General features: G+C 39.9%; 5 protein-coding genes across 6 annotated transcripts in view; 3 read left to right on the top strand and 2 right to left on the bottom strand.

Moving 5' to 3' along the window:
- The first annotated feature begins 7,337 nt into the window (after window positions 1–7,337).
- LOC311166706 (granulocyte-macrophage colony-stimulating factor receptor subunit alpha-like) lies at window positions 7,338–17,319 on the top strand. Its single transcript, XM_084226821.1, has 9 exons — window positions 7,338–7,367; window positions 11,956–12,085; window positions 12,179–12,354; window positions 13,098–13,237; window positions 13,846–13,884; window positions 14,625–14,766; window positions 15,309–15,399; window positions 15,980–16,061; window positions 16,958–17,319. The coding sequence occupies exons 2-9, from the start codon at window positions 11,958–11,960 to the stop codon at window positions 17,033–17,035; spliced, it is 876 nt and encodes a 291-aa protein (XP_084082947.1). The 5' UTR covers window positions 7,338–7,367; window positions 11,956–11,957; the 3' UTR covers window positions 17,036–17,319.
- Window positions 17,320–23,756: 6,437 nt separating this feature from the next.
- LOC311150939 (granulocyte-macrophage colony-stimulating factor receptor subunit alpha-like) lies at window positions 23,757–32,424 on the top strand (the record flags this gene model as incomplete). The annotated part of the gene is made up of 8 exons (XM_084200996.1): window positions 23,757–23,884; window positions 23,976–24,151; window positions 25,506–25,645; window positions 28,301–28,339; window positions 29,313–29,442; window positions 30,812–30,908; window positions 31,409–31,490; window positions 32,350–32,424. The coding sequence occupies 8 exons, from the start codon at window positions 23,757–23,759 to the stop codon at window positions 32,422–32,424; spliced, it is 867 nt and encodes a 288-aa protein (XP_084057122.1).
- Window positions 32,425–35,793: 3,369 nt separating this feature from the next.
- On the top strand, window positions 35,794–53,547 carry LOC311151087 (granulocyte-macrophage colony-stimulating factor receptor subunit alpha-like). The gene is made up of 12 exons (XM_084201251.1): window positions 35,794–35,837; window positions 41,329–41,446; window positions 41,646–41,782; window positions 42,745–42,865; window positions 44,152–44,281; window positions 44,373–44,548; window positions 45,399–45,538; window positions 47,190–47,222; window positions 48,132–48,261; window positions 48,876–48,969; window positions 49,659–49,740; window positions 52,526–53,547. Exons 1-12 carry the CDS (start codon window positions 35,814–35,816, stop codon window positions 52,586–52,588), a joined length of 1,248 nt encoding a protein of 415 aa, XP_084057377.1. The 5' UTR covers window positions 35,794–35,813; the 3' UTR covers window positions 52,589–53,547.
- A 1,633-nt stretch (window positions 53,548–55,180) lies between these two features.
- Window positions 55,181–58,927, bottom strand: SLC25A6 (solute carrier family 25 member 6). Its single transcript, XM_084201252.1, has 4 exons — window positions 58,756–58,927; window positions 57,067–57,553; window positions 56,241–56,381; window positions 55,181–55,829 (listed from the first exon to the last, which is right to left on the bottom strand). Exons 1-4 carry the CDS (start codon window positions 58,864–58,866, stop codon window positions 55,672–55,674), a joined length of 897 nt encoding a protein of 298 aa, XP_084057378.1. The 5' UTR covers window positions 58,867–58,927; the 3' UTR covers window positions 55,181–55,671.
- Window positions 58,928–62,085: 3,158 nt separating this feature from the next.
- Window positions 62,086–71,161, bottom strand: part of ASMTL (acetylserotonin O-methyltransferase like) — a 25,373-nt gene continuing 16,297 nt past the window's right edge. The window contains exons 10-13 of one of the 2 annotated variants that reach the window (XM_084223928.1): window positions 69,478–69,607; window positions 68,237–68,380; window positions 67,611–67,733; window positions 62,086–62,389 (exon numbers count right to left, since the gene is read on the bottom strand). In XM_084223928.1, the coding sequence (XP_084080054.1) occupies window positions 62,175–62,389; window positions 67,611–67,733; window positions 68,237–68,380; window positions 69,478–69,607 (612 nt within the window). In that variant the 3' untranslated portion in view covers window positions 62,086–62,174. Of the gene's footprint in view, window positions 62,390–63,846; window positions 65,501–67,610; window positions 67,734–68,236; window positions 68,381–69,477; window positions 69,608–71,161 lie in introns of those variants that run through there. The other variant, XM_084223927.1, reaches the window with a different exon arrangement.

A 71,161-nucleotide genomic window follows, 5' to 3' on the forward strand; every position in this document is an offset into this window, starting at 1 on the left:
TCCCAGGTACTGGGGCATTCAGGTGTGGCCTGAAGATATTCATCCCTTCTGATGGGCCACAATTGGCTCAACTAAGGTGAAAAGAGAGGCAGCTGAAGTGTCTTAGGATATGTCATAAACCATCAAAGATCCATTACCTTCTCGTGATCCACAGTCTTGCCTCAGGCAGTAGAACACACTCTGCCCCATGGGTGATGCCTCAGCATACTCACCAAGCCTGAGCACATACTAACGCACTGAGCTCTGTGGGTTTTGGGTTTCCCCCATCCCTAATGGATCAAGACAGTGGCCATCACTTTGACCAATGGACATCAAGGATATTGAAACTGCAACAACGAAGTCTTGTTTCGGGGTCCATGGGTGGTGATATCTTTCTACTCTTATCCTTTCTTTCTTTGCCCTATACATTTTCTTAAGGGTTATTTTTATGCTTTTACATTACTATGGATAATAACCAAAACATGTACATACCTGCTTTCCATTGCAACAAAATTGTTCTAAAATAACATATTTATATTTATATTTATATTTATATTTATATTTATATTTATATTTATATTTATATTTATATTTATATTTATATTTATATTTATATTCATCTATCAGTCAGCATCACTTCACACTAATCTGCCCCCCCCAGAAAACCCTGGCTTACCCTCATCTTCTGGCGTGGGTTGTAACAGCAATGAGCTTTGAAACAACTCTATTCTCACCGAAAAGATTGACCTATCTACAGACACTGTTGTCATCAGTAAAAAAACAGCCAGGAAATATTTTGATAAAGTCCTAAAATGTTACATAGTTAATAAATCGGTTTTATTCTAAATTTTAAAGAGATTTTTAATGAGAGCCATCTGAAATCTGCACCTGTGCTTCAAAGTAACTTGAGAGTGCAGAGTGGAAGTTAATTTTCAGTATCCCAGTGGAGGGTACTTGATTTTTCTGACTAAAACATAATGTTTTGCTTGAGGATTGATAAAAAACAATGAAGGTGAAGGAGAAGATGGGTTTAAATCTGTCAGACAGAAGAAGGCTGCTCCAGCACAGAGAAATGAGGGAGTGTTCCTGCCTCTGGAAACTTGAGAGAAGAGAGTGAATTTTCCTGACATTTCAAAAATAATGTTGTTGGACTTACCTATGGCAGAGGTTCACAGTGGTTTCAGTCCATCCATGGTTTTCAGTGCCCCAGGAAGGACACATGCTCTTCTGATGGAGGAGATGAGAGGATGCAGCCCTCTATGATGCTATTTCAACTGTGAAGCTTATATAATTCCTAATTTAGTGTTCTGGGGAGTCCCAGTGTGACCTACTCTTCATTCTGAGATGATTTCTCAAAACTCTAGCTTCCAGTGTGGATCAAGCTTGCCTTAACATTTTCAAATCCTTTCCCGCATTCTGTCCGCTGTCACTTCCCTTTTCCCACAGATCAGCTTACTCACCTCCCTGTGTGCAATCAGATCAGCTAACTGCTAAATCAGTCAGATCTCTGCCCTTTCAGACACACATGTTACTTTTTCTTCCCCCAACCCTTACCCAGTACATTGTGCCATGCACGTAGTACCACCAGCTCTATTGACATCAGTTTGAATGTTTGCCCTGCTGATTCAGGATTGTCATCACTCTTTTAAACTGTTCCCCATGTTAGGCTGAATCACACTAATTTAGCCACTTCCACTGCATTTTTAACTGTCAAGTGTGTGTGGCTAAATGTTTGTCTTCCTTTTAAACCATTGCTCATTAGTTCAGCAAGGTTTTGTTTCTGAGGAACCATAGAATCATAGGATGGTTTGGGTTGGAAGGGACCTCAAAGATCATCTTGTTCCTCCCCCTGCCATGGGCAGGGACACCTTTCCCTAGACCAGGTTGCTTCAAGGTCCAGCTGAACTGGCCTTGAACACTTCCAGGAGTGGTGAGTCCACAACCTCTATGGACAACCTGTTCCTGTGATTCACCACTCTCTCAGGAAAGACTTTCTTCAAATTTAACATTTGTTAAATTTAACATTTGTTAAATTTGAGAGGTGTTTTTCTCTCAGAGCCATCCCTTCTGCTGGGTGAAATACTAACAGTGATTATCTCCCATTAGGTCAGACCTATGATTACATGGCTGAGTTTTGTACATGTCCTTACAACAAAGAGATTAGCCAAATTAGCCAAAAATTGTGGTCAACAGGTCAGTAAAGAAGGCTGCTAAACCTGAAGAGGACATGACAGTGTGGTAAAGATGGACTGCAGACAGGGATCTTTTCTTTTCCTTTACAGCTAAAACCAGAGACGCTTTAATAGAGTGACTGCCCTCAATATGGTGGAAAACATACTAAGAGCTATTCAATATTTAGGGTTTTAAAAGCACTGTATCTTTTCTAAAAATCTCATAGGAAAAATTACAACAAATTGAAAAATGTGGGGCAAATAGTTGTTAAAAAGACTTGAAAAAAAGAGAAAAGCTGAATTTTCTTGGATAGTGTATCTCACAAACTTTGACAATGAATCAATGAATGAGGTATATCTAAGAATAAAATAGCTCAAATGCAAAACTTCACTACTAGAATGGGATAAGCCCAAGTCTTCTATGAAATACAGAAAGGCAGAGGAAGCATGTAATTTATTTACTTCCTTAATATTTTCTCACACAAAACTCAGAGTAGCCTAGACTGGAAGTGACTTTAGCAGAATTCTCTCTGTGAGACAGTACAATACTGAGTGGGAAAGAAATGCAAGTACTTACTTATGTGCTGTAGAACCACAATTTCAGACTGATGCATATCATCTTTCCAGGAATAATCAGGTAAATGTCACTGTAACTTGAAAGGCAAAGGAATTCTGTAATGAAGAATTTTCAATCTTTTCTGTTAAGATATTTTTATCTACACAAATCAAATTCAGTTATCATTATTTTTGATTAAAATAAATACACTTTGATAAAGCAGCACCCTCCTCACCCTGTTCATTTTCACCCAGAAAGAATCTGTTTCTGTTCACAGAGTTTAAAATTAGCATGGAATCTCGTAACTGAATTATGGGTGAATACAATATGCAGTTTTAATCTACACTTTAGAAATTAATCCCATCTTTGAAGTCTTGTTTAACAAGACTCCATAAACAAAACTTGTTTATGGAGTCTTGTTAAACAAAACTTGTTTATGGAGCTTTAATTCTGGAAAAAATACTAAATATTAAAATAAAATAAATTACTAAAATAAAATCTAGGACTAGGAACTAACAATATCTGTATCTAAAAACTTCTATTTATTCTGATACAGAAATTGGCTGGATAGAAACTTTCTAGCACAGTTTTGAGTATTAGAAAGCAGGCATTCTTTATTGCAGGATGCTGGTATTGCAGGATATTTCCTCAATCAAATGTGCTGAGCATCAGGTAAAGAGAGATTGTACCATGCACACTGATTCCATATTCATTAGATATCCCCACCTCCTTGGTTTTATTTTATGTAATCACACCTCTTACGTTGTTCTTTGGGCTCTGTCTTCAATGCCTGGTGTCCTTTTAGGTGGCTGCTCTTCATTCCCCCCATTTGAGTAAGCAAAATATCATTGCTTTGCATAACTTCTGCTTTGTCAGCCTTGCAAAGCTGAGCTAGCGTGCTGCTTGCATTTTGCATGATTTCTGTCTGCCTAAGTCATACCCTTTATTTCTTACAGGCTGTTTTTTTCTGTTCTACTGTCCTTGATAAGAGTAAGATGTTATTCTGTTTTACCTTATCAAGTGAGGAAAATGCTGTTCTTCCCCACTGTCCTTATCAAAACTATTTCCAATTTTCCACTTTTTAAACAATTTGTTGTACATCAAGAAAAAGCCTAAGGTGAAATGTTAACACCACAATGAACATCAGCTTTGGCCGGAGACTGGATTTGGGTTTCAAATTGTGGTAGACTCCAACTCCAATGTGGATTATTGCCTGATAAAGTGCTCTGACAAATAAATCAGTTTGGTTCTGCAATGAATATATCAACCATGTAGTTTCTTTTAAATTAATACTTCTATCATTGCATAAATAAAGATGAGTCTACTATAAGTACCTTTACTTGGTGCAAAGTTTTCCTTCACAGTGTAGCCTTGTGTGACCTGGACATCTCTGTTCCTACCCTGACAGCTGCAAATATATAGAAACAGATGTTTCTATATCTGAGTCACAGTCTGAAATACTAGCTCAGATGCATGAGCTTTGGAGAGTGTTTACTGCAATCATGTTTTATAAAATTCCAAAATCTAAGAATGGTTTGGATTAGAAGAGATATGCAAACACTGTCTAGTCCAGCCTTGCGCCCAACCTGATCTTGAACACTTCTGATGAAGGAGCATCCACAGCTTCTCTGAGATTGGCAATTGCCCCACCCCAGGAGCAGGACCTTGTTAATTCCATGAAGTTTACATGAGCCCACTCCTCAAGGCTGTCAGGCCTCAAGCCTCCCTCTGGATGACATCCCTTCCCTCTAATGCAACAACTGCACCACTCAGCCTGGTGCCACCCACAAACTCACTGAGGGTGTCCTTGATCCCCCTGGCTGCGGCACTGCTGAAGAGGTAAAACAGTGCTCAACCAAGCATGGACCTTTGTGGGACACCACTTGTTACTGATTTCCACCTGGGCATTGAGGCACTGACTCTAAGTCTTTGGATGAGCCCATCCAGCCATCTGTCAAACTGATGTCTCTCCAGCCTAGAGGCTAGGCTGTTGAGGGGGACCATATCAGCAGACTTACAGAAGGGATTTACATGGGGATGATCTGAAACTGAGTTTGAAATGTGTAGGTAGAAATGTGTTTTAGAGTTTAATGCATGGAGTGACCCAAGGCTGCTACTTATAGAAAAATTTTCCTTCCGAAATTAGGGTGTGTTTTTTCAGTATTTGCAGGGGGAGAAGAATAAAAGAAGAATAAAACAGACACAAACCAAAGAACAGAATGCCTAAATAAGGGCATAATTTTCCTTCTTGAGTGCCATCAAGAAGGAAAATTATGCCCTCAGAAATCTCCAAGTGGTCTTCATCTTGTGTGCAGACAGTGCCTTGCTGCTTTCCAGGCTGAGTGAATAATCAGCCTTTGTTTCTGTTACTTGGGAAGATTCTCAAAGTGGCCACATGATGGTAGCCTAGGATCAGGTACAAGTATGCTAAATCAAGAAAGTAAAGGAAATAAGGAGGAAAACTAATACTTGTAAACTAAAACAAATATCTGGATGCATCATCACAGTGAGGACCTGAGCTTTAATTCAGCTTTCAGGTATTGTTATATCCGAAACAGAACTGCCAAGTGTACCTACTGGATAGCCCTGTACTGAGATGTGCTGTGTTGGGAGCTCTTTGGTCCTCTTATAGACAAATTCATATCTAGCAAGCTTCTGCTTACACTTTCTTTCCTGTTTCTAGATACCTCACATAAAAGGTGACTGGTTTAAAATATATTAAACCAGAGCAAAGAAATCAGAAATGAAGCAAAGATTCTATTTTGATTATTGACCTCTTCATTACTATAACTGCAATGCTCACTCCTGGCTTTAGCTATGAAGAAGACTAAATGCAAATTGTGGAATTCTTATGTTTTAAATTAAAGGCTGCAAAGCTATTAATATAAAAGTTGTACACTTATTCTGGTTTTAAAGAGAATACAGACTGACCCAAAAAATCTGTGGTAAAATGTGCTGGTCTTGAAAAGGATGCCTTTACACTACTCTGGCATGCAACTCCCCTCCCTTTCATTGAGCAAATCAAATCAAATCAAGTCAAATTAAATCAAATCAAATCAAATCAATCATCCTTCAGACTGCATAGCAGCTAAGGAGAACTTCAACATCAGGTTGCCTGGCTTGGTGAAGTCATCCATGTCTAAGTCAAACTATGAAACTCTAATTGACAAGACTGGGATGCCTATGCAGTAGCCCAAATTCTCTGCGGAGGTGATCTTGGGTATAATCATTAAGTCTTACATTTCATACAATTAATTAAATTGCCTACACAGAAACTGATAGAATGTTGTTTACTCTGTATAAATATTGAAGATTCCAACTTTTCCAATCTGTATGAAAAAATTTATTAAGAAAAATTACTTGAAAATTAATTAAGACTTTTATTCCAGCTCAGCTTCCAGTAACCTAATTCACTGTACCAGTTACACCATCACCCAACTTCTCTAGTTCTGGGACTCAGAGTTCCAAGAATAATTCTGTTCTGAGAACAGAACAGGGTCCAGTTTCAAGAATTACAGAAACTGAGTAGTTACAAAAGTCTCGGCATTATCACAGTCCTCCAGCAGACCTCTTTCAATTCCTCTACAGAGCAGCAATCAGAAGTCCTTACTTCTGCAGGTCCTGAAATGAAATGTCATAGCAGGGTACATGATAGTGTCTGGCTGTTTACTCTGCAAATAAAATTGAGGAATTGAGACCTAAAGAAGAGGAAATATCTCAAGAACCATCCTTTACCTATTCCTTCTCTGCCCACAAGAACAACGACTGATGGGAATGAAGATGCACAACACACAGACAAACAGAGGACAGATTTTATATGATTTACCACTCTTTCAGTGAGATATAACACTGAAGAACAGTACACTCAGTGAATATTATAAATAATGAGATTTAAATGTTGTTGTCTGCTTTAATGACTTCATTTTTCTGTTAAAAATATTTAAAGGTGAAGACAGGGGGCTCTGTTCTCAGACTGTACTATGGGGTACATGAAAAGCCAGGTCCTATGCTTCTCAGTTCCAGGACACCAGCACAGACAAGTGACATAATGTGGCTTTAGTACACTCAGGACATTTCACACACACAGGAAACTTTTCCTGATCTGTGCACTGAATTTACCCAACCCAGAAAAATGTGGACACAAAGCAGGAAGGCTGTCTAGGCCGGTGACATGGTTTGTTACCCACCTAGAGGGAATGAAACTGGCTAGTGCAAAGCTGGGAGCAGCTCTTCTGCAGGCCAGAGCAGTGGGCTGATGCTCCTGCACCAGGCAGCATCCCCAGGCAATAAGCAGAAAACAGTGGCATGGCTTGGAACATTGATAGCTGACCTAAACCCGAGCCAGGAGGAAGACCCATGTTCATTTATCTTTCAGGTGGTGCCCTGTACAAACATTTATATGAAAAATGTGTGACAGAAATGACTGAAAATTATGTGAATCAAGTAATGAAGAGGGCGTCCCTCTATTCTGACCTTTGTCCCAAGGCCACGAGGGACCCTGCTGCTCCCCACGGGTTAACGGAAGTGAGGATAAGGGAAATGAGGCAATGAAATCACATTGTCAAAACATGCAAAAATACACCAAGGCAAAGTCATAGTTTCTATCCTTCTTGTTCTCTATTGCTGTAAGCACCACCGGGAAACAGGTTTTCAAGGACAAGGTAGGTTGAATATTGTCTGGTTTTCTTTTCTCTTTTCTTTTCTGTTTCTCTTTTATTTTACTCCAAATAATCTAAGCAAAGAAATTCTGGGTTTTGTAATTTCTGCTAGTTTTAATGCAAAAATAACTGTGAGGGTTGGATAGACCCTACCTGATAGCAAATGCCTGCTTTCATCTGATGAATGTCTTAGCCAATATTTTGACGGCATATTTTTCCTACAATCTGAAAATAATTGTATAATTACATTTTAAAACTTGCAGTTTCCAGTGTCACTGGTCTCATCCACATAGCAATATTTTGTTTGTTAAATTAAACCTGAATTACAGAATTGGAGAGCCTATGTTACTGTCTCTTGATAACACAGTCAAATTGGAAATGTTTGGATTTTAGGTCTTTGCATCCATAGAGTAAAACCACTAAATGGAGTGAACTCTTTTAGAAGTACTGCATTTAGGCACCAGTAGAATGGAAGTATGTCAGTGTCTTTTCTCTTTCATGATTTGAATACTTTAGAAGATTTCATATACACAATTCCTTGAAAATTCTGCAGGAACTCAGGCATGATTTTACCCTCATAGCACATCCAACATGGAAGCAGTAATTCCTTTTCATATTTTCCAACTGACAATAACATCAAAATCTTTCAGGAACAAAGCTGGGAAATGAATCTCAGAGGTCTAGTTTAATGTACTATACTCAACACAGACTTTCCCTTAACAAAAAATAGTCATATTAAAAACAAAGTATAAGTTTTGCATTTTTTTTCTTAAATAACAAATTTTCCTTTTCATTTGCTATAAAAATCATAGTGGGATCAAAATACGATAAAATATATGGCTTTGTGTTACTCATAATCAGCAGATTACTGGCCAGTTTTTATTCTCATCTAATCACCTCTCCAATCAACCTAGATGAGATTAGACACTGCAGCAGCATTTCACCTTTTGAATTCTGACATGACTATCCCCTGTGGAAGGGTGTTAGGGTTCAGGCTTCTCTGAGAAAGATTGTCCTGTAGCACAGAGTCCAGCAGTACCCAATTTTCTCAGAAACGTTATAAACTACAGTACAGAAAGGAAACAACTTCACATAGAAATACTTTGATTTCCCTAAAGATTTTCATCAATAATCTGCACAGGACCTATTTGAGATGTGGAAGGAAGTTTGAAACATCTCTGGGGAAAATAGTACTGCTCTACTGCAACTGTTTTTCTAAAGACAAGCGGCTCTGATACTTGCACAGATATAAGAATGAGGAGAAAAAGACATTTTAACAATAAAGTTTCAGTTGAGAAAATAATAGTGGCAGTATTTTTGTTTAGTAATTACATGTGAATTCCAGATGATGTAAGAAAGGAAAGGAATGAATCCTCTTGGATTTAGCTGACAGAGGTGGATAGCTCAGAATTAGAGAGATTCCTCTGGGCTGTATTTTTGGTGCATTGCAAAAAATAAATATGGTGAAGCCTTCATTCATCTTGTCCCAGACTAGATTGAATAAACTGGTCTAAAGTAGCTGTTTGTTTTTTTTTTTCCTAGGCAGTGTTAAGGCAGTATAGAATTACTGGTGCCCCTGTGAGCATCTATACAGATTTTAGGTAGAAAAACTCCCCTCACGCCTAACAGCATCTTCAGAGTTAGATTGAAAGGGTAAAGTAATTAAATTACTTTTTTTAAAAAATTAATATTTTTCATTTCCAATACCAAGTTTTTTATTTAACATCTTTTATAAAATATCTGGTCAATTATGTCTAAGATTCAACAGTTTATGCATTTTTTAATTGAAGAATGACTGAATAAAAGTAAAAATTCTCTTGGGCTCAAGACCCAAAGGTGAGATCCTGTCCTTCCCTGCTAGTAATGTTGGTAACCACAAACGGTTGCAGGGCCAAATTTTCTTCTCTCTGATATTTTCCTGAAGCTAAGGTGCCTACATTGTTTCTGATGTCTGCCCAAGAGATGGGGATAATCTAAGTTGACAAAATAGACATAAACAAACAAATAAATAAAAACACTCTAGGTACCTGAAACAGTGGTGATTGTGCGTTTGCATGCAATCATAATTGTCACATCTCAGTTAAGTATCTTACCTCTTTCATGAAAAGAATGTCAAACATTTTAAATGCATCTAAAGATAGCAAAATATGTGACAGTGAGTTGTGTCTGCAACGAAGGATGCTTCAGAGGATATTAACATGTTTGCATATGTATTTTTCTATCATCATCAGATAATACAGGATGCAGTTCAGAAGGATGAGTACAATATAGAGAAAATAAAATGGTTTTTGCATCACAGCTCACAGAAAAGACTAATAAGAATATGGTCATACCATTTTTTAATTAAATAAATATATGCAAATGTCAAATATGGGGCATTTCAAACAGGAGTGGTTAAGCAAAAAGGCACTAGAAAAATTTGGCTAGTCCTCACTATAAATTGGAGGCAAAAAAATATCAATGTCTCTTTGAAATAACGTGGGCTAAAAGTCTTATCAAGACTTAGCTCTATTCCAGGTGTTGCTAAAAACGAAAAGGTATTGCTGACAGTGTTGGATGAGTAGAGTAGGCTCAAAAATAAACCTTACAGAAAGGGTAGTGGTGTTTATATACTTTGCTAGATTCTCTTTGGCATAACCACAGAAATATGAATAAATAAAAAATGGAAAAACAAATTCCCCAAAACCTTGGAAAGGTCCAGTCAGCAAAGTGTATAGAGAGACTCATATGTATTCCCAGCATATGCCTGAATATTTCCTTTGCCATTGAGCACTCAACTGCTTGTTGGGCCTCACAAGAACCAGGTTGTGAACTGATTTAAAATCAGAATAACCCTTTTTTCTTTAGAATTACAGCATTGCTAAAGGCTTGAGGAAGCCATCTCTCTAAGAGCCTTGCCCAGCACCTGTGATCATACTTCAGACTGCTGCATTTACCCAGCAATTTCTTCATGGGAGACAATTTCTCTATTTGTTTTTTCAAATGAGGGAGTGAAGTGGTTGGCCCAGGGTCATAAAGTGAATTTGTAGCAGAGAACTGATCCAAGCTCTCCATCACCTCATCAAGCACAGTAGTGACTGAACTCTCAAAAGAAGTTTGTTAAATATATATAAACTTACACATAAATTCGATGTAACAACTCCCTGCTGAGAGCTTTGATACCTCTAGTGACTAAGTATTGGTCAGTTTTTATTACAGCTATGGAAATAGCTTAGACAGCTCTTCTCTTCGTTGCTAGCCCACACTGTCACCTCAGATGAGCTTGTTCCACTATTTCTGATGGAGGATAAAAAAGACCAACCAAAAAGAAAAAAACTGCTGAGAGGAGCATTAGTTGTAACGATGATCACGTGTTCAAAACCACTCACTACAGGGCCCCACAAGAAGTGGCATTAGCACAGCCAGGGGGGCAGGATGGAATCAGGGAGGAGGATCAATGAAGGATGGGAAAGGACAGGGCATGCTTAGCCCAACACTGCCATGGAAAGAAATGCTGCTGGACCCAGATCTTGAAAAGTTTTAAGCTTTCTTTTGGAAGAGAGAAAGAATTCCAGAAATCCAGTAGTACTTTGACAACTTTTTCATATCTTTAAAAATGTCTCTTTATTTCCAAAGATGTAAGAATCAGATGCGGAGTTTTTGGGCTAACTAGAGAGGTAAATGCAAATGTTGTGTGTGTGGTGCTTAAACTCAATTAACAGTGGTTGGGTTAGTCTTGGAAAGCTGTGGCCCAGTCCTTCAATTCACAATGACAGCTGCTGAGGTACTGGGTGTTCATCATTTCCTGTTGGAGATCTCAGCTTTTGGTAGAGGAGAAACACACAAGGAATTAATCCAGATTGTGAGTTAATTTATGCAAGATGTAAACTTCTGCTTCAGATTTGTCTTGATTTTACACTAACTATACAGATATTCAGGCCTGTTTCTATCACATTCAGTGCTAATAAGATTCTCCCTATCCTTGAATCCAAGGTACTGGGAAGAGATTAACAGCCAGTTTCAATTCCTAATTGAAAAATGCATCATTCTCTCTTCAAAATTGGAACACTTCTGCAGGGATTAGCTTCAGGAAACAGTGTCAGGGTTAGAGTGTAACCAACCAGATGTCACACAGAAGTGGTGGATATCTTATTTAAATTATTAGTGCTTTGTAACCAAGGGTCAGAGCCCTTAATACAAGCACAGCAGAGAGAATTTTGCCAGCCAGCTCATGGCTGTAGAATTTGCATTCCATTGTAGACTGGGCCCCAGCTAAACGGGGGTTCTAAACAAAGGACACCATGGTGATTGTCTCTGTTATTAACTTCCACTAAATCTCTATACTTGAGTTGATTAAAGACTCAATTAAATCCCAGTCACATCTATGGCTTCTGGAACCATGACAGATAATCCTCATGGCTCAATAGAAATAGCAGCATTGACATCTTCAAGTAAGGAAAAAACTACAAGACCAAAACTATGTACAGTTGGATTTGCCAGCCAGGTAGCTAAAAAATTGGCAAACGAGCTTGCAAAGATCTGTCTGTGTGATTTGAGGAGTTATTCAGTCTTTCTGCAGAGTGGACATGGGGTATGCTTTCTGTGTTTGCAGGCATGAATGGGACAGCCATTTCAGATTTTGCCTGTGTCATTTTTAATGTTTCCTTCATGAACTGCACCTGGCATGTGGGCAGGACTGCTACAGAAGACACCCAATATTTCCTGTACTGGAGGCCCTTGAAGTAAGTAGGTCTGCTCGAATACTGGGAATTTTGATTTGTGGTTGGACATGTGACATTGTCAATGTTTTATTGTATCAATATTTCATGTAAAAGGAATGAAGATGTCACAGAATGCCAAAATTACATCAAAGATACCTGTGGAAGGAACATAGGATGTCGATTTCAAAACGTGACAATAGAAAATAACAATGCTTATTTCCTGGTAAATGGGTCCAGAAATGGACAGAGCATTCAGCCATATGAGAAGAGGATAATGCTATACAAAATTGGTAAGCATTTTTTGTTCATTTAATTTCCAGTTATATGTTAAAAGAATGAAGAATTCATCCCTGGGAAAAAGCATACATTTAAAAAATATTTCTCCCCATAATAGCTTTGGGTTTTTTTTTTACTTTTTCTCAGCCCTAAAGTATAAGAATGGACAGAAACTAATGAATACAGAAACAATCTGGAATCATAGGTCAGAAAATTTTGAACATTTCCATCAAATATTTATTCTCTGAGAGAAAGGTGTCATCTTTTGGAATTAATTAGCTAAGGATTCCTGAAGGGGTCTATCTAGATGTTGGTCTTATTATCTTGTAATGCTGTTCATCCACATAATGAAAAGAACCAGTTACCTTAATGCTGTGAACAAAACTACCTTTTTTTTTAATGGAAAAATGTTAATAAAATAATTCTGTTTTATCTGAATACAGAATTTAAAAAAAAACCGTAAACCCAAGAAATAAAACTAAACCTGAAGAAATCATATGCTGAACTCAGTAAAATGTAGTAAATGGCTTGTGTTTTTAGGTTTTTAGTTTTCCTTACTGTTGCAGCTGGTGCTCCAGGCTCCTCAACTGAAATGTTAAATGAGGGGGTCCTGCTTCAGAATATGGGGACAATATAGAAATTCTGCTAAAGATGCATCTTTTTAGATCAGTTGCTTGAACATCTACCTATATTTTTTAAACGGCAGAGTGAAGAGAGCTATTATTATTTAATAATATTTCTGGTCATATCATTGTAGAAAAGCTCACCCCTCCATTAAATGTCACAGTGAACTGTTCAGAAGCTTCTCACAGCTGTAGTATTTGGTGGCAACCACCTCGCACAAGTCATGTGAATATAAGGAGTTGTTTCAAATATGAAATTGTCATAGAAAACAAGGTAAGAAGAATTATGACATTTAACAGCATTTTGTTTGTCTCTATTTCCACACATACAACCCTGTTCTCATCCCCTCCTTTTGAAAGCTTGAATGAATATGGAAAGTAATATTGCATCCTTCAAAAATAAAGTTCAAAATATTTGTGAGCTTATTGTGTTCCAACAGTGAAAAATTAAAAAAAAAAAAGAAAGGAGACATAACTTAGCTAAATTAAATGTTTAAGAATGTAAAAGGCAAAAAAAAAAAAAAAAACAGAGGAAAAAACATAGTCTAAGTTGATTTGTAAATTCTAAATACTATGTTTAAACAATCAAAATGTAAACATTTTGTCAACATGACCCTTTTTTGTTTGTTTGTTTAGTGCTTTGATACTCAATTCTGCAATCAAATTTAAATGGTACAATATTTCAGAGCATCACTGGAGACGAAAAACCACTTAGTGGAAGAACAGCCTAAATTTCACAGTTTAAATGCCTTCTTTAAAAGAAGGTATTTAAAATATTGCACACTTTTTCTTTCTGAAAATCAAACATTCATGAGAGAAGACACTTTATTGTAGAGTAACAAAAGAATAATCCTAAGAATTGAACTTTTCTCTTGTTGTTAGGCTGATGCTGAGGAAAACACCAAAACTGCATCTAAAACAGTAAGTCTGTATTCATCTAACATTTATGCTATATTGAAATTTCTTTTGTGTCAGAGTGTGCTCCAACCAAATTGGTTTGGTTTCACACTACCTGTTTCAATGTTCTTCACATGCTCATTATTCAAAACTTTTCTAACTGTGACGTTTTAAACTGTTTTTTATAAAACTTGATACAAAAACCCCTGCACATGTGGAGTTTGATATTACTTCACAAAATCTTCCATTTTACATTATTTTTTACTTCCTAACAGATTCATGTATATGTAAAAATATGGATCGTGATTCTGTGTAACACAAAAAATGTGGGGAACGTTTTATTTTTTAATACTCTCTGGAAAGGATTGAGATGTAAGAGGCCAGAAAATATTACCTCAAAGATTAGGCCAATGTAAAGATGGCAGGAAAAAAAAATCTGTCTATCGAACTCCACTTCGATTTTGAAAATATCCACTGTAAAAAAGTCCCAGATCTTTAAAGATTTTTTGCCTTTAAGTCCCATTGTTAGCAGTGTCTAAGGAGCCAGGGAAACATACAGCAAATTTCATCTTCATTTTACCCAACGATAAAAATGTTTAAATAAGAGGAACTAAGATAAACAATCTAACTTACTAAGGGATATTTTTCTAATTATTTCACTCTAACCTGCTCACAGAAAGATTATATAAATGCAAAATATAAAATTTTATCATAATTATATAAAAATAATGCAAAAATTCTAATTCTGCTTATTTTGCATTTAGTCAGCAATCATTGAAAATAACTCCTACCTATATGAAAGCTTCAGCTCAGAAAAAAGGTACAGCGTCAAAATCAGAGCAACAGATGCAGACTTTTGTTTAGTAAGCCCAAACTGGGGAGAGTGGAGTACACCTGTGGAGTTTGGTAAGAATAAAAATCCCTTCCTTGACCTTGTTCAGTTGTTACCTGTCTGCTTTATTTTTACTTCATGCTTACAGATGGAAACACACTGATAATTGCAGATAAACTTGCTAGGACAGAGGGAATCGAAGAATTGTCATGTCTCTTACTGTCAGGGGGTTCCCCGATCATTCTTGGGAGACAGTGCTTCCTGCACAGGGGTAGTGAATGAAGCAGGCCTTTTTGAAGTCTGTTGCCAGCTGTTTTACTTCTTCCATCTCTGCTCCTGACTTTATAATCTCCTTTTTCTTGCTGTTGCTCTCTGCCACCTTGGATATATAATACTCTGTAGGACTCAGTTCCCCAGGTTTCCAGTTCCTGTGGACAGCCCACACACTGTTCAGCCACTCTGTTCCTTTGCATGCTACAGGGCAGTGAGGTGCTGAGCTGGAGTCATCCCTTCATACAGTGCTTGACACCCTGATGCAAAGCAGATTGCACACAGCTGTGCAATTATTCATGTCCTGTGATGCTAACCAGCTCTTTGATGATTGTTTGATTTTCAGGAGCACAACAACTTACGTCTACTTCATCACATATGCTGTTTCTGATACCAAGCCTGGCAGCAGGACTCACAATTCTCCTTTGCATGGCAGTGTAAGTCTTATTTCTTGTGCAAATTTTTTTATTCTATAGTCAAAATAACACTTCTTCCTCCAACAGAAAATTTCTGCCTTCTTTTTAAAGGAGACAAGGGAGGGAGAAAATCATCACTGAGCTATACTAGGAATCATCCGCTGGATGTTCCTCAAGTATTCTCTCTACTTCTGATTCACAACTTTCTTATCCACTTGATTAACAGAACACAATGCTGCTACAATGCTTTCCAATACTGGGCCAAGGCCTTATATCCATACCTCTTTCCTACCATCAGAATCTGCAATGTAGAGGGGTGGTACATGAAATTTTTTTCCATGTTTTGACAACATTTCCTTTTCACATACTTAAAAAAAACACTTTCCTATGAGGCTTAGGAAGTCAGAAAATAAACTACTGTCATCCAAATTCTGAACAAAAAAATTCTAATATTGTATTCAGCCTATGTAACTTTTAGCTACTTTTGAATTAGAAGAATACTATCTATGTCTTAGAGAAATTATTATATTTATTATATAGTATGTGTTCATGTGTTTGAAAACTAAGTCTTTTCTTCACCAAATCTTTTTTGTCACTGTAGAAGGGCTTATTTCAAAAAAACATCTGCTAAAGTACCACAGCCAAGAGACCCATTCCTCGAGCCCTCTCCAATGGACTTCCAGGTATGCTTTTTCCATTTGCCTGAAATTTAAAAATTTAGTGTCAAGGGTATGACCTAACTGTCAGAAAGATGCACACAAGCAAGAATCACTTTTCTTTCTTTTTCTTGTTCTTGGGATATGGACAGAGAAAGCCCACATGCAAATAACTTGTCTGTTTTACCTTTTCCATTATGAAATAATTGTCATCTCTCTACCTGGAGCATTGGGGAAAATGCAGTTTCACCCTGCTGTCCCTCAAAGCCATATGCTATCACTAAAATAGAGCTGAGCATAAGTTTCTCAGCACAATAATAACACAGAAGCAGGCAGGGAGAGAAGGGACAAAGGAATCTCCAGTAGTTTTGCCACGTTAGTATTTGGCAATGATGCTAAAGGAGGTAAAAGTTTCTGGGGTAGGGTGAGCGAGAAAGTAGAGCAGAATGTTGAGAGGTGCTAACTCATGTGGAACGCTGGAATGACTCGTGAGAAGGAACAAACAGACAGACACTGCAGGAACTGCCCTTCTAGAGGGCATGTTGCAGTTTGCTGCAATTTGCAAAGTCTTTGGGTTGGCTGCAGGCACGTCTGGAGGACAAAATTTGCCTGCAGAGATACTCTGAATTACTGGTGAGCCTTTATAAATACTTCTATTTTCTCTTCCTTCATCATGTTAACTTTTTTGTGTTTTAGAAGATGATTTTTACAGCTTTTTCCTTGAAAAGGCTTTGCTCCTCTTTGGGAGCTATATGGAGGGATCATCTAGACATGTGTACCTTGGTCTTCCAATTGACAGAGTCCTGCTACAGGCTTTATACAATAAATAACAAATTCTAATGACAGGAGATTGATAAATCATGACCTTGTGACTAATCTCATGCATGAAAAACTAACAAAATGTTATATTCTTCCTTTAAAAGACAGAATATATTAACCTAATAAAAAAACAAGGAACTGAAGAAATAACAAATATCGAAGAAGTGATGGAATGCAAGTGAAATGAGCAACTTGATTTTTCCAAGCATATAGACCTTACTGGCAAGAATTAAGAGGATTTTCATATTCTCTCACTCCTGGAAGCAGGGAGAAGAGCATCGGCCATAAAGACAACTCCCCAAGATCTTATTTCTAAAAGCCTCCTTGTATTTGGTTACATTTTCTATGAACAGTAAAGTTTGGACTATTTCTGGTTTTTATTATGATGAATACTGCAGTATTTCAGAAAAAAAAAAATCAGTATTGCTTTGGAAGCTATTTTACTGTTTTTCAACAACATGCAAAAAAATAAATAAGAACAACTAAATTTAAGGGGTCTATTCAGGATCTCCATTGGTTCAGTGTCTCAAAAAAGGTAGAGCTGTGCTGAGATTGTGATCAGGAATGGAATGCTCACTGTATGAAGCCAAGATCAAACCTCTTAAGAAAGATTACTTGCTCATACAAAGGGAGTACTATTAAAGAGCTCCGGATGCAATCTTCCCATAAGTCTATTTGTTGCCTCCCCTTTTTCATCCCTTCTTATCTGTGTTAGAGGAAAAAATTATTATATGATTGCTAACAGGTAAGAGATGTACCTGTGTGGATGTATTGAGTAGAAAATGTTGGAAATTGAGCATTTGAACTCTCCAGAAGAAGCCTGTCACTTGCTAATTGCGGTACAGGCAAGTTGTCTGTTTTTATAACAGAAGCATAACAGCCTCAATCCTCCAACTAATAAGGAGATATGAGAGAAAACCCTCAATTTGGGTGCTAATCACGTATTTTGACCTTCCATTTGCATGAAATTGAATATGAGTCAGTCCTGCCCTGGCAGCCAGGAGGGCCAACCGTGTCCTGGGCTACATCAGACATGGCATCTCCAGCCGGGCAAGGGAGGGGATTGTCCTGCTCTGCTCTCCTCTGCACTGGGGGGGCCTCACCTCCAGTGCTGGGGACAGTTTGGGGTGCCACAATATAATAAAGATACAAAGCCATTGGAGAGGGTCCAAAGAAGGGCTGCAAAGATGGTGAAGGACCTTCAGGAGAAGCTGAGGCCATTTGGTCTGCTCAGCCTGAAGGAGACTGTGGGGAAACCTCATTGTAGTTATAACCTCCTTGTGAGGGAAAGCAGAAGGGCAGGCACTGATCTCTTCTCTCTGGTGACCAGTAACAGGACCCAGGGAATGGCCTGAAGCTGTTTCAGGAGAGGCCTTTGTTGGCTATCAGGAAAATGTTCCTCACCCTGAGGGTGTTTGGGCACTGGGACAGGCTCCCCAGGGAAGTGGTCACAGCACCAGCCTGACAGAGCTCAAGAAGCATTTGGACAACACTCTCAGGCACATGGTGTGACTCTTGGGGCTGTCCTGAGCAGGGCCAAGAGTTGAACTCAATTACTTATGTGGGTCATTTCCAACTCAGGGTATTCTATAATTCCATCACGTCTCAAGATGGTTAAAGTCATCTCTAGTAGCTGAAATCCTATCATGGAAAATAAAGTCCTCTCAGTGATAAAATTCCACTAGACCGAATGAAATACTGTCAAGAGACCATCTTTGGAACTAAATTTTTCTATAGTTCTGTGTTTCTAAATGAGCTTTCAATAAAAATTTATTTTTAATGTCTTTTTAAAACAGAACCAGAAAAGGATCCTTCTACTTAAGTTATAACGCCAAAAGATAAAAGCACCTGCATTCAATGGGAAAACTAAAGCCAACACTCTCTGTAATCTAAGGACAATTAAACAGATACACTCTACAGGATCCTCTCCATCTTTCTTCAAACAGAGTTGATCATGGCCATTGGTGCACCCCTTACATCCCTACTGCTTTCATTGTGAAAGCTGCTGAGACAGAAAAGTCATTAAGAAAGTTGTTCACTACCAGCACACAAATAAGAAAGTCATAAACCATATCCATGAAACAGTGGAGGTGGTAGTAGGTGTGGGACTAAGGTATTGCTTTCCCATCCCTGGGCAAAGACCCCAAAATCAGTGGGAAAGGATGGTGAGGCTTTAGAATCTTTTAACTATGTGCCTTGGATGCTCAAATAGGAAGAAGTCCTTTATTCTGGTCTCCTATGGCTATTCCTCTGTTCTGTGCTAAAAACTAGAAAGTTCTTGATGCAAGGAAAAAATTAATGGTCTTGTCCATTGTGTATTTTTGTGACATATGCGAAAGCTGCAACACGCCAGTGCAGCAAAACACCAGACAGCTCATGTGAACACTCCTGGTTTTGTTGGAGCAATAAATTATTCTTCAAGTTTTTCTGAGCTTTAAGAAATGTTTGGTTTGATACTGTTTCTGCGATGACTTCACTTCCTGTAGAGCCAAAAGTCTGTAAACAGTCCTAGTGTCTCTGCCCGCGTTTTTCTTCTCTCCTTTATTCCTTTTTCTCTTTCTCTTTTTCTCATTTTGCTTCCAGCTCCTGGGTGGCATCAAGGCCACTCAAGTTGTCTGGTCTCTGAAAGATGACAGACTTTGGTAGCACCCTTAGTAGCACCCTCTTTGCTTGGGAATTTTTGAAATGTGTTTAATTTGTTTGCATTTTTGAAAACCTTAGGTAAGGAGTTTGCTTAAATATAGACAAGAAAAGAAATCCCCTGGGTAGAACAGTTCCCTTTTCTGCAAAAACACCACTGTCCTTCTGGGCTGTTTGGATTGTTCTGCTGCAGTAATTCCAGTTTAAAGACAAAGTAGGCAAATCAAAACCTCAAACTCCACTCTTCCTCTCTGTGTTTCAGAGATACACAATCTGAGAGAGCACGCAAAAACACACTGCTTCCCTGCTGCCTTCTCTGCAGGCTCTAGAGATCTTCAGAGTGGGAGCATGGAAAAGCAGGCAAGCAAAAATTCTGACATCCTTAATTTTCCAGAGTCCCATTTACTCTCCATGACACTTCTTGTGGCTCTGATTTTATTACTTGGGTACTTGTCACTCCTCTTCTCACCACCACAAAGTTGAATGCTTTCTTCCAAAGATGAGGACAGAATAAACTGTGGGGTTTTACATTTTTTGTGATCAGAAGTCCTTTCTTCTGTCTTTACAGTACAGTCAGTGTTCAAAAAATACATACATGGTTATGCATGGAATTTATTTAACCTGGAAGTACAGTGAAACTTCTGAAAATGGGTTGCTTTTACATCTGAATAATGATAATGGGCTCAGACCTGATGTCCAAACTTTCATTTGCTTTGTCTGTTGACATCTATAATGTGATCGGAGTAGTCATAGTGATTCTTGCCAAAATGAGCTGCATATTTGACTAAATCTGAGTTTTTTTGGTAGAATATTCATCTATACACACATGCTTGTCATTCTCACCCTTTGTCTCTTAGATATGCTTCAGAAAACTTTGCCACATTTTTATTCTCTACTGACATATGAAGAGAGTGAATGTGTGTGAACTGGGCCTTATAGAGCCAACCTTGCCTTAGATCATACCTCCCAAACCACAAAAGGCCAGGCAAGGCTCTCTTGATTCTCTCATGGTTCTTGATTCTGTGGATGACTGAAGTTCTGGATGCTCAAAGTGAGCTGTTCATCTCCACTGTTTACACCGAGTAATCAACAGATGTGATTAAATGTATGAACACAACCACAGAGTGCCACTTAATACATCAGTTCTTTTATCATGCCTTGCTCTATGTTTTTAGTACTGCATGTGAGCAGAGGTGAGGCAGGTTTTTTGGTTTTGTTTGTTGTTTTGGTTTTTTTTGGTTTGGTGGTTTTTTTTTTTTTTTGGTGGTAGAAAATAATTTTGCATTAAAAAAATTTCCAACATGATGAGTAGACTTGCTTCACTACACCTGTTCACCTGTTCACTTTATACTGCATGAGCTGAGGAGAACAAAGCATGTCAGATATCCTCTTTGTGGTGCTGGCTGGCCTCAGCAACAACTCAGTGTAACTAATATTTACAATCAACCAGAAATAATGAACTCAGAAACTGACTGCCTACTTCTATCTCATCAGTCAACAATCTCACATTCTAGCCAGAATCCAGAAAGAAGAAATACTCATGAGCCTGGGCAGTTCTGGGTCTCTAGAAGGTAAGCTCTCTTTATCTTTAGGGAAGACAGCACTGAGCTACCTTTGCTTCCTCTCTTGGACATAACTATATCCTCCTAGTCATCTGTGAATAGCTGATTCATAAGAACTACTGCTGATATGGTGAAATTATTCCATTTGTCAATAAAGAAGCTGTAGGATTGGAATGACCTCAGCATTTTGATAAAGGCAACTATATCTATATATCTATATATCTATATATCTATATATCTATATATCTATATATCTATATATCATCTATATCTATATCTATATCTATATCTATATCTATATCTATATCTATATCTATATATTCTATAATTATATATAATACATATTATAATATATTTTATATATATATAATAATAAAAAGGCCATATGTAGTAGCCGAGAAACTGAAGTGTTAGAGAAGTCCATGGGCTGTTCTCTTTCATACAAAGTTAAAAAGAGTTAAAAGCTCCAAGCAGAAAGGATCTGTGTGTTTTTAAGAGGAAAATGTTGACATATCTTGATGTTTGAAAGCTGTCATGTATTCTAGTGTTGCTTCAGTTTCAATGTGAAAAAATTAAATTATTTTATATGGATTTTAAATCTCCATATTAAGCAAATTACATTGCCTTCTGTGAAACAAAGCCTTTCACGGTTTAAAGGAGCTTTTGATGTTTTATACTGTTTATAATAACTCTTTTCTTTAGAAAATGCACAGCTGTGACCCCAGAAGGCAATAAATGCCCAAGAGAGGGGTCTGGAGTGGCTGTTTGTGGTTTAATGCTTACTACCTGCAATTTTTTTCTGTTTTAGTGGCAGTTTGTAGTTTGGCTATTTTCACATTTGGAGAAATGAAATGAAGACAAACGCACATCACACTTTCTAGCAGTGATATATCTTATCTGAAGATACCATATCCAAGATTTGAAATCCCCTTTTTCCATCTGCTTAAAGAACATTTGCAGTTTACACTGCCATTTCCCTGGGAAGCCCCACAGACCTGGTTATCCCTGCCCAGTCCCTGGAGCTTCCCCCACCATGCCCAGAGCCCAGGACCCCCCATCAGTCCCCTGCATCCATCAGCCTCCGCCCAGTGGTGCCACAGCAGGGCTGGTCTCCACATTCCCACAGCCCTGCCCTGCCTGGACATGGCCCCTGCCAAGCTGGGCCCATCCCAGTACCCAGGATGTGCCTGGGGTCAGGGTTGGGGCTGCCCTGGGTCCACAGCTGCCCTGATCTGGGCTGGAGGTGGGGTGGGCTGGCCTCACCCTGATGCCCTCCATGGAGAACCCCCATCTTCCATCCCCCAGAGATGGTTTGAATGGAGAGATGCTTTGTACTTCCCAAAATTGTTTAGAGCTAGAGACAAGTACCTGTAAAAGTAAATTTAAGCACTTTCTGGATTCGCAAACACCACCATACTCTGCTGCAACAAAAGGGGAAATTTAGCCAGCTAACTTCTTGTTCACGTTATAAGAAGTCCTGAGTTGGGCAATCACAAAATTTGCTATGAATCAGGGGGGAAGTGATGAACATTTATTTTGCAACACTTCCGATGCTAAGATGGTTCCCCAAAACACAAGCAGCAAGGGAGACAGCCCTATTTATAGTTATACAGCCTTTTAAAATACAGTCTTTCCATCTTCTCTGAACCTGAAGATTATAATAGAAAGATAAACGAGGTAAAGACATTTTCAAATAAAAGGTAGGTCCGTCTTTTTCTTTCCAACTGTTTTGTTTGCTGAGGTATTTACTGAGTCTCTAGGAAGTCCAAGACTGGAGGGGTGTCTGGATGACCGAGACAAAATCTAAAAAGCTGTCAGAGGAATATACGGAACTATGTTAAATGAAGTTTTTTTTCAAATAAAGTACCTGCTGCATGCTAAGAAAGATCCTAGACACAATTTTGATTTTTTACTGGGTTTGATACTGACTTTTTAGAAGTGAGAGACTGTTCCTCAGTCATAGAATCATATTCACAGAATGATTTGGGTTGGAGAGGACCTTGAAGATCGCTTAGTTTCACCCCCTCCAGGGACGTGTTCCAGTACACCTGATTGCTCAATGCCCCAACAAACCCAGCTTCAAATGCTTCCAAGCATGGTGCATCCAAGCTTCTCTGGGCAACCTGTTCCATTGCCTCACTGCCCTCACAGAAAAGGTTTTCTTCCTTGTATCTGATCTACATCCTTGAAAGCACATGAACTGACAGCCTCAGCAAACTTACCACATTCAGCATTGGGTAACTAGAGTTGATGGATAATACTGTGACCTATTTTGATATTTTCTATTTGCAGCTATTTACCCGCTTGCCTGACATCTATTCACCCTTTACTTTGTGTATAGCAGATAGAAAAACAATCTTTAGACCTTAAAATAGCATCCATCCAATGCATGTCCATAGTGTTTATGCAGTTCTCCTGAGATCACCAGCTCTTTTTCCCACACACATTGTTTTTTTGCAGCTATAATCCTATCTTTGGGGGATTTATCCCTAAAAAAATTCTTCATTTAATCTATCAGGGCAAATATCTTTCAGTGTTAGAAAACAAAATGAAATAAGTAACTCCTTTCAAACCAAGAAATTCCATTCAAACCAAGCAATAACCAGCTGGAGTCTAACATAGGTAAGTGTTTGCCATGACCCTCCAGCTTGGAGGAGTCACATGATTTTTCCTCATCATGGATATTCCCCTGTTTGCAGGCATGAATGGGTCAGCCATTGAAAACTTCTCCTGTGTGATTTATAACATCTTCCTCATGAACTGCACTTGGCAGGCAGGAAGGGATGCTCCAGCAGACACACAGTATTTTCTCTACTGGCAGAAGGCAAGGTAAGTAGGTCTGCTTGAGACAGGGAAGTCTGAATTCTCATTCAACACATCACAGTGCCCCTGTTTAACTAAAATACTTTGCTGTGTGCAGAGATGAAGAGGAGATGGAATGTGAGCTTTACATTAAAGATGAAAATTGCAGAAATGTGGGATGTATCTTCCAAAACGTGAGCATAGGGATGGAAAAAGCTTACTTCCTGGTGAATGGGTCTAGCAAGGACTCCCTGATCCAGTTCTACGATGAGTACATTGACCTGTATAAAATTGGTAAGTCAATAATTTATTTCAGCTTTATTTCAATTATTGTATGAAAACAGTAGGGCATTTATCCCTGAGAAGGAACCATGTACCCAGTCTCGCCTAGAGTTCAGAGTAAGAGACTGTGGCTTCCTCAAGAAAACCTATTCCCCAAGCAAAAGACAAAGAGGAGAACTAAACAGGAAAGCTCACAGCTGTATTGTGTCCCAGGTTCTTTAGCAATCTACCCTTATGAATTTTAGGTTTTTCTCAAGCAAGGTCCACAAGACTTTAAAACCTGTACTTTCCCTTGCTGCTCTTTCAGTGATGGCCAAACACTTCTCAACAGAAGGGAGAGGAGACTTTTTAGAAGTTTATCTGAGCACTAATTTCTGCTTTTCTTTGCCAGTGGGGATGACACACAGGACACTGTACCCTGGAGTAAACGAATTAAGACATGTACAACATACCTTAGGCACGTGGTGCTGTACTTGAAAGCATCCTGTGCAGTCACTGTTTCTGCTGCAAAGTCTCACCTGAAATGTCACACTGGTTCTGGTGTGCTAAAAGATTGAACAGAAAAGTTTTGCTCTTTAAGAAGAAACTGAGCTGTAATGTCACTTGTGGCAGGTAAAACAGGATTGTTCTTTGACCAAGTAGCCCATCACAGACAGGTCAGGCCTGTCCCTAAAGACTGATGTAAAGGAGTATTACAGCTCATATTAAACTTTCTTCCATTTTGTCACCCTTTCTGCCATGAGTGACTGTCTTTTGCTGTTCCAGTAATCAAGTCATTGGCAATGATTAAAATATAAAGATCCTGATATTTTTGCTCACACCTATGAAGTGAGGGGCAATACATGAAGAAGTTGGCTAGACTCCTTAAAATGGAGAGTCTTTCTTAAATTTTGAATGTCCATTTCTTTTGCAAGGAGGGAATAAACTGCAAAGTTCACAACAGATTGAAGGCAAAACCTTCGTGTCACAGAAGCATCATGAGGAGGCTTAGAGAAAAAAAGTCTTTGAATTTCTTAATTTAGGGATAGCAGCAGCTAGTTCATTCACAGCAATAAACATTCTCTTAACAAGACAGTATATATATAAGACAGACCTTACTTCTCTAGAAAAATTAATGGAGGGGATTGTTTCTCTGTATGCTCCTATATCATGTTTCCTGTCTTAGTCCCTTTTCTTTTTTCTATGATCCTGTGTACATGATTTAGAAAACATTGGTCTTTAAACTACTTCTAAGAGGTCCTAAGAAAAATAGATAAGCAAGTGTCTTTGTTCATAGAGGTGTTACTTGCAATTTCACTCTCTTTCATCAAATAAAAAAGAGATCAAGTGATTTTAATTATACAAATTCTTGATTATATAATTTCAGAAAAGCTCATGCCTCCATCAAATATCACAGTCAGCTGTGACGAAATTAAAAGTGATTGCATAATTCAATGGCAACGCCCCCAAATAAGTCATTCTAACAAGGACATGTGTTTTAGATATGAAATTAACATAAAGTATAAGGTAAGAATGTCTTCACTTACACTGAACATTAATAAATATATTTGCATTTACCAATTCACATGAGTAAAAAGTAAATAAGTCTCTCTTCTGTGATGTAGCCTTCCCCATACACAGTATCTTATTCCTTTGTGACTGCACTTTTCAGGTCCATACCAAATCCTGCTCTGCCATACTGCCCCACTGTTATTTTTTTAATCCCTTCCTCCTTGAGTAAGACACTGCTGGAGATACACTGGATGTCTGGGACAGACCCAGAGGAGAAGCATGGTTAATCTAGATTCAAACACATCACAGCTACTTCTGTGACAGCGCTTAGAAAAGGCACTTTCACTAAAACTTGTTGGAGTTGCCCTGGATTGGAGTATTTCCAGTGGAAACCGGATCTCTGCGGAAGGCCAGAGCTGGGCTTTAAAGGGTGAAAAGGGAAATGTGAATTCACACAGCAATTTTGAGTTAATAGAAATGAATTAAATACCTCTATGTATGAAATGCAAATAGCTTACCCAGACATAAGCATCACACCTGTTGGTCCAAAAGTTGAAGGTTGATAATGATAAACAAAAGGAAAAATAAATGTGAGAGGGAGCAGAAAGGCAGTGTGATTAAGGACAGGTTAGTGGGGGATGACCTTGGCTTTCCAAGTCTTTTGGCAGCAGCAGGGAAGGAAGGAAGGAGGCTGCTGTGCTCCCCTGCAAGGGGAGATATGACCCCGGCGGCAGAGCTGCCCCAAAAGGCCACGGGGTGGCAGACAGAGACTGCAGAGGAAAAGCCTTCCTGAGCTGCCGCCAGATTTTGCCACCTACCTAGCGGCTGACTGAAGGCATTCTGGAATTTGGAATTTCTTAGTCTGGGTTGGGCTTACTATTTCACAGACGAGTCTTTTTGCAAGCCCAGCTAAGTGCCGTGAAACAGCATCCCTTCTCTGAATCACTTGGCTGTTATAACAAAGAAACATTATTGAAAACTCTGCCTGGCATTGGAATAAAATCTATTGCATTAAAGCAATACATACTTTTTAATAACCTTTAATATATGTAACATTCATTTTATAAAGAATACTCAATTCATACTTGTCTGAATTTTGTAGCTATTTTTCATCATCATTAGCAGTTTTCACTGAGGTAATTATGTCAAGGTACAGCAATTATTCCAGCAACTGAGCAGTGAAGGCTCCTCTGACTCTTATCAGATGCAGCTATAATCATATCTTTGGAAGATTTATTCACAAAAATGTCTTCTGCCAAATGTACTGCTTTATCACTGACAACTCTGCTATCTGTCCCCTGATGCCTACACACAAATTCTCTTATGGTTCATTATTTATCCCAAGACAGAGCTCTGTGCATACAAGGCACTCCTTTGTACACAGCAGAAGGCCCAGTTGCCCAAACCTGTTTGCAAGGATGCAATCACCCTCCTTGGAGAGATGTATCCTATGCCTGCCCAGCAGTCCCTCTTTCCCAAAAAGGATCCCAAGGTCACAGAAGAGAAAACCCTGCCTGTGACAGCAGTTATTCAGCCAGGATTGACCTGCTGGATGACTGCAGCTCTGCTCAAGCCTTTCCCTCTCACTGGACTTCCTGCCCTTCACCATCCCCCCCATGCTCTGTAATCACCCTTGAAAATTTTCAGGTTACCCCTGCACCTATAAAGCAGAACAAGGGGCTCACTGGCCGTATATTTATCCTAGATTGACCCCTGTGCATAATTTAGCTTGAGTGCAGATGCTAGAAGGCATCCTGGACAGCAGCTTGCTTTATGCAATCTTAGAATGGTTTGGGTGGGAAGTGACCTCAAAGTCCATCTAATTCAACCCCTCTGCCCCATTGTGCTATCATTACATTCCCTTGTGGAAAATCCCTCTTCAGCCTTCCTGCAAGACCCTTTAGGTGCTGGAAACTCTCCCCAGAGCCTTTTCTTCTCCAGGCTGAACAGCCTCATGTCCAGATAACACATGAGCAGGCATGGTATTATTTGAAAAAATAAGTCTGGATTAATTGAGTTTTGTCCTAAAATGGTATATTGCAAAATAATTACAAAAATACTTAACTAGTTGTCTAATGGAGAGGATATAGTCTGCAGTCATTAGCTGTGTGTGGTCAGTACATTATGTGGTAGTTATTATGGTTATTCAACTGAAATGAGCAAATTTTATTCTATCTATCAAATATGTAATGGAGGACAACCTAAAATATCTGTGAATCCATGCCAGTCCCAAATATTAATCTAAAAGAAAACAAAATATTTATATAATATTTGCATTTTCATACAGTGATATTTATTGTAATATTAAAACATTAGATGTAAAAGAAAAGGTTTATTTCACAGATTATTTCTTTTTTTTTTACTGGGGTCTGTAAGAATAAACTTATAGTTTTCATTTAGGTCTGGTTTGCTTTGTGTTTCAATCTGAAATAAAATTTATATCTCAACTGTGATGACAAGGAAAACAAATACCTTTCAGTAGCAGAATTAATTACTATGTAAACTTGGCATTGTAGATGAGTTAGATATTAGATATTAAATGTTAGACAAATCCCTAGTTTTAGAATACAGAAAAATGGAACAGGAGATAATAATTAATTATTATTGAAACATTAAACGAGCAATGATAAAAATAAAGTTAGTTGCTTTTCTCTTTCTTTCAATTTACAGGATAATCCTAAAGGAAACCCCGTCTATACTTCCATACAAGTGAGTCTGTTTGTTTATTAATCATCAACACATGTTCATTTCATTGTCAACTGTGAAAAGTAAATATTATGGCAATACCTTTAAATCAGTATGTGCTCAATGTCCTGTGCTTTATGGGAACCTTATCTATGGATTTCATGGATACATCAAACTGCTGAACCATCATGGCATATTTACTTCTGCAATTTACTATACATTCAGGGGCAGAACTTTATTACTTGTCTGTAAGTATTTTGAAAAATCTCCCATTTTTTATTATATTGTCCACTCTCCTTCTCAAACATTTGAAACAGACTTTGAAGTCCCACATCACTGATTACAGAGAAAAGATAAAGTATCTCCTAGAAATTCAATTTTGTTTAAAAAAATTATAGACCACAAAAGTCCTTTTGGGATGGAGGCTGTCATCCAGGTATGCTGCACCTGCTTTTAATTTTAATTAATAAATGTGCAGCTTGCACATCCCACCTCTCTGCAAAAGCCATTAAGAGCATTAAATTCTGGTAACACTGAGTATTTCAGTCATCTATTTATTTTAGAGGTTTGGCTGGAAAGTTATGCTTTTTCTGAAAATTCATCATGCAGAGACTGAGGCAGGTGCACAGACACCTTATTCCTCAAATCACTCAGTTCTAGCAGTACTAAAATGAGATGGTTAAAGAGGTTTTTCTACCTTTTTATGTGCTTAGGGAAGTTATCAATAAACCAAACCATATCATAAGAAATCACAGGTTATACTTTATAACTATAGTGTAAAAGATTAAATGCTTCTAAATGAAAAAAGTTACATGAGTGTCAGGTTATTTTTGAGATACATATTTGTGCATATATTTTTTTTTTCTGTAACAGCAGTCTTCTTTAATAAGGAATGTTTTCATAGCCTCTTAAAGTTTCACTGGTAAATGGCACATGCATATCGTCAACACAGGCATGGAACAAAGAAAAGCAACTCAGTTTTTTGGGTGTTTTTTAGGAAGGGGGAAATAGTAACATATTTCTAAGATCAAATACAAGAAAGAAGTACATCTTGAAAATGAGAGCAGCTGGCAGTGCCTGCTTTGTGAGCCCAGCCTGGGGGGAATGGAGTGCACCTTTTGAGTTTGGTAAGAACAAACCCATGCCCTGGGCTACTCTTCCCCCTGGATGTCCTGTCTACCTCACACATTGTCACACACCTATGGACACACACACATGTAAAAAGGATTGGCAAACCTTTTGTTTCACATTACACTACAGAGAAGAGTGGGAAAAGACTTAATTGATTTCTTAACATTCTAACACTGTAACTATCATTAAAAATTACACCTTTGCAGCTGTAGTGAGCTCCTGCTTGCTCCAGGGGCTGGACAAATAGGATCAGCATTAATTCTTCCCATCAGACATTTCTGCTAAAGTGATAAAAGACAGAATTAATTTTTATACCAAGTGAAACCTTTCAGGCTGACATCCACCACAGTCAGTCATCACAGCAGATGTTTGACACAGCATGAAATTCATCAAGACAGAGTTCGAGGTGCTGCGCCTGGGTCGGGGCAGCTGCTGGTGTCAGTGCAGTCTGGGGGATGAAGGAATTGACAGAAGCTGTGCTGAGAAGGACTCGGGGGTGCTGGTGGGTGAGAGGCTGGACATGACCCAGCCATGGGCACTCACAGCCCAGAGAGCCAAACGGGTCCTGGGCTGCATCCAGAGCAGCGTGGCCAGCAGGGCCAGGGAGGGGATTCTGCCCCTCTGCTCTGCTCTGGTGAGACCCCACCTGCAGTGCTGCACCCAGCTCTGGGGTCCCCAGCACAGGAGGGACATGGACCTGCTGGAGCAAGTCCAGAGGAGGGGCACAAGAAGGATCAGAGGGCTGGAGCACCTCTCATAGTCTGAGAAACTTTGTTTTGCTCTGCCTGGAAAAGAGAAGGCTCCAGAGACATCCTCTTACACTTATCCAGTATCTAAAGTGGCTACAAGAGAGCTGGAGAGGGACTTTGTGCAAGGACATGTAGCTACTGTTCAAGGGGGAATGGCTTTAAACGGAAAGAGTGTAGATTTAGGTTAGATTTCAGGAAGAAATTCTTCACCATGGGTGATGAGGCACTGGCACAGGTTGCCCGGAAAGGTTGTGGATGCCTCATCCCTAAAAGTGTTCAGAGCCAGGCTGGGGCTCTAAGCAATCTGCTCTAGTGGAAGGCATCCCTGTCTGTGACAGAGTGGCTGCAATTAGGTGATCTCTAAAGGTCACTGCCAGCCCAAACTATTCTGTGTTCTGTAATTTAGTGATCTATTCCTCATGTGACGACTACTACTACTAGAACTAATAATATATATAATAGTATATATCATATAATATATAATACATAAATATATATTTTATTTATACAAATTAATATATAATTTATTTACTATAAATTTCTATATTTACTATCTATCCTATTAATAAAAATAAAAAATAGCAACTATTATAATTTATGAATGTTTCTCTTTCAGGAAATGAGGAAATGATATCTTCTTCAGTATGGATTTTACTTGGGGTAGCAGTTGCAACAACCTTAATGGCAGTCATCTCAATTTTTTTCTGCAAAAGGTAAACTTAATTTACGCATTTATTTTATTTTCTGTGTCTGTGTATAAAACACCTAAATTTTTTAAACTAATACGGTGGAGGTGTCTCTATAGGATAGGTAAAATAAACCCCATGAGTGAAACAGAAATGGAAAGAAAAAGTAGATTCTCCTGTATGATGCACTTTGCATAGAAATGTACAGAGAAGATACAGCTCTCTCAACTTGTCAGAACTCTTACCCCCACTTTTCACTGTTTGTAGTGACATAATAGGACAAATTTCTTTCTCTGTCAAAGAAGGAAATTTACTACTAGTAAATCTTCAATCAAAAATTAATATATTGCCTTCTAAATTATTAATGTTTTCCTGTAATAAGCTCATTCTGTATTGAGATTATGTATATTTTTCACTTCACTTCTAAGAGTGAAGAGGAAGATAAGAGCTGGTTCAAGGATGCAATGGTGTTGTCACATTATGGCTATTCAATTTTAATTTTGTATTCAATAAGTTTTGATTTCCAGGACTGGCTGTTGGAAGGCAGCATTTCCACAGATCCCAGGACCAAAACCTGCTTTTTTTACACTGGCTGATACAAATCCAGAGGTACGTTCTCTTTCTATTTTTATATTAAATGTGCGAAATACATACAAGACTCTACTGGCTGAATTTTTAAATTACAAGGAACTCATTACAAAGGATCATTCTTCTCTTTGCCATATTCTGAAGAAAAATAAAAAAAAATCAGCAGGAGAGTTTTTAAGGGAAGTCAAATTCAGTGCTCTCCCAGAAGCACAGGGTTTCTCCCATTCCAGTCTCACAGGTGCACAGCTGATGTTCCCATCCAGGCAGCAGGAAGGGCTGTTGTTTTCCCCAACACAAGGACATGGACAATGACACAACAGGGCACAGAGAGGCAGCCAGAAACAAAACCAGCACAGCTGCCTCTACCAGCACCTCATCAGCACCAGCAGCAGTCTCTAAAACAGGGTCCTGGACATCACAGTCCTCCTGCTACCCCCCAGCCGAGCAGGGCTGAATTTGCCAGCGAGATTAGCACATCTCCTGGGTCTCTTCATCTACAACTGATGCATAAATTTAAAAAATGCACAAAATTTAAATAAATAAACAAACAGATAAATAAATAAAATGTAGCGCCACATACAACCACCATAAATTTCCTCACATCTGATCCCAGTGCCTAAACCCTGTCCCCCCCTCCAAGCTGTCCCCTTGAATCCCTCCAGGTGCACACCTAGGGATTTGCTAGTAATTTGCTACTTACCCACTAGCAAATTACACATTCAGGAAAGAAAAGAATGTGACACAGAAAACAGTTCAAAATAGGGTTTTGTAAGAAAACAGGACAGACTGTGGCAGTCACACACAGCAAAAACAGGTGCATAAGTAGAGACTAATCTAACATTATGTATAAAAGTGATGGAAGTTTTTATTTTCCTTTCAGCTGATGGAGAGCAAAATACAGTCAATAACAACTGAAAATGAAGAGATAATATTAGTTGCTGACATCGTGAGATAACCAAGAAAAAGGGAGGAGTTTGAAAGTGCATTTCTTAGTCAACTGTACATCCCTGAGGAAAGTCTGCCACTTCTTTACTTTCTTCTTTTTCTTGTATAAAAGAGTGATGCAGCCAGGAGAGAACGATACCGCATGTGCAATCTTTTTTAAATGCCATTGTATTTGCTTTTAGTTTTGGCTAATTTTAACTCTTTGGGTAAGTTTTCCTTATTGGATATCTTCTATTTAGTAAATATGATTGGAATATTTGATTCAACAAGTTTTAGTTACGTTTTAATCTTAAGGAAAAATAAATGTCTTTCTGTCTCATATTAAAAAGATTAATGATTAATTTATTGAGATTAATAAAATTTTTAGAATTCTGATGCCTGAATTTCATTGTTCTACTGTCAAAAATGCATTCGTTCACACTAGAAGTTTCTTTGGAGCTCTTAAAGTACACATGGGCAACTAGAAAAATTAGATTCTCTCAGATTTTTACACTAGACATTTGAACATTGCTATTTGATTATTAGACTAATTTTATTGTGGTACTAGATGTTTTATTATTAGACTAAACATTCCTGGGATGATTTTCTTGCACGGGGCCAATTTACATATAAGAGTCCAGACACCCTTTCTTAAACCCCTAAATAAAGTGGACACATGCAAACTACCTTTAGAAATTAGCCCTGGCCTGAGCTAACCTCTGGACTATGTCCAGGAGCTGTTCAGGACATTACTTGTAAATCCTGGCTGAACTAATGCTGGGAACAGTTGTTCCTGGACACGTTCCAGTGCTGGGGAGCCTTCCAGCGCTGTACTTTCCCCAGCTTATACCATGGCTGAACACAAACAGCTCTTGGCACACCCACTGCCTCTGACACAGTTAATGATTACATTCTGGTCAAAGACTCACCTGGGAGGCTTTTAGCAGGAGGTCAGAACAACAAAGCAGAGTTCTAAAAGGGGCTGAATTCATGCTGGACACACTTGTGCACCATCTGTGTATTTTTCCCAGTATGTAGCAGTGCTCAGAGTGGAAATGCTCACAGTAGCTTGCTAAAAGGGTGGTGGGGCTGTGACAGACTGCACTGGTTTATACAACCTTGCACAGCAACTCTCCTCTTAGGCAAAATTGCCAGAGTGAGGCATAGTTTGGCTCCAGTCCACCAAAACCTAGCCATGAGCTATGAACAACCATCCGGTGGCTCAGCCTGAGGGAGGGAGTAGTAAAGTATAATAAAGACGGTTTCAAGACACTCAAGACATGGCATGGGGGTCTTGTTAATTAGAACCTTAACAAACTGCTCATTTGTTTTCTGTTTTCTCCTGGAGAGGGATAACATATTCAACTGACTCAGGAAGGGTGTTACAGACAGAACCTGATGAAGTAGTCCAGGCTACAATGCAAAATCATTGAATCACAGAATGATCAAGGTTGAAAAAGCCCTTCAAGATCATTGAGACCAATCCTTGACCTAACACCACCAACTCTTCAACAAAGCCATGCAGCTCAGTGCCACATCCAGTCATTTCTTGAACACTTCCAGGGATGGTGAGCCCCTCCTCATACGGCATACAAATGGATCTTTTAAAACTAATTCAGTCACTGTTTGGGCAGCCTGAAGGTACTGGTCAGGTGTTACTGTAATACCATCTTCACTTCATCCAGAACCTCACCAGACATGCCATCACAACAGCATGCAAATCCCCTCACCAAAATTAATCAGGCACACTGACACACACCTTGCACCACAAATACCTGTGACATGGCAGGACGATGCTTCAGAAAGGTTACTCAGGGGGGCAGTGGTCCCTGGGGAGAGGGGTGGTACCCAAGCAGAGCATAGTTGATGAATAGACAATTTCAGATCACACTGAATTAGGACTACACATGTACTGGATGTGCTTCTTTTAGGCTGCATAAAATAAGCAAATTAAATCCTTTAGTGAGTAGAAGATTTGAAACACGCATGTCCTGTTCCCAAGGTACTGGAAAAGCTGGCAAGGACTGAGCCAATGCCAGTATTTGATTCTAGAGACAAAATTCTGGAGCTGTGCCCTGCCTCACACATGCTGTGACTAAACTGTTACTCATTTCACTTACCTAGGTTTTTTTCACACAAGGATTTGAAAAGGAACATAATATTAACATGTCCTTCTAGTGGGAACCACTGGGTAAAGCTGGGCAAAACTGAGCAGTGTGGACTGAAAGGCAAAGAGGTTTAAAATTTGAAGTCTGTAGTTTGCTGGTGGTGGATCTGGGCACATACACTAGCAAAACAAACAAACAAACAAACAAACAAACTCACCCTACAATTTTGGTTCAATGACAGCAGGGTTAAGAACAGTTCTTCCTTTGGAAAACTAACCACTAAGGATCCTCCCTCACACCTTAGAAGGCTAGGGAATTCTTCACCTTCCTACAATTGTGCCTGTGTTGGGAGTGGAAGGCAGGGGTTAAATGAACTCATGCTTGCTAAAAGCATCCAAGAACAGCAGGAAATAGTAAAAAATATCCATTTCATGCAGATTACATAACTACATATCAGACGTCATGTAAAACAAATGGGGAAGTGACTAACAGTCAGAGCCACATCTGAAGCTGCTGAAATTTAAAGCAAATAAAATGGATTATGCCTTTCATACTTACATGACTGCAAAGATTTTTGCAAATGTAACACAATGTTATTCAGAAAATGCTTTGGACATTTTCTTTTAATTTTTTCAGTCAGGCACTTTTTCACCTAACACGATATTGCAGCCTAAGATGACCCAAACAAAACCAACCCGTAGTCAGCAGTGAGAAAGTTCAGAAATTTGGGTCTGGTGTTTTCCTTGGCATTTCTTTGCCTGCAAATATGCAAGACAGAACTTTCTTGGCTGTTTGCATATACCTGCTAAGAACTGATCTTCCTCAAAGGAGAGCCTGAGCCTGTGCAGGGGCCATAGCCAGCATAGACAGGCAGTCACTTTAAACATGGACTAGTCACACAACACCACTGTTATTTCCAGAACATGTTATTTATGAAAATCTGTTCATTTACAGAGGTGGTATTTCTATGAGCATGTTGATATGCTGTGACCCTGCTGAGTATTTATGTATTTTTGGGTAATGTGCTCGCATATTGTGGCTAATAATGCTTAGCTCATCTGACATAACAGGAAGGAAGAGTTAGTTGCACGATTTCTTCATGTGAAATTGTTAACATCTGCCAATCAGGAAACTTAAGGAAGCTCAAAAAGAGTAAGGGAAATGATAAAGTGAGCAGCTTTCTAATTTGCAGCATTTGTTACTTAATCTTGTCACGCAGTAGAACAAAGCTAACTGGCAGAGCAAAACATTTCCAGATTTCTGCATGTGACAACAACTACACGTTGCTGCAAACCAAAATCAAACAAGATAAATGAAGAGAGCTTTTCAAGAGGAGGTAGGTCTCTCTATGTTCTGTGTTGATTTTTTTTTTGTGCCACAGAAGATTTTTTGCAGGATACAAATTCTTCTAGGGATTAAGTTGGGTACAGTCATATTTGCACATGTACAAAATATGGATTAGTGTCCTTCGAGTTTAAGGAATTGTGTAGACTATTGTGAGGATTCTTTTGCCTATTTGATTAAAAGTAGAAATGAGTAAATACAAAATTTCTAAAGATTTCTGCAAGATCCAAGGAAGACTATGAAATGTCTGTGATATCTACTGCACTGCTTGACATATTTTATCTGATATCTATTTTTCAATAACTGAAAGAAATGCTATTTTCTGTACCCTTTCTATAAATTAACTAGAAATATGTAGATTTCTATTTCCTGAGTGGGGAAAGAGTAGATCACAAAATCATGGGATGGTTGAGGCTGGAAGGCACTTCTGGAAATTGTCCTATCCCAAGCCTTGCTTAGAGCAGGGTCAGCTACAGCAGGTTGCTCAGGGCTTTGTCCAGTCAGTGTCTCCAACACTGGAGACTTCAAAGCTTTCCTGGAAACCCTGTTCAAGTAGTTGACTACCTCACAGTAGAAGGTGTTTTCTTGTGTTTAAATTGAATTTCCATTATTTCAGTTTTTGCCCATTGCTTCTTGTCCAGTCAGTTGTCCCCACTGAGCAGAGCTTGGCTCTTTCTCATTCCCCACAGCTGGGTATTTGTACACATGGACAACATCCTGCTGAGCCTTCACCTCTCCAGGGTGAACAACCCCAGATTTCTCAGCTCTTCTCATGGGTCAGAGCCCTTTTGCTGGACTCCCTCCAGCAGCTCCATATCTTTCTTCTCCTGGGGACCCCAGAACAAGGCAGGGCACTCCAGGAACACCTCTCTTGACCTGCTGGCAGCACTGCCTCATGCAGCCCAGGGTGCCTTTGCTCTTCTGTTCTGCAAGTGCGCACCACTGGCCCGTGGTCAGCCTGTGCTCTTTGCAGAATGCTTTCCAGGTGGATCTCAGCCTCTGCTGGTGCCAGGGGGGATTCCTCCCCAAGCAGAGGACTCAGCACCTTTCTTTGCTGAATTCCAAAAGATTCTTGTCATCCCATTTCTGCAACTTCTCCAGGTCCCTCTGAAGCAAAAATAGTCGCATAGCACCTGCTTCTCCGAGTTTTGTATCATCCACAGGAATCTGAATTCTGATCTAAAAACTGAAATAGTTGTATTTAGGCAGCAATTTCATAATAATATTTCATTGCTTGGCATCCATTGTAACGTTCCTATTCCTATTTCAATGCTTCCAGGAAGGCTTAGCCAGTGTATGATAGTCTCCATTTCTCAGCAATGTATAAGTATCAGTTTATCCTCACATTACCCTATGAGTAAAACACAAAGTTTCATTTCTGGAAGTGTGCCATGGGCAGGAGATACTGATTTTTCTTTTTTCCTAGTTTTCCCAGTGATACTGAAGAAAATAAGTCACTGGTCTCAGGTGACATTTTCTGGTACCATCCTGCACTCACAGCCTAAGAGCAAAGACAATAGACTAAGAGGGTATGAATTGAGAGTGCTTAAGTCAGTATTTAGTGCATGCTTTTTGTAGAAACCACTACAGGCTACCTGACAGTATTTTCCTTCTGACACATTGATAAGGAGGATAGACTGGGCTGATAACAAACTGTCCTGGAGAGAGTTAGGGAGTGAGCTAAGAACTGAGGTGTCTGGAAAACAGGTGCTTGAGTACACCTGGGGCTTTCCCCTGCGTAGCAGGATAGGCACACCCTTCTGAGGCTGGCCAGGGGAGAAAAAGGAAAGAAGAAAGGCAGAAAAAAATCATCCAGTTTGGGCATTTTCATCCCAATAAATTCTATTTTGATGAAATATGAGGAAATACTGCTTACAGCAGAATATGCATGGTTCTTCTGGTCTGATCCTCCAAATAACACTCACAATCATTTTGACATCAGTGTTCTTTCTGGTACCTTCAATACTGAGTTGACTTCAGACCAGAGAGAGCTTTACCACACCTGTCTGAGGAAGACCAGTCTGGGAGAGAGTGGAGGTCCTGGAGGCAGAAAATTCCTGATAATATGATGTTGGAGCCACCTGTTTGGCCACTGTACAGAAGGTCTGGATTGCTCAGGTGAATGGCTCAGGGCTCACCACAGCTCCTACATTGCCCATCCTGCCTGCAGGCAGAGAAAAACCAGAGAACCTGGCTATGGGCATTCAGCTGGAATGATCATTTCTTATGAGGAAAGGGAATGCTTACAGGCCCTGCTATTCCCAGTGCATGTCCAATGAAATGTCCAGAGCATGGAGACAATGATGCCAGCAAACACTTCTCTAAGCAGACAGGGCTGTGGATGATTCCTATGGCAGTGTCCCAGGATGAGCATTTCCATGAGGAAGCATGAAGGCTCCTTGCAATATGGGGTAGCAGTCATGTGTAGGAAACCTGAGGGAGATTTTGAAAGAACAGGAGTAATCAGAACAGAGAGAGGGAGATCTCAAGAAAAAATGGAAAAAGAAAATAAAGGAAAGGTGAGCAGCTGCCAAAGAACAGGAAAACAAATGCCTAGAAAAGAAACATGAGGAAAGAAAAAGGAAAGTGTTGAGTGACTGAACAGAAGGGCCAAAACAGAGAAAATATGATTAAGAGACTAACTAGGACAACAGGTCTCAGGGTTCTCATGTGCATTACTGGGTGGTCCCTGAGAGCATGGGAAAGTGGAATAACTACTGAGACAATATCTCAGAGAGAATTCAATGGCCAATCCTCCATACTGTTTGTACTTGAGATTCTTCAGTATCGTATCGCTTCCCAGCAGCCTTGGCCACATCCTTACTGTGGCATGATGATTTACAAATATGGATGCTGCAGGAGATAAGCAGGTTGCAGTGAAGAGTCTGTCTCTGTTGTAACCCCAGTGTGGTGTCCTAGCCCAGCTTGAATCCTGGGGACCGTGATGGAGATGTCGCAGCAAGCCAGTTTCCAGGAAATGCGACATGCCTTCTGAAAATATTCACGATTACACAATGACTTACTTGGAACATCAGGGTGGGGTTTTGCTTTTATCACAAGTGGAGTCAGTTTGAAATCAGCGATCTGAGATGACCATAAAAGTAAATTTAGAAGGGCTGACTAGTAACAAAATATTACCACATTTCTCTTTTTCCTGAGTTTGTAAGAATTTAATTCAGTTTTAGAATTATCCTTAGTACTATCTGTAAACAAGAAAATTGCTACTACGAAGTTGCACTGCTAGACAATGCTAAAGCAAATGAAAATTTAACCAGAGATGGTTCTTCATGTAGAAAAAAAAAAAAGCTGGGAATAGAGAAATCTTTTCCAAAGCATTTTAACCTCCTTGGAGAAAAAGAAAATTGTACATAAGACGAGCAATGTTTGACAAGAGCTGATGCCAGTGTTTGACTAGCTTTGCTCAGTCCTCCATACCACATGAATGAATGTGGAATCATCCTTTACAGGTGCTCACACTTCCTTATTAATTTAAATTGCCTACAGTGATCTGAAACATGTGGCTCCTTGGTTCTGACACTGAAGCAAGATAAAATTTGAAGTAGACTATTTTGTATGGATGGATGTAGGGGAATACAGTATGGGTAAATGAAAGTGGTGTAGACAGTAATATTATCCCCCAATCAGTTGGGGCTGGGCCAATTACTAAATATTAGAAGCAGGCCTGATCTCAACAGCCTGCACCTGTAACCAATAAGAACAAGTGGTATAAAAGAGAGGATTGGTGGGATGTGGAAAAGAGGAGTCAGGTCACTGCTGCAAGGACCGACAGTGCGTAGAGGAGCTGCAGCGCCAGAAACTTTGAGGCTCTGGCAATATGAAATCCTTGCACTATAATGATGGTAGAACTCATGATCTCTAAGACAAGAAGTGGAGACCCCAACGTGATTTGGGACTAAAATGTATTTCCCCGTGGATTCAGGATCTGACCAGATAACCCCGAAGATTCGGGGGAACAGCATCTGACCAGATAACCCTGTGAATTCGGGGGAACAGGATTTAAATACTAAACTATTGGTAAAATATATCAATTACAGCTATTGATGGTTGTTTAATATGAGTGTAAAAGACCTTGGAGATGGGTGCTTTGTAAACTGGGAAGAGATGTGGAACTGAACTAACATTTAGGAATATACATATCTGTGCTGTGCCATGCTGTTGGAACACTTGTATAACTCTTAGTTCTAAATTAAATATACAGATATGTCATGATGTTAATTTATTTGAATATGTACTTTTGGAAATTCTGCAACTCTGTGGTTAAAAGAAAAAAAAAGGGAATTGTAGGGGGATACCTTATGGGTAAATGAAGGTGGTATAGAAGGTAATCTTATCCCCCTATGAGTTACAGCTGGACCAATTACTAAAGATTAGAAACAGGCCTGATCTTAACAGGCCACACCTGTAACCAATAAGAACAAGTGGTATAAAAGAGTGTATTGGTGGGATGTGGAAAAGAGGAGTCAGGTGACTGCTGCAAGGTCTAGGAACAGAGAGTGCCTAGAGGAGCTGCCTTGCCAGAAACTTCGAGGAGGTATGAAGCCCTGGTGATACAAAATCCTTGCACTATAATGACAAATAGAACTCATGCTATCTAAGATGACAGATGGAAACCTCTAGAGCAGTGGGAGTTATGTAGTTTGAAAAGTGGAGACCCATTTGTGACAGGAATAAATACTGTAGTGCCCTGACCTTGGTTGGCCACCAGCTGCCCATCAAGCTGCTTTCTCACTCCCCTCTCTTCCTTATTCTCTAGTTCCCCTCAGCAGACAATATCCAGCCATTCCCTGGGACAGGGGGCTGCAGTACACATGGCAGTTCCTTTGGATGTCAAATGTCTGCACCAGAAATGCCTCATCCCATCCCAATCCTTCTTTCTCCCAGGTTTTATTGCTGATCATGATGCCATATTATAGGGAATATCTCTATCAGTTGAGGTCAGCAGTCCTGGCCATGTTCCCTCCCAGCCTCTGGCTCACCCTCATCCCACTGGCCTCTCCAGAGTTGGTGGGATGGCATTGGAGAGACAACCCTGGTGCTGTGCCAGCACTGCTCAGCCACAGCCAAAACACTGGTGTGTTATCAGCACCATTCTAGCTGCTAATGCAAAGAACAGCATTGTGATGTTCACAGGATCAGAAAGCAAGAAAACCTGACTTTCTGATTGTATAGTTAGATGGCATGGTTAGATATGTGGGGAAAAAGTAATTCTCAGTCATGGTCTCTGCCCTGAATACAGTGAGTGTGTTTATCATCATGAAAGTCCGTGGCCTCTTTATCTCAAACTACTTTGTTATAGGCAGTATCATGGCTTTTCAGTTAGTTCAGCGAGGTGCCTGAAGCACATCCTCTGCTTGGCTTCTCTAAAGGATATTTAAAAAAAAAAAAGGCTTTTCAAAACCAAAATACACTTCAACATTATTTTCCCTTCATCTCTTTTAATATTTTCCTTTTTCTTTCTGAAGGTTTCAATATCTCTTTCCAGAGAAGGAAATATGTTTGATACCCTTGGACTCATTTGTATGATTACATGGTACATGATGCTATTTCATCCCTTGCATGCTGACATCCAGTGTATGGAGTGTAAGTACGTTTTTGCAGATATAATCTGAGAAACAAGGTTTAATTCTTCATTTATCAGAGATACTTGGAATGAAACTGGCAATTGCTATCTTAAGCTTGGCAGATACCAGGCTTAAGATAGCAATTCAACAAAAAGTAATATAGTATTCAACAAAAGTAATTGCATATCCTTACTGAATTTATACTGCAACACTTTCAGCAGACACACAGGAATCACCTATTACAAATGTGAATGTGGACTGGAGAAAAATGGAACTGTCCTGGGAGAGCAGCAGGAATTTCTCTGAGTACAAATGTATCATCATGGACAGAGGCATGGAATATACTGACACAGAGGTAAACTTGCTATTCATTGAGATAAATATTCATATCTTTTATCAATTTCATTTGGAAAATTTTTCATTTTGGAAAACATGAATGTTGCAGATAACATCTGACACGTGTCTGTTTGCAGTCCACAGCTTGATCTCTTAGGGGCTGTAGAAAGCCATCAGGAATGCCAGGGTGCATTTACTGTGAGATGAGCACCCAATGCATACTAAAGAATTGAAATTCTGACACCAAAGTAGAAAGAAAGTGATAGCCTGATAGCTGTGTTGAATCATGAGTAGAGATGTAGCTGCTGAAAAGAAGGGGCTGTGAGATTAAGTGAGACTTTTAGAGACTTTAAAGAGACATAACAAGAGACCCCCCCCACAAAAAAAAAAAAATCTCAGAAACCCTGCTATGGTATTGGTTATCTTAAATTCTTCACTTGTTTCCCAGTAAACAGGATCATGTCTGTAGCCCAGGCTGTGTTATAAACCCACATTATCAAAAGAGGAAAATAGGAAGCTTGACAGAGATAGAGATGGCTTATTTAGCCTAGCAAAGCAGGTGCCTTAGAAATACACAGTACAAATCTTTATCTTATCTTTATCACCACAGACACTTTTTAAAGCCTGGGCAGGTCAGATGAGGACTTTTGTTTTGCTTAATCCTTTGATTAAATTCCTTTGTGGCTCCCCTATGTTCTTGCCATCTTCTGTTATGCCACTGGGCTACTATTAGTCTCCTAAAACAGTTGCACACTAGTGTAGCATCCAACTCCTGAGCTGCAAAGCTTTTTGTGCAGTTATGTTTTTGATTCCTTAGTTCCATTCTATATCACCCTCGAGTGCTAAAAGAGAGTGCTAGTTTTGGAACAAAAAACATACAAATACATGGAACTGCAGTCCTGAGTTGCACTTTCATAGGCAGCCTCATCTAACATCAGAAGAGGAAAAGCAGAGAAATAAAATACCATGTTCTCTTTACAGGTGGATAGTCCACTATGCAGCTTTCCAGTGGAACTGTACATGCCTATGCACAAAGGGGCAACCTTTATCATCGAAGTGCCAAACACAAACATCTCAAAACAATGCAGCTTTCTCCCTGGAGGTAATGTCTGTGGTCTGGCTATGGTTTTATGTATTTGAAATCTGTTAAAGGTAAACACTGCCTTAGAAAACAGTTACTTACATAGTAGGTAACTGCTATATTTTCTATTAAAGCTTTTTTTTTTCAGATCTGTTAAAATTATTTGCTCTGTAATAAATGTCTCCATCATTCTGCAAGAGATGTATTACAACAGATATATCCATAAATGCATTGTTTTCTTTTATACTAAGGCTCCAAAATGCTAATAAATTAGTGATTTAAGGGTGGATTCAAATAACTCTTCTGGCTGTTACAAATTAAGATGTTAGTACTTATTTATTGAATGCCTTTTTACTGGGCTGTTGATGAGTTTGTTGTGACCCATTTTTCCCTTCCTTCTCAGCTCAGAGTTCTCCATTAAAATTCCCCAGCCACCAGTGCTGCAGCTGTGTGTAACTGGGGTATTTAAAGCATGAGAGAGGTGATGGATTAGCAGCTTTCTCATGTCTGAGCAGAGAAAATGCTTGCTGCTCTTCTCTTCCTTTATATTTGCCAGCAGAAAACCTCAAAATATAAGCCAGAACACCCAAAACTTCGGTGTGTATCCCCTGCTGGCGCTACCTTTCAAGTGTGCAGCTTCCCCAGAGGATTCCCCTGCTCTTCCATTAGGTAGCCCTCCTTATTGGGCCCTGGAGAGGGATGGAGTCAGTAGCACAGGAAGCCTCCATGCTTTCACTGAATTTAGGACATACCACAGAAAGAAGCAGAAAAGTGGTGGTTGCAGGAGGAGAGAGGAAGAGGCTGAGCGTGCCTGCACAGCCCAGCCACGAGGAACCTCCAAAAGAAATGAGGTTCCCGTTTCAATGTGCTCCCGAAAAGCAAAACAAGAAGTCTCTGTCACCAACATAAAAGTGGAAAGATCTAAGGAGGAGCCTGCTTGATTGGAGAGCGGGAAAAAGTCAAATGTTACCCCTAAAAGTCTCAGCTTTTTAAGTCCTCTGTGTAAACATGCCAGGAGTAGTTCCCTGTGCATTAATTGCAAAAGGAGAAATACTTCTCTTTGTGGCAGCATGGATGGTATGAAAAGGCAATGTGCCTTCCTTTACTTCTGGAATGCTTCACTGACAGGTTTCACAGTTCAGAGGCAGTTAAAGTGGAGTGAGAGTTTTCTCTCAGTGGTCATTCCTAACCCAAGCAATAACTAGCTGGGCTTGCAGGTATCTAACGTACCTAAGTGTGTGCCATGACCCTCCAGCTTGAAGGGGTCACATGGTTTTTCCTCATCATGGATATTCCTGTGTTTGCAGGCATGAATGGGTCAGCCATTGAAAACTTCTCCTGTGTGATTTATAACATCTTCCTCATGAACTGCACTTGGCAGGCAGGAAGGGATGCTCCAGCAGACACACAGTATTTTCTCTACTGGCAGAAGTCAAGGTAAGTAGGTCTGCTTGAGACAGGGAAGTCTGAATTCTCATTCAACACATCACAGTGCCCCTGTTTAACTAAAATACTTTGCTGTATGCAGCGATGAAGAAGAGATGGAATGTGAGCTTTACATTAAAGATGAAAATCGCAGAAATGTGGGATGTATCTTCCAAAACGTGAGCATAGGGATGGAAAAAGCTTACTTCCTGGTGAATGGGTCTAGCAATGAGTCCCTGATCCAGTTCTATGATGAGTACATTGACCTGTACAAAATTGGTAAGTAATTGAGCATTTTACTTTATTACTGCTTTATAAAATAAGGAAGTGGGGATTTTTTTTTCTTGAAAAGCATATTAAAACAAAGTCTGTAGCTGTTGCAGGATCCTGCACTGCAGGGCAGTCTTTGCTTCCAACACCTAACAGAATATAGCCCCAAAACTTGACTAAACCAAGCAGAGGCAGCCTGAAAAATCTGCAGAGATAAGAGGTGTGGACACAGTCATGGATTCCCAGTAATGAAACACAATGGTTAGGTTTTCATGGCCACCTTTCCTAAGGGCTTATTTTAACATCCCTTAATCTCACACCTCTCTAAGAGCTACATGTCCTAAAACCAGAGTGAGGTTCAACTTCCAAATTAGGATGGCATTAGTTAAATATGTGGGTACCTCTGTGAATTAAGTGTTTAAGCCCCAAGAGAAATCAGGTCATGCTGAGTCAACTACATTATAGGCACTCCAATTCAGATGTCTTGAATGCATCGTGGATAATACCACACACACAAAAACTTCCTTCCTTTCTCCTATGCAAACTTGCATTGTCAATACGAGGTTGGAAAACAGATGTAGAAGAAAATGGAACCCTGCTGATTGCGCTAGTGAATTACACAAAATTTTAACTTTTCTTAATATGAACTTCATTTACTTCAGATGTCCAAAAACTGCAGTGATATATTCTCAAGTTCTGGTTAGGTATTTTACTGGTGTTTGGCAGATAACTTCAGTTAGCCCCAGCAGCCCACAGTTGTACATCAGCTGCCTCCCCTTCACATGCATTTTGCTGTGAAGCCATGAGTTGTAGCTGTTTACTGACCGTGCCTATATTAATTATTCCGTTTTTTCCCCAGAAATACTCACTGCTCCATTAAATGTCACTGCCCATTGTACCAGAGATCCTATGGGTTGCATAATTACATGGCATCCACCCCTTACAAGTCATGTGGAAAACACAAAGTGTTTTCAGTATGAAATTAGCATACAAAATAAGGTAAAAAACATTTTCTTGGTTTGTGTTTGGTACCGTACCTATGCTCATGCATACCTATAATATGTACATTTCTGACTTTGTTAATTTTTCTCTCATAAGCTGTAGTGTTCTCCTGGTCTCATACCCAGCTGTCACGAGCTTCTGCAGCTCAGAGGCTTACCATGGTAGCAATTGCTCAGCCACAACACCATTACAGGGAAGATCAGCTAAGGGTTAAACAGAAATATACAACTGCAATAAAGCCACACATCCTTAAATCTCATTTGTTTATTAAAAACAAGACCAACAGCTTGCAGGCTGTTTGGATTATCTGGATTTGGTATCTTTTGTGGGTTAATAGCATCTACCTTGGTACCTATTGGTACAAGGAGCAATTGCAGCAATGCTGCTTTCCAGCTGTTTGGTATAATTTGACAGTAAGATCTTGTGTGAAATGTTTATGAAGTTTTACATAAATATATAGATCACAATATAGCAATATTGTAAAAACGTTTCTTTGAAAGATTAATGTTTCCTGTGCCACAATCAGAATGGATGGGGTTCAGTGTAGATTTCTACATTTGGGTAGGAAATTCATCTCCTAGATTGAGACACCTCAATGTAGGTGGCTGCACAGGGGCACAAATATCTCCTAAGGGTCAGGGCACACCAGGGCTCCCTGCTGTGGAGCAGTAGGTGCTTCTCAGCCCTTGAGGTGCCAAAGGCACCAGCAGTACTGACATGGAGAGGGCAGCCAGAACTCACACCTTCCAGGAGAGACCAACAGAAGACAGCTAAAGCAGCACTACACATCTAAGGTTTAAGCAACTCGTTTGCACCCTGCTCATTCCCAGCACAGGCTGATGACTTCCATCAGGTCCTAAGATGAAAGCACTCAGCTGACAATGAGTGATGGGGAAATAAATGCTAGTCTGCTTTACAGTCAAAGACACACTGTGGATGTTTTTTCTGTAATGAGACATTCCTTCCAGTTATACCTTTCCGAGTTTTCCATAATGCTGGCTATCCTGATATTACATGTGATAGATGTTTCCAGGACCTCAGCTTTTCAATGCTTTCTGAGACCATTGCTAAAAGTCACTGCTGTCGAGTTTGTTCACTCATTTTTGAACCTATTCTTTTCCTCAAAATTTTCAGGTTCTTTGATCCAGGTCAATGTTTGATTCCAGTTAATTAAATTTTGATTGTATAGGATGTGTAAGCAGCTCTTCACAGAAAGCCCCTGAGCATGGATAAGTCTAACAGAGACTTTGACTGGGAGGAGGGCAAATTCGCTATTCACATCAATTTTCACAAACTATTGTGAAATCACAGCTTCCAGATCTGCTGTGTTTGTAGGGTGATGTGATTGCTTGTGTAATTTGGATATGGATGAGGATGCATAGTGTGTATAAAAATACCCTTAGTGGCAAATAATATAGCTTCTCACATCTACTGATAAATAATCAGTGTTTCCTTCCTTTTCTAAAAGGAAATGTAGGAAGACAAAACTGAATAAAATGCTGTTATTCTGGGACATTACTGGAGAATTTATCTGATTGATTTTTCAGTTTAAAATAATTTATGATCTTCAAAAGCAAGAAAATTTAGAACAATACAGAGAAATATTAGATTGATTTTAAAAAAATGAAGATTTATCTTTGTTTTGCAGGATGAGCCAAAAGAAGAGAAAAAGCTTCCTCGTGTAAGTATTCTTGTCACATACAAATCTGGGCTTTTGCCTACTTAAGCATATAAATACCATTACAGAAAATACAGAACTACAGGTTTTGTATCAAGGTAGCAATGAGAATTCAGAAAAATATTTTCCTGTGATATCTTTAAATGTAAACCTAATATATCCATTTTGGATGGGGTAGGCAAAATTTTCCACGCATTTCACAAAACTTCAGACATTCCATCTATTGCACAAATAGATTTTGCTCCTGACAGATATGACATTTTGCTTCCTAAAAACCTGAAACACTCTTTCTCATTGGAATAATATCACTGATAGCTCAGGACAGCTAGGCAAAGGGAGCACAACAATCTTCTAAACCTGGGGAATTTTATAGATTTAATAAATTTAATAAATACTGTCAGTCTTCCCTTGACAAATGAGTGGTCTTCTAAGCCTTGGAAGGGCTTGACAGATTCCAGACTTTGTATAAAGTATCATGAGGCCAAATATTACATATCTGTTAATGTATTGTCTCAAGAACATTAAATCTTTTTAGTGATGACAGACACCATCCACGCTTTTTTCATCCCCATGAAGGTTGCAAGGGGAGTTTACAGGGTACTTCTCCAATTTCTTCTTGGTGTATTTCAGATTTCTTTAGGGTCCACAAACAAGGACACAAAAAAAACCCCAAAACGTGTCCATAAAGCATAACAAAAGAAATCAAAGACAAAATAAACTTAAAAAACATTTTAACATTCAAAAACAATTGCTTCCAACAACTGTTGGAAGTTTTGCTGCCAAGATAGTACATACCTAAAAAAAATTATAGAAATTATTTTTTTTTAGAAACTGTACCAGGAAATTTATCCACACACTTTGTTAATATTTGCCTGTGAGGTGAAATGCAGAGTCTGATCACTCTCCTTTTAGGTAAGGAATGACAGATATGAATTCCAAAATTACAATGAGAAAAAAAGATACACTCTGAAAATCAGAGCACGTGGGAAAAACTGTCTCGTAAGCTCAAACTGGGGGGAATGGAGTGAACCCATTGAGTTTGGTAAGACTTTGATTTTTTTTTTTTTCCCAGTAGTACTTTGTTTGCTTCCCTTTCTTCCTCACAGCCACAGAAATGAATAAAATCTTAATTTTTACCCAATTACATGGAAGGAACTGGGGGAATTTTATTACCATGGAGGAGTAGCTCCAATACTCTGGCAGGAGAGCCTTTGATTAGCTGGGATTGTGAAGGCAGCAGCTACTCAGATGCCAGAGCTACAGAAACAGACTGAGACAGACTCACCCTTGTCTTTGGTCTGCTGTGATGAGGCTGCCTCTCTGTTCTCTTAGGTTGTTACATAAATATCATCCCCTTTCTTCTGCATCTTTCTTTTCCCTATTTTGCTCTATTACTTGTTCTGTAAGTCTGTTTATTCTTCTCTTTTTCCAGAATTTAAAAAAAATTTAAATTTTAATTATCTAAATTTTAAATATTTGAAAAGGTTTAAAATATGTCTAGTCTAGCTGCATTTTTGGACAAAATTCTATCATGAAGTCACATTGAAGTCCTTTAGAACATTAAAAAATGAGTGAAATTCACATTCCTTACATCATACAGTCAGAAAGGCAGCTTTTTTACCATGCTAAAATATTTCTCTCTCTTGGCTGTTTCAGGTCAAGGGAAAGATTACTTTATGTTTGTGATTTTATTTCTGATTGCACTTGGAACAATCTCAATTACACTTCTCCTGTGTTGTCTTTTCAAAAGGTAAATCAATCTTTTTTCTCTAGAGAGTATTATCTATATGAAACACATTCCTACAACATCCTACTTTCTTGCCTGCAAATTAAAATAATCTGATTATCAATGTCATGAACTATTACCACCAGCAATGCTGTTGGAGGACCCTTTGGCATGCAAAATCACTAAGTGGAAAAGGGGGAAACGATGTTATTAAGTGATTGATTCTACCAGAATAGATATTAACTATCTATAGATATAGATATTAATATAGAGTTACTAAGTGATTGATTCTACCAGATTCTACAAAACCTCTTTTGTTCTTATTTTTAAGTATTTAACATCCAGGTAGGTTTGAAGCCATTGGCTGTATACAGTACAGACAAGAGGGAATCCAAATTAACATTTTTATTTTGAGAAAACTTCTCACTCAGTGGTGAAAGTTATGTCACATGATTTATTCAAAGTAATTTATTAATAACTTATTTACTGTGATTCTAATCACAAAATAAATCTTAATAACCCAAATGCTAAGTATAATAATAGTTACCCACCAGTTACCCCAATGAAAATATTTTATTTCTCATTTAATTTGTAGAGCAATAGATATTCAATCTTGAAAGTAAAAAATGTCCTTAAGTTTCACCACAATAAGTTTGTATAAGTTATATTAGCAGTATTTTCAATTTCTCCCAAATCCCATTTTCTATCCAAAGGTACTGCAGTTTGAAGACCCTATTTCCTCCCATACCACAACCAAGAGACAAATTCAATGCATTAACTGATGACGATATCCAGGTATGATTTCTTCTTAATTCAGTTAAATTTTGTTAACTGTAAACCACAACAGGCCAAAGACTAGAAGAACTGACTTACAAAAATAAGTGTTAACATTTGGTCCAAAACTATTTTCTGTCATGCAAGCCATTCTGCTTTGAAACCTGAAATGCTCTATGCCAACACTAAAACAAAAGTCAGTCCTGGAAATATTTGCAGACATATTTTAAGACCAGAATTTACACTTTTACTGAGTATAAATTTACAGTTATTTCTGTGTATAGCAGCTTTGCAAGGTTGTTGTTCATACTTTAAAAAGAACCCAAGTGAGGATGTATTTTCTATCAGCATTTTCAAACATCAATGGTCATGATATAACGTGAATATATATTTCATAAGCCTGACCTATACCTATGTGAAAATCCTGTTATACTTAGTGTAAATCAACAGGGCTGGAAAGACTTAACAGTTTAACTTCCTCTTGCTTCAACTCAGGATTTTCAATTTCAGTGTTTTGTGCAAATTGTATTTGACCAGTACACTGCAGCATCCATGTGCAGCCTATTCTGCATGTTTATTTGGCCTTTCTTTTAAAAAGCCTTTTTAATACCTTAATTTAAAGTGCCTTAATTTAATGCAGCTTAATTTAATGCACCTGAAATCCATTACTTTTTACACTTATTCCTTTCCTGTTTACAGTACTTAACACACCTGCACACTGTCAACAGCAAGTAACTCTTCTGTCTATCTGCACACATCACGACAACCAGGCTTCAAACCATTCACGCTTGTCAAATCCATCCATTTGAGCAGTGGTTTGTATGGTGACTGCATAGTGAGGGGATGCTTTCCCTCAGCTGGCTAAAGCAAAGACATACTTTAAGTCAGCAATTCAGGTTAGTCATTAACTGCCTAAAATTCAGTGAGCAACACCACCCATTCCAATGAGGATTCCAAAAGTGACACATATATTTTCCTTCAATCATTTACAAAGAGCCCCCAAATCCCTGACTACTAAAGCTCTCCAGTTTTGGTAATTATATACCAGCTTGCTGTCCTGATTAATTTGTGTTTGGTCCTACCACCTTTGGCTTTCACAGAAAGTAGGTGGGAGTGTGACTTAGGTAGGTTTCCTCATACACCTTAAGTCATAAATACCTGGTTCCTCACTCCTACCAGGCTGCCAGAAGTGGAAGCGCCTGTGCACTTCCTAAGGCTAAGGCTACAGAGCAGCAGAAGTCCACAGTCCATCACATTAAATAATAATAGCTAGGAAAATAGCAAGCAGCTTTTGGAAAATTGCATACGGATTGCTTGCTTTTCCTGAACTTGAGTGGCTTCCAAATTCCTGTGCATATACACTACCAAACACACTCAAATCACTCCACTACAACCCAGAGGCCTTTGTGGATCAGGTCTGCAAACTGTGGCACAGGCACTTCCATGCAGGGAGCAATGCAGCAGCAGCTGCCAGAGTTAAATGAAGCCCTCACATTAGCTCACACTTGCCAACCACTGCTATGAAGATTATTCATATGGTTTTGGCATGTTTAAAAAGTTAGATCTACTCTTAAAACCTAATCTTATTGTACTTCTCTCCAAACTCAGTACCTTTAACACCGATTGAATGTTGTAATTCTTCAAAGTTATTAAAATAACACAGTACAAAAAGTACATTTTCAACACTGAATACCAAACACTCTCCCTGACATTTAGTGCTAATGGATTTTTGAGCTGTTTTGAAACCTGCAACATCCTTTGCTAATCACACCTTTTTAAAGTTTGCATTTCCTCATTTTCCCTTTATTTACTCAATGACCTTTCACATTTTCTAATTCTTTTCTCCTATTACACAATACTTTTTCTGAGATAGCTGGAAAAGCTCATGATTAAAAAAACATAACTTTGTGCACTGCATCTTTAATACATGCTAAAGAACTGCCAATTTTATTTGCTTTAAGATCCTACCAACCAAATCATTCAGTGCATTAGACAACTTGCACTCCTCTAATCCATTCTATTTTACTCATCTTACTACAGACCAATGACTTTCTAGTCACTCTCCCCATTTGCTTTCCTCACCATTACCGAGTTTTATAGCCTCTTGCCTGGAGTTAAATACATTCCAAGAACTTGCAAGACACACTCTTTGTGCATTTTCATTGGAGAACAGTAAAGTAGCCCAAAACACCATGACCACAAAGCCCTGCAGTGCTTTACCCATTCTACAGCTTTCCTAGAAAAGAAGTCTCCAGAACACCCTTGTTTGATGTTCCACAACATACCCTCAGTATGACAGCAAGCTTGCTTTTCTAACCTGTTTTCCTCACCAGTACTATCCCTCCTTTTTTTTTCTTTTTAGTTATTTATCTTCCCTCAAAACTTTAACTCTGAGTGGTCTCTGAGTACTACAATCTTACCTAGCAGCAGGCACTCTCCTAGAACTCCAGGTTAGCCAATGTAAAAATGTGTGATAACAACCAAAATATTTTATCTACGTGCCTAGCCAATGCCTACATAGGGGAAATTCAGCCAATATTGACTAAATATATTCCTTCTACTGCCTCAGCTAAAGTTGTCCAGTGTCTAAACCAGCTTCTGTTCTTCCTCCTGCTGACAGCTAGTACTGCTCACACATATTGAAACATTCCTTAACTGTCCTCAAAACTGTTTTCTCCTGCCTTGCAATCATTTATTAACTATTAAAAGATCAAGATGGAATGTCTTTGATACTGCTGAAACTAATGTCCAGGGATGATACCAACTTGTAGCTTACTGCATGATACCAAGTTTTCTTTCCCTTTAGACAGAATATGTACATCTACCAACAGAAAGTTATACTGAGAAACTAACTACAATTGAAGAATGATCCAACTTTCCAAAAACACACCTGATTCCCCAATATGAAAGAAAATTGTGGATCCTGCTGACAAGTACTTCAAAACAGCCTATAAAAGAATATAATCACCTATAGAAGTGTTTGTCCCCTTAAAATCGACTTAAATGGAGCAGATGAATAAAAGGGAGAAAAATCAGTGAAATTTGTTCTTTTGCCACTGTTCAAACCCACGATGCCTGGCAACTAAGCTTTTCTGCAAGCACCTATTTTGAAGAAGTGCTTAAACCTTGCTAAGAGGTTCTTCACAATGTGAGACAAACCCTCTTAACCAGAATGAAGCTGTTACTTCTTGTCGTCATTGCTATGAAGCTTCTTTCCTCTCATTATAATGATTTCCTGTAGGCTGACAGCCTTGCCGTATAACGCCCCAGCAATTTTACTGTAATTTTTATATGCCCAGTTATTTTCTAAAGCACAAACCAGCTACTTAGAATGTGTTTAAATTTGCTCTTTGGTCTTCCATCAGTACCACCAAACTACCCCAGTATGTGCAATTAACTTTATGCAAGACAAGAACGGAAAATAAAATTATACTTGTCTAATATAATTATTAATACTGGTCTCAGTCAGCCATTTCATGAGCTCAGTATGGCAACTGTAAATAGACTTCTGCAACACTATGATCCTGTGCAGTTTTAGTACGTACTTAAGTAACACAAATAGCATTGAAAGCCTTCAAAAAAATCTAACAGTTGTGAGAAATGAAATAAAATCTAATATTTAATAGCTAGATCTTAAATGTAAAAATCCTTTACAAATGTATTTTAGTTTCTCCCTTCAAAGGGTGCAAATGCTATTTCCAATGCCTTTTAAAAATAATATAGGCTTTAGATGCCAGTATTTTCTTTTACAAACACTGGATGTTTTCCTGTTTATACTATTCAGAATTAATGAATTTCATTGTTTCAATAAGACAGAGAACAAATGGTTTTTTTAAAAGTCTCATTTATTGTTTGCCTCGTACATCCCTAAACTGCATCACACACTGGAAATTGCTGCTGCATGACTAAGGGAAGCCATATATTAAAAAAAAAAAAACAAAAAAAAACCTGAACACCACAAATTAGTTCATATTCAATGTACAGCATAGGGAAATTGCAGATCGACTGAAACTCTGTGTCCTGGTTTAGGGCAAATTTAGGACTTATTTCTTTTAGTTAAACCTTGTTCTGAAGGAGAGACTGGGTGTGAAAGTCCTGTCCCTGTCAGGGGCTGCTGAAGTTAACTACCAGGTTTGGTTTCTCTCACAAAGCTTGGGCTCTCTCACAGGGAGGTATCCCATCATTAGCTCTACCCTTGCAAGGCACTGATACAGAAAGAAACCTGATTAATGTTTTTGTAATAGACAAAATGTCTTCCCCTGCTCCCCCAGATAATTGATTGGCAGGGTTATCACCATATGACCTGCCTGCACGAGAGGGAGCTGCTACTCCCACACAGGATGTAAGAACCACCTGCAGTAGGTACATAAAGTTTGCCAGTAGCCTGTGTACAAGGTAGCTGTGTAATGTCCTTACATTCACACACAGATGTTGAAAGCAGTGCTTGTGCAACAGTGAAAGGAAAAAGGTAAAGTACACTCAGGAGGAAGGTAATAACCAGCCAAAGCCAAGCAGGTATTTTAAATACTTCATCTTGAATAGCAATCTCAGAAGGCACACAGAAGAACTCAAGACAGCTCAGTCAGCCTTCAATGAGTCATACAGTGACATTTTTCCTTTTTTTTTTTCCTTGTTTTCCTCAACTGGTCCCTCTAGGGTGTCTTTGCAGATTACAAAGTACAAAAGATTATATACATATGAAGAACAGCACATAGGCATTACATTATCTCAAAGAGCAGTTATGAGAAATTACTCAATCTGGTCTTCTGACCATGCCTAAACATCAATCAATTAATACTGAAGGCTGACCTATTTTGATCTATTATTTTACAGCTACATAGAAGCACACACATTCCCTCCCCCACAACCCTTCAACTTCACCTATTAGGCTGCAACTCATTTCAGATTAAATTCAACCTTCCACAGAGCTACTGGCCACTGCTACAGATGAGGCCAAACAGTGCCTGAATGGCACTATCAACGTTTCCAAACAGCAGCAACAATACAATACATCGGTCACTCAGAAGTTGAAGGCATTTACTGGGTTCCTGGGTTTTTGCATGAATGCCATGATGCTTTCCATACCGATTTGACAAAAAAGTTATTTATTTTAGGCTGTTTTACCAAGAAACATTACTTTTTAACAGTCCTTGGTACTTTGGATCTTCCTAGCACTACAACTGAACCCCCACCCATAATTTTAAATCATAGAAGTTGAAAATCAATTTCCAAAAATCATGCAAAAAGCCACTTGCAGCAGCCCATCATACACTATCAGGCACAAAGAATGGGAGTGGTTTCTATTAGTATAACCCATGCTTCCCCACCCCTCCTCTCTTAAGTTCTCAAATTTAATTATTTTTTTAAAAAGCTTGTAAAGGTTTCAGAGGACCCATTATCTGAAACAAGTTTTCAAATACAAGAGGCTTTTCCAAAGCTTTTATGTAATAATTTCAACACAGACTGAGTAAGTATGTTTATTGTTTTACAGCAGAATGCCCCAATTTAAGAACAAAGTTGCTAGATGTTCAGCTGTGCAAAATGGTACATAGTGCTTCAGTACAAGTGGAAAAAAAACATGATTTGTTAGCAAATGCTTTCAAATACAATTTTATGGTCCTATAAGATAGGACTTGAAACTGAAGACTGATCCACAGGCAAATGATAGTTTTTCTGCCTAAATTGGACCTAACAACTTTGGACCCAGAACCAACGCCACTCATTCCTTACTGCTGTAAAGAAAAACTGTCACACTGAATTGCCAGATTCAGTGTTTTCATGCGTGTTACAGAGAAGTGGATCAGTCCTCTATGTCAGTTTCTAGCCCCATCTAGAAGTATCATCTGGCTCCGATAAATAAGACTCACAGGAATTTCTTGAAGGTCAATGGTCCATAATGGTAGTTATTCTACATGATCTGCTCAACTTGATTTCCAATTCTATTTAGGCTGTTTAAATTACTTTCTTGAATTCATCATACAGCACAAGCACGAAAGCACCCCCCATGCCTCTGAGAACATTAGACCATGCACCCTTGAAGAAGGCCTTTCCTCCTTCATCTCTTGCAATCTTCCGCCAGCAGTCAATTGTTCCAGAGTACATGATATCAGCTGCAGGAAAAGAACAAAGAGTTATTCTTAATTCCTATCTCATCTCAGGTAATTTTAACAACTGCCCTGTTTCACTTAACTGCTTTGTGATGTCCCAAACCACAATTCAAAACTGTTACACAATACTTACTAAAAATATTATGCCTCCTTCTTAATATCTTTGTTTAATTTAACAATTCAAACAGGCAGCCGATTTTTTTTAATTTAATGTTCCATAACGAAAAGTCCTCAAGATAAATCCTGACAATCTCAGATTGAGCCTTGCTGCATTTCCTCATTTGAGTACAATATAATAAACCAGATTCATGAAACAATGAACTGAAACTCTGAGGATGGCTATTAGTAAAAGACAACTTCATCTTGTTAATGCTGTTTCAACAGCGTTAACAGCTCTGTGGATTTGCAGCCTACCTCCTTTGCGTCCTGACTGCATCATCATCCTACGCCGCACTGTGTCGAAAGGATAGGAGACCACGCCAGCCACAGCAGTCACTGTCTGGGCAATCATCCAGCTGATAACAATGTGAGTATTTCTGGGATCTGGGAGCATGCCTGCAGCAAAACAAAGACAGCAATTTGCTTTTACCTTGCACATCCTCCTCTGGTCCATGACAGCAATTTTACTAGATGAATTAGTATAAGACACTGTAGACCCATACGCTAAATAAAACTGCAGCAACACACTTCACAAACTTGAAACATACTGAAGTCACATTTGGAAGATTTCTTCTCAGTAATCACAGTAGGTTACAATTTAAGCAAAAGCATTCTTTTTAGACTGGCATGAGAAAACTTGCCTATTCACTATGCTTTTAGTAAAGAAACATCACTAAATTAAGTCACTGTCCCTCTGGATAACATTACACTACAAATTAGCGTCAATGGTTTATTTCCCCAAATGTCAAACATAAAAATTACTTTGCAAAACCACTGCTCAATCCCATTCTGCTAAACACACTTGGACTGGTCCAGTGTAATTTCAGTATGCACTGAACAAAAAAGAAATTATACTAATTGTGTCTAGTCACCAACATACTCTCCTGGCCTTAGGAACAACTGCTTGAAGTACAAAAGCAGTACTTGCAGGCAGGCTGCTGCCATTAACACAATTTAAGTTTTCCCCTGTATACAGCAGTGTCACAGATGTAGCACTGATATCCCCCTTAACCTTCACATATCCAAAACCAGACAATACAATTCTAAAAACAGGCTTTTCAGATCCCCTCTGAAATATTACCTTTTGCTGTATCATAGATCCCAAAGTAGGCAGCTCTATAGATGATGATGCCTTGGACAGAGACATTGAACCCTTGGTACAAGCCACGCACACCATCAGACTTGGTGATTTTGACTAGACAGTCCCCAAGACCAGAGAATTCTCTGTCTGCGCCAGCTTTTCCAACATCAGCAGCCAAACGGGTTCTTGCAAAATCCAAGGGGTAGACAAAGCAGAGGGAAGTGGCTCCAGCTGCACCACCAGATGCCAGGTTACCAGCAAAATACCTCCAGAACTGAGTGTGCTTGTCTACACCTCCCAAAAACACCTGCTTATACTTATCCTTGAAGGCAAAATTAAGAGCTTGAGTTGGGAAGTATCTGATGACATTTGCCAAGTTTCCTCGCCAGAAAGACAGCACTCCTTGTTCCTTTGGAATACGCACTACACAATCGATGATGCCCTTGTACTGCTTATCAGCAGCAATCTGTTTACTCGCATGTTGCACCTGCAAATAAAAACACAAATACTGATCACTTGCCCTGACAGGTCTATGCTGCAGCTGGGCTTAAACCTGCTTCTACTGTAAAACAAAGCTGTTAATTCGGAGTGACAATTGTTGCTATTATAAAGAAAAAGACTTAAAATTGCTTCCAAGCTTTCTCAGAAATCAGGACTTTGCAAAACAAGAAGAGAAAACTGCAAGCAATTCCTCTACAACTTCCTGAAAGGAGACTACAGCAAGGTGAGAGCCAGCCTCTTCTCCCAGGCAACTAGTGACAGGACAAGAGAAGACAGCCTCAAGCTGAGCCAAGGAAGGTTTAGGGGGAACTAGGGGAGGAATTTCTTCAGACAAAAGGTGATTAGACTTTGGAATGGTGAATGGATTAGACTTAGAGACTGGTGAGGCAACCATCCCTGGAAGTGTTCAAGACTGGACGTGGCACTCAGTGCCACAGTCTACTTTAAATTAGACTACGTGGCATTAGGTTGGGCTTCAAAATCTCTCTGAGGTCTTTACCAAACTGATTCTGTGAGGTACATGGGCAAGTGTAAGACATATACATCACGACAAATAGATTGGGCATACGTAGAGGTGAGAGCCTTTACTGACAAAGACGGGCCTGCGGTGGAAATCGCCTGATAGAGCCGCGCTAGCCGACAGAGCTGCCAGCCAGAGGGACAGGGGCTGGGGGCGAGGGAGGAGCCGCCAGCCCCGCGGCCGGGGCCGGTGTCGCCGCGAAGGTCACTCGAGTCACCTTGGGCGCCACCGGGTCACGCCGGGCCGCGCGCGCCGGCCACGGCCCGACTCCGCCCCGCCCGCGGCCCAATCGCGGCCCGGGCGCGCATCACGTGAAGGCCGCCAAGATGGCGGCGGTGAGCGGCCGCCCTCCCCTCCCTGCCGTGCCCTCGGCGCCGGGAGCGGGGGCGGCAGGAAGTGACACCAGCGGCGGCCGCCCCCCTCGGCCCGATCCGGTCCGGCCCTCCCTCCCCCCCCCCTCCCCGCCCCGCATGGCGGAACCGGCTTCGGCTTCCCCGCCGCCGCTCACGTGACCTTCCCGCCAGCTGCCGCCGCCTCGCTCGCGCCCTTTGTCCCACGCCGGCCGCGGCCCCCGCCCCCGTCAGTCCCTCTGTCCTCGCCCGGCCCGGCGCCCGCGGGGGCAGAGAGAGGCGCTGCCCGCGCCGCCCGTTCTCGTCCGCGCCGCTGACCTGGAGCAAGAGCTTGACCCGCTCGATGGGCGCCACCGCAGTCTTGCTGATGGCGGCGGCGACGCCGCCCGCCAGAAAGTCCTTGAGGAAGGAGATGGCCTGGTCCGCCATGTTCGCGCCGCGCCGGAGCCGCCGGGAGGGAAACGCTGCTGCCGCTCAAGCCGAAAGGGCGGGAGCGGCCCCGCGCATGGGCTTAATGCCGGGCCGCGCCGGCCACGCCCCCCCGCTCCATTGGCCAGCCCGCCTCGGGGGCGGAGCTCGAGAGGCAGCGCTCCGTCCCCGCCCCGCCCCTCGCCCTCCGCCCCGCTGCGGCGCCAGTGTCGCAGCGCCGCGTCACCCGCGCCGGCCGGCCCCGCCACCGCCCCGGCCCGGCCCCCGCGGGGCAGCCTGCGGGTCCGCCGCTGCTCACACCATTGTGTACTACGGTCGCCTTCCCCAAGCGCTCTCCGCGATCGCTTGGTGCCGCTGCCAGTAGCGCCCGCAGCAGCCTGCACAGTACCCGTACCGCTCGGCACGCGGGCTCTGCAGAGCGATCTGGACAGGCTGGATCGATGGGCGCTACTTGTATGAGGTTCAGCAAGAACAAACACCGAATGCACTCGGGTGACGGCAACCCCGTGCAGCGCTACAGGCTGACGCCAGACTGGCTGGAAAACTGCCCAGCGTAAAAGGGACAGGGCGTGCTGGTGACAGCATCGGAAAATGAGCCAGCGTGTGCCCAGGTGGCCAGGAAAGTCAATGGTATCCTGGCTAAGAAGACCAGGGCAGTAAATCCTGCTCCTGCACTCAGCATTGATGAAGCCACTCCTCGAGTACCGTGCGCAGTTCTGAGCCCTTTAATCCAGGAAAGACATTGAGGTGTTGGAGCGCATCCAGATAAGGGCAATAGGGTGAAGCATCTGAAGCACAAGTCCCGTGAGAAGCGGCTGAGGGAGCTGGGGCTGGTTAGCCTGGGGAAAAGGAGGCTCAGGGGTGACCTTATCGCTACCTAGAACCACCCAAAAGGAGGCTGTAGCCGGGTGAGAGTTGGCCTCTTCTCCCAGGCATCCAGCAACAGAAGAGGAAACAATCTTAAGTTGTGCCAGGGGAGGGTTAGGTTGAATGTTAGGAGGAATTTTTTCACAGGAGTGTTGAGACATTGGAAGGGACTGTCCAGAGAAGTGGTGTAGTCAAAGTGCCTTGGTGTATCTAAGGAAAGAGTAGATGTGGCACTTGGGGCCATGATCTGCTGACCCGTTTTTGGGTCAGCGGTTGTATTTGATGATCTGAGATTTCTTTCCCTACATAACTGATTCTCTGATTCTGTGAAGGTGAGTGTGAGCTGCTGGAGCACTGGCTTTGGGTGCAGGCAGTAGTCAATGAGCAGCACAAGCAAGTGAACTAGGAGGCTCTTTCTGCAGCAAGTGCTGGAAGCCAGTCTAGGAGGGAGACACAGCTTTCTGCATGAGATCCCCGTGGGGCAGCAGAAACTGTCAGGGGACAGGCGGAGGGGAGCAGATTTCAGACACTGTCAGTTTTGCTCCACGCTCACCACCCTCTGGGTAATGCTGATCCATGGCATATCCCTGTTCCCAAGTTCTGTTCCCACCTCCTCCTTAGCACTGCCAGTGCCAAGGGTCACATCGTGGAGCTTTTCTGTATGTCACTGAACTGATCCAAGACAATGGAATGCCAAAGGACTTAGCTGCAGTTTCCTGTGGGACAATAGGACAGGGTGGTTCCCGATTCTTGTATGGGCACTCAAAGTTGGATGCTGTGAAAACCTCCTCTGCAGGCTGTCACAGCAAGCACTCATGACAGGACTCAGGCCCTACCAAGACAGGCCTGGTTTCCATCAGTGACTTTGCTAATTTTACTGTATGCTGAAATTGATATTTTGAACACATCAAACTTCTGTCTGAAATTATACCAATTCTTTCTAAAATGTGTTGAAATTGTTCTAGCTGGAGGGCATTAGTTCACATCATCTGCTTTTACTTTTCATGGGTGTTTCCAACCAAAGTAAATAAGGCCAAACCTTTTTTTTAAACAGATGACTGGTGAACCACAAAGCTGCAGTAGCTGAGGTGCCAGTAACCACTGCTTACACATGTATGTACTTTGCAGGATTTCAAAATGAGCATGTCTCTCAAGAGGGCATATTGTGAGAAGAAAAGGTGCCAAGCATAGCCTTTGTCTCTGCTCTAGTACAAGATATGTCACTGTACTTTTTTTTTTCCCACACCAGAAGATCAAAAGTAAACTGTGTGCTCTCCTGAAGCATAATACAGACAGACTGAAGTGACTCCTATGCTCACAGAGGGTTATGCTCATAGGGTGTTAGAAGACCATATTCTGAACATAATTTATGAAATGCTGTGGTACATTCATTCAGGGAGGCACACACAGTGTGGTAATTTTTCCTTTAAAAAAAGCTTATAACTGAATGTTAGTACTCTCTTAGCACAATACCTTGTCTGCAAGACTGAGATTTTGTTCACCATAAAATTTTCTATTGACTTAAAAAGAACTTAATATTTTAAGGCTCTCGAGTATCATCGGTGTGAAAAATAAAGGTAAAAGGCACTTAACTTGTCATGGGGAACTTGTTCAGTCTGTAGTTGTCATATTCTGTTCAGCTTGGGTGCTCACCTGCATATGACTGGGGGAAATCCTTTTTTCTCCATCACCATGCTTTTTCTTCAGTTTCTTCACCTTTTTTTCCCTCCTGATCTCATATTCTGCTATCCACTTTTATAAGAGCTCACAAATTAAGTAGGGCTAAAAAGGTATAGGATGATGTTCTTGAAACAAACTTGGTGCCCTCACATTTAGTCTCAAATTACAATCACAGAGGAAACTTGTGCTTTTATATAACTGCCTTTTTTTGGAAGCCTCTCTCAAAGCAGAGCAGTTTCTCTTGACTCTCTCAGGAAGCTGCTGCTCCAGTTCTTGTTTCCAGTCTTACACCATTGCAGTAGCAGTTTCCAGAGTTGATTAGGGTGTGTTTATTTACAGTAGGGGTATAATATAAAATGATACTAAAATGGATGGTGATGGAGAATTAAATGATACCAACATTAACTTCCTGGAAAAAGGGCAAAGCAATGTGTGCTGGTCTAAAAACTCTACTTGTCTAACTGCACCAAGTATGAAGAAACAGTGATTTCTCAGCAGTGTGACTACTGCCCTTGGGCTGATGACACCATTTGTGTCTTACATATGTTATGCAGCCACAGGATCTCCTGGTATCAGTCTACTGAAGTCTAAAATAAATGTAATCAATCTTTCTCCCTTTTTAAAAGTAATATCCCAAAGCTGGCATTTCTTGTTACATTTCTTGTTTATGGTATTGATGGGAAGTTGAGAATGTATTTGGATAATTACAAAACATCAAACACAAGTATAAGACATCCAGATTACTGCTTAATACATTTTTTCTAGGTCTTAACACAGACAATGACATCTAACAAATTTCCTGTTATTTTGATTTTGACATTTGTGAATCCATGTTGTTCCAGCAAGGCTTGATATTCAGAGCCACTTCTCTCCTTTCCCTCTGTCTGCACAAGCATGTTCAAAGACTGCAGCAGAGCTGTACTCCTGTTCTTCTTTTCATCATCCAACACCATTTCAGCCAGCAAAATTGCACAGCCTAATTTAAAAACAAACACATGCAACAGCTCTAATCCATTATCAGGCAAGAAAATTTCTGCTGCCATACAGAGGAGTGCAAACTACAAGACCTGAGTGATTTCCTTTATCATTTATGGATTTTTCTCTCCTATTAAATAACTAATCCACTATTAAATGAATAATCCACTCCTCTCACAAACCCCAGGAAATTCCCTTTCCCAGTATAGAGTGATCAAACACTCACAAGTCAAGTCACGTTTCTGTTTTCAGGGGAAAAGGGGACGACTTCTGTAGACTTGGCATGAGGACTATAGAAAGCAGTAAGACAGGAATAGAGTTGCATCTCTTTGGGATATACTGCTACTTCACATTCATGTTGAAATGATGCCAAGGAGAGAGAGGAGTGAATTAGCATTACAGAAGCAGAGGAGAAGTCAATGTTTCTGTTCAATACATTCTGTATGTTATTTCTGTGGGACCTGAATTCTTTGTGGTGGGACTGACCTAAGGATGAAAGCATAACTTAAATGATCTCATTTACAGAGTCTTCTGCTCCATATTCAGACCTGTGAGGGGAAAGGGAAACCAAGAGAGGGCTACTGACAAAAGCACTGCAATACATACTTGCCTTTTGGCCTGAGACCAACTCAGATCAAAAGAGCAGAAGTTCAGAGTGATTTTATTATTAAGTGCAGCATAACATTCATACCTTTCTGACCTTCAAGAAAATCTCCTCAGAGCCATTCCAACTTGTACAGCTCAAACATTCAATAATCATCAAAAAGTTTTAAAACTTAACTTCCCTCATTCTTCATGTCAGGAAATTTTTCCTCGGTTATGTTCAGTGCTTGGAGTCTTTTCAGTATTAGACTATTAAATCCACTCCTTCTACCAGTCAGCAAAAGATATTCAGAGCAACTGAAAAACTTGATTTGTGTATTAGTAAGATGAGCTTATAATTGTTCAGGTGACTGGGCTGTATCACATGATTGTAGAGCACCTGAGTCTGAAACAGACCACAGAAGATCTCTAGTCCAGCCTCCCACACAGAGCAGGGCAGCTCTGCAATCAGCTCAGCTTCTTCAGGACTGGCTTCACAGATGGAAGCCTCCAAGGACAGAGATTCCACAACCTCCCTGGATCATCTGCTCAACACTTAATTATCCTGAGAGTGCAGAGCTGTGGTACATGACCACAAACACCATGCCCAAGGGACTAATGCTTAGTGTTATGCATTAATCACAGAGTAAATGAAGGCTGGGTGGTAGCCAAACACATTGTATTCTTATTTTACAGTCAGAGACATAGTACTTAGGGGCACAGTTTTAAAGTCTGTGACAGTTACACAGTTACAGGTGTGCCAGCTTTAGGATTTGATTGTTTCTGACTCAAACAGCTTAAAGCAGCTTAAGGAACAGCATTATGAACTTCATGAGTAACTGTAAGTTGGGACACATCTGAGTGCCAGAATGAGTCTCTCTCTCAACATACAAACCTGTTAAGCTAAAAGCAAACTTCGTGTCAATGTGGAAAAGAAACATTTTAAATTTATTCATTTGAATATTCAGCCTTATCTATTTTAAATGTCTGTACAGATAAGATCAGTCAAAATTCCATTCATAGAAACCTTCTGCTAAGAATTAAAAACCTCAGTGTGGTAAAGTCTGACATTTTCCTGATTTTGTACACCTGAAATGCTCTGTAGGAGGCCTGTTCCTAATGAGTTGAGCCACTGTGGCACTTTTTCTTTACCCATTGGTCAAGGAGCAAAGTAACTCGTGATTAACTAACATCCAGGCAGATGCAACTCTTAACCTTCCTCATTAACCCCCTCTAATTTGCTGATGTTGATAATTCAGTATTGGCACAGCCTCTTGCACACTGGTTTATTGGGACTACTGCTGTGCAAAGAACAGGCAAAAACCTCACAACTGACATAAAGAAAGCTAGTTTGAAAATGTAACTTTAATTTCCAGAAAGGCTTCCATTACACTTTGAAAAGAAAAAATAAATATCAATGAAGTATCAGGAAAAGAAACAAACATTAGGAGAGGTGACATTTGTGACAAATTACTTGAAGAGAGGGATATAGTATGCACTTCTCCAGTTAAAGACTGAAGCATGAAGAAACTTTTATTTTTTAAATTTTCATATAAGGTTTTATACATAAACCCTAAAACTCATCTCAATTAATGAGACAGAAAGCATATATGGCTACTCAACCATATTTAGAAAAACCCCAGAAGTGACAGTAAGCAATATGAAAAGCTCTCAGCTGCAGCCTGTGCAGAGGTACATACTGTGGCTGAAGGCCAGAGGCTGCTGAAGTTCCTCTGTGACACTACAGCTATTGTAGGAGCATGTCTGAGGTTTGTTCTGTTTTCACTTTTGCTTGTAGAAAGAAATGCTTTAAAAGACTATATATGAGATGTTTTTGAGTAAAGTCCCACACAGCAGTGAAAAAAAGGACTATCATCCCCAAATTCGGGCAGATGGTACAATATTAATTTTTTTTAACTTCTGATAAAAATTAGTAGTAACCACTGAATACACTGCAGAGGGAGAACTCTTTAATTTTATGGCCCAAGAAAACGAAGATATTAATGTAGCTCAGTACAAGTTTTAACCTGACATGCTATACACAGCTATGCCAAGTCTAAGCTTAATACAGTATGCAGAAGAACTGGACATTAAGGTATTTCACATGCAGGAGTTTCAGCCTGCCCCAGGGGCTTTTTAAAATGCCCAGAATTCCCTCTGGCAGAAGCTGCACTCCAACTTGTATCCAAGGCCTGTAACAACTATGCTTCAGACAAAGGGCCAAAATTATCCTCTGGCAATACGAGCTGGTTGATGATGGATATATTGCACAAGGGGTGAAAATTCAGCATCCCAGATTGGTTCTGGGCACTCTACTGTGACAGATTCTTCTTGAAGCACAGAATAGCATCTAATGGGCTTCCTGTGATCTTAATTTGTACATCTGTGAATCCATATTTCTCCAGTAGCTGTTTATATTCTGAGCTGCTTCTCTGCTTGCCTTCAGTCATACTGAGGGATTGTAGCACAGCGACTGAAGGGTGCATCTTCTGCTCATCAAGCACAGTTTCTGCCACTAGCAAGGCACTTCCTGCATTTCCAAAACAACCAAAAGTGGATCTGTGTAAGTACTTTTAGCTTCAACTTTAAAGTGCTTTTTAAGAGGCAATTACAGAGGTCCCCTCAGATTGATTTTTTAAATTGTCTTCAGTGGAAATCAGTGAGAGTTTACTTTCAGCGATCTCTTTCTGGAAGCAACCATTTAATTGTTAAAAAAAAGGGAGAGTTTAGAGCACTGTCTCCAGAAGTTCAGATCACTTCCTGCCTATGCTCTTAAACTCAGCCTTGCTTTCATTTGAACCAAACAATCACTGTAAGCATCTGTCATAACCCAAACTTTGCTTAAGATTAAGACAGTCACCCAAAATTTTCTTACATAATTTATGATCAGGATTATAGTTTATGGGCTAGGTCTTATTTTGCATCCTCTCCTCTGAAATAAACTTCAGACCTATAGTTGCATTAAGGAATCAGATGATCTTAGTGGTGAGGCTCTTCTGCTTTTTGTCTTCTTTGATCTTTAAAACTGCCTGAATATGAGTCAGCAGTGTGCCTTGGCAGTCTAAAGGGACAGCCGTGTTCTGGGGTGCATCCAAGCACAGAATACAAAATCACTAAATAGGTGATTGTCTTATTTTACTCTGTGCAGGTTCAGCCTTGCCTTGAGTACTGTGTGCAGTTTTGGGCACCACAACGTAAAAAAAAAAAAAAAATATATATATATTAGGCTATTAGAGACCATCCAAAGTAGGGCCACAAAGATGAAAGGTCTCAGGGGAAAATCTTATAAGGAGCAGCTGAGGTCACTTGCTTTGTTCAGCCTGGAGGAGACTGATGGAAGACCTCTTTGTGGTCCTCCCCGTCCTCAAAAGGGCTAATGGAAGGCAAGCACTGATCTTTTCACTCTTGTGATCAGTGACATGACTCCAGGAAATAGCATGAAGACGGGTCTGGGGAGGTTTAGTCTGGCTATCAGGAAAAGGCTTTTCACTCAGAGGATGGCTGGGCACTGGAACAGGCTCCCCAGGGAACTGGTCACAGCACCAAGCCAGTCTGAGTTCAAGGTGTGTTTGGACAATGTTCGCAGGCACATGGTGTGACCCCTGGGGCATCCTGCATAGGGCTAGAGGTTGGACTTGAGGATCCTGATGGGTCCCTTTCAACCCAGCATATTCTTTGATTCTGTGTGTAATTCTGGGTGCCTCAGCATATGTGACCAACATGGTGAAGGGCCATGAGGCCAAGATTCATGAGGCACAGCTGAGGTCCCCTATCTGTTCAGACTGGAGAACATAAGGCTGAGGTGTGACTTCATCACCATGTACAACTTCCTCAAAGGGAGCAGTAGAGGGGAAGGTGCTGATCTCCTCTCTCTGGTGAACCAGTAACAGGACACAAGGAAATGCAATCAAGTATCAGGGAAAGTTCAGACGGGACATTTGGAAGAGATTTTTCACCCAGAGGGTAGTAGGCACTGGAACAGGCTCCCAGGGAAGTGGTGACAGCACCAAACCTGCTGGAGTTCAAGGACCATCTTGGATGACATTCTTAGTCATATGAACTAGTTTTAGTTAAGCCTTCAAGAAGCAATGAGTTCAATTTGATGATCTTTATGGGTCACTTCCAACTTGAGATACTCTGATGATTCTATGATTCAAATGTAGCAGAAAATCAAAGCGGCTGCATATTTCGCAGGGTATGTGTACATAAAGTAGTACTGAACTTCAGCCAGTTTACCATATTCTGGATACTACTGAGACAGCAAAACAAACTGCTGCTTCTTGATTTACCCAAAGGAACTTTGGTTAGGCTAATTTTATGTATAGAAATAAGCACTTGCTTACTGAATTGATGATACAGGACTTAGTAAGAAAGACTGGGCATGACAGACTGGCGATATGACAGAGTTGTATGTGAAGCTTGCAACTATAGTAAAAGCTTATTATATATAGTTTTATTTGCAGCTTTGTTTCCTTTTTTTTCTTAGTAGGTATTATCATAATGCAAGCCTACACATTCAAGAAAAGGCTACTATGACTGAACAAAGAATATCCTAAGTTCATACTAGAAAAGCATTAGTCAGTGCTCATTAAAGGTACTTTAACAAGCACCTTTAAGTTCACAAGATGAAAAAAACATACCTGGTTTGCAAACAGTTGATATCTTGCTTAACAGCACATGTATCTTTTCATCAGGCCAGTCATGAAGAACACGTGAAAGGATGTAAAGATCTGCTTCTGGAAGATTATCCTTGAAGAAGTCACCTGTTGGAAAACAGAGTTAGTACATTCCTGCAGAAACCACAGAGTACATACTGCAAAAAGAAGGTGCTTCAGCAGAGTACAAAAGTAACAAGAATGAACAGGTACAGGTATGCCCTGATTTGCAGATAAGGAAAGTGTAGTTAAAGAGCAGATCATAGGTGAGAATTGTCTAACAAAAAAATGGAGAGCAAACATAAAGCAAGGAAGGAGACAAAGTTCTTTGTAGTCACTATTTTGATCTTGTCTAGAAATGAAATACCTCAGACAAGCACATGCAGACTCTGCTTCCAGGGGTATTCAAAAAATTACTAATTCATTACTATTTAGCTACATTCTCCAAGCATTTTTAATCCCCACAGTCTTGAAAAATACTATGTCCCCTTTTAGCATGGGTGAACCAATATTGCCTTGTACTAAGATATGATTGGGGTTGGAGCAGAGTAAGAGCCTGTTTGTGCTCAAGGACAAGAGAAACCAGAAAAATTATCATGTGCTACATTTACCTGACACAAATGTCACTGGAACAGTGTGCTGTCCTGGAGGCTGAAAGTAAGAGGTGTTTGCAATGACTTCTGGAAGGTCAAATACTGTGACCTTGAGATTTGGGTATACTTGTACTAATTCATAAGCCAGAGCTCCAGTGCAACCTGTTAAAAGTTTAAAGAAGTCAATTCAATTATTTTCTCCCAGAATTTGCAGACATTTTTAAAGACAAGGCTGAATATAACATTGTGAAATAGACACATCCAATCAGAACCAGAGGTAGACAGCTCAACAACAAACATGGGCAACAAGACTTCCTGGTTGATAGAGCAAGGTTTTAAAATTTCTGGAATGCAGGCATGACTCCTTACTGACACAGAATTGCAAATGTGACTTTGGATATCAGTACCTCAGGGTTTTCCTGGGGAGTATCAAAATGTAAATCAAAAAGCAAATACTTCTATTTGTTGAAGAAGAACACCTCTAACTGTTTAGCATTTACAAAGCACTGGTACATGAAATTTGACAAACACTCTCCAGCATAGTAAAGATTGTGAAGTTCTGAAGTCTCTGCACAAGTGGCAATGGTTGTACCAGTATTGGGTTAATTCCTCTGACATGCTGTCCACCTCCTCGGGCACTAAATAAATTATTCTTCCTTCAGTGGATCTTTCCCTATATATTAACACTTCCTCTGTGCAGCTCCAAGCACAGGATTTCCTTAAAAAAAAAAGGAATGCTAAAAAGCAGAGTTTCTTCAGGTATATTACTGGTCTTCAACATTTCGATGGACAAATAGATATTAATAACAATACACAAAACAAACCCATTAGAAAAGAATCAGAACTTTGTTTTAGCAGTGCAGTGTTTCAATTTTGACATCCCAGTAGTGGTGGTTCACTACTTGCATTACTTTTGAAGATCTTGGATGTGCCTAAGGAGAGCAACAACACTGCTGAAAATGGCACTCCCACCTTAAAGCTGTATCACCTGAGCCACTATCTTATTTTCTGCCTTGAACTGTGTAACTGATTGAGACAAATATCCACTTATCTTAAGCTATTCTAATACCATTTAGGTAACTCTGCTTTCAATTAGCTGCACTGTTCTTTTATCCTGACATTGCAGTATCAGAAAAACAACAGTAAATAGTATTACTGCAGTTCTAATAAAAATATACATGTCTTTTAAGTAATAAAATGCAGACCTGAAATCAAGCTTTTCCCTTTAATTTGTATACAAGTTCAATTACAAGCAATACCTCCTAAATCACAAGCAGATTTAAACTGTGAAAGATCAAACGCTGTAGCCACATCTCTTGCTGTCAGGTGAGCAATGCTGTGCATGGCAGCCATAAAACGTTGCTTTAGCTCCTGGCTGTGATAATAGTCCTAAAAAGGGGGAAAAGCAGCATAATTAAAGTTTATTTTCAGAGTTAATTAAAATTATGTACAACCAAGGCAGTAGGTGAACATCAGAATTCCCAAAATGAAAAGGTCCATTAAAAGTGCCACCGAATATTTGCTGATCCAAATCCTTTGCTGTAGTGATAAGCAGATTTTTGCATCCTCTCAAGAATTCTGATCACACAGACACCTTGAAAGGAGAGATTTGGCAGGATGAAAGAAAAATTATACGGCTCCTTCTTGATATCCTTACAAATTGCTTTCATTTCACTCAAACATGTATTCTCCCATGATGGAAAAATAACCAGATAATTGGACCATACCATAAATCAGAAACATTAAAGATCATTCTGGTTTTTTTGATTAGGGAACAAGCAAGCATTCAGTAGCAGAATCTCATGCCTTTACCTTTTCTAGGACACATACATACAAATCCCTCTCCCTTTCACCTTTGCACAGATTTCACCAGTTACGGCTGGCTTTGCAACAACCATGAAGTGGCAGGATCTCCAGGCTGTGGTGTGCATAGTGCCACAGACAGCCCACAGATTCTGCTCAGGCACACCATCCTGTACACATATGGAGCCCAGGTCCAAACTGGACACAAGCATCACCCAAGCAAAGCTGATAACCCAGATGTTTAGCAAAGGAAGAGTTCCAGTGGTTAATTAAACCACTTAATTTGTATTTAAATTTAGACATCTACTCCAACAGCTATCCTAAAGCAAAGTATCTTAACTCCCTTTAAAGACCCTTTGAATTATTTCCAATGGAGTTTTTGTCCTCCAGTTATTTAAGTACTAACATGAACCTAGCAGAGCTTTTAAGTCTCCAGAAGTCCTTATTTTGTTCCATTGACAATACATGAGGGATGTAGACATCTCCTTCAGGAGACTGCCTTCATCACCATCTTGAAGTTTAATACAAATTAAGGACCTCAGGATGTAGTCTGAAGTACAACTTAAGCCAGCAGTGCTGTCAAAGACATTCTCCTGCTCACACTAGCATCTCTGCTTACACAGGCACAAATATTTATGCCTCTCAACCTGCTTCACTAGATGGGCAACTGACAAGTTAGGCTAGTTACCACCCTAAGTGATTCTCCAGTCTGATCACATCCACTTGGGCTAGCATTGGGAAAGAAATACCACGTATTGAAACAGAAGACAGAAGGATTACAATTTTATCACTAATAGATATCAGCTTGAAAAACTGTACAAAACTACAAAACTTCATAAAGGAGATTAGATCCTTTCTCCACTGCATCAACACAAACCAGCTTTGACTACACAGCACAGCCTAAACTGGATGCACATCACAATCAACTGACTGGCATGCAATATGGAAGGAGTACATGTGTGGTAAGGTACTACCTGGTGTTATAAAAGGGACACAAATGTAAATTAATCAGGCCCAGAGGTTGCTCTGAGAGGGTGTCAGTGGGATGGGAAACAATTCATCTGGAGAATTTTTGTCTGCACTCAAATTTCCCAATATATTCTGATTGCTCCACTACTTCACAGCCTGAAGTTGAAGGGA

Source organism: Fringilla coelebs (assembly GCF_963513975.1).
Source record: "Fringilla coelebs genome assembly, chromosome: 2".
NCBI lineage: Eukaryota > Metazoa > Chordata > Aves > Passeriformes > Fringillidae > Fringilla > Fringilla coelebs.

Bases quoted from the DNA above. Each gene is read 5' to 3' on its own strand.
- LOC311166706 (XM_084226821.1), top strand. From the start codon at position 11,958: ATGAATGGGACAGCCATTTCAGATTTTGCCTGTGTCATTTTTAATGTT. The intron at 12,086-12,178 runs GTAAGTAGGTCT...TTCATGTAAAAG, and splicing joins CTGTACTGGAGGCCCTTGAA to GAATGAAGATGTCACAGAAT. The intron at 16,062-16,957 runs GTATGCTTTTTC...TTCCTTTAAAAG, and splicing joins CCTCTCCAATGGACTTCCAG to ACAGAATATATTAACCTAAT.
- LOC311151087 (XM_084201251.1), top strand. From the start codon at position 35,814: ATGAAGAGAGCTTTTCAAGAGGAG. The intron at 41,783-42,744 runs GTAAACTTGCTA...TTCTCTTTACAG, and splicing joins TGGAATATACTGACACAGAG to GTGGATAGTCCACTATGCAG. The intron at 44,549-45,398 runs GTAAGTAATTGA...TTTTTTCCCCAG, and splicing joins CATTGACCTGTACAAAATTG to AAATACTCACTGCTCCATTA.
- SLC25A6 (XM_084201252.1), bottom strand. From the start codon at position 58,866: ATGGCGGACCAGGCCATCTCCTTCCTCAAGGACTTTCTGGCGGGCGGC. The intron at 57,554-58,755 runs GTCAGCGGCGCG...TTTTATTTGCAG, and splicing joins GGGTCAAGCTCTTGCTCCAG to GTGCAACATGCGAGTAAACA. The intron at 55,830-56,240 runs GTAGGCTGCAAA...CTTTTCCTGCAG, and splicing joins GCAGTCAGGACGCAAAGGAG to CTGATATCATGTACTCTGGA.